This window comes from Pollicipes pollicipes, unplaced genomic scaffold (assembly GCF_011947565.3).
Source record: "Pollicipes pollicipes isolate AB1234 unplaced genomic scaffold, Ppol_2.1 Scaffold_4881;HRSCAF=5763_pilon_pilon_pilon, whole genome shotgun sequence".
NCBI classification, from domain to species: domain Eukaryota; kingdom Metazoa; phylum Arthropoda; class Thecostraca; order Pollicipedomorpha; family Pollicipedidae; genus Pollicipes; species Pollicipes pollicipes.
Window position 1 is genome coordinate 2,735,337 of NW_023596576.1, and position 72,089 is coordinate 2,807,425.

The 72,089-nt window shown below is 51.3% G+C and overlaps 2 protein-coding genes across 2 annotated transcripts in view; one reads left to right on the forward strand and one right to left on the reverse strand.

Moving 5' to 3' along the window:
- Positions 1 to 24,279: 24,279 nt before the first annotated feature.
- Positions 24,280 to 48,467, forward strand: LOC119099892 (terminal nucleotidyltransferase 5C). Its single transcript, XM_037222982.1, has 3 exons — positions 24,280 to 24,425; positions 40,700 to 42,275; positions 48,419 to 48,467. The coding sequence occupies exon 2, from the start codon at positions 40,733 to 40,735 to the stop codon at positions 41,900 to 41,902; it is 1,170 nt and encodes a 389-aa protein (XP_037078877.1). The 5' UTR covers positions 24,280 to 24,425; positions 40,700 to 40,732; the 3' UTR covers positions 41,903 to 42,275; positions 48,419 to 48,467.
- A 20,406-nt stretch (positions 48,468 to 68,873) lies between these two features.
- The window catches only part of LOC119101295 (protein amalgam), a 72,727-nt gene continuing 69,511 nt past the window's right edge, over positions 68,874 to 72,089 (reverse strand). Inside the window, exon 10 of the mRNA XM_037224586.1 lies at positions 68,874 to 69,293. Within this exon, the coding sequence (XP_037080481.1) occupies positions 68,974 to 69,293 (320 nt within the window). The 3' untranslated portion in view covers positions 68,874 to 68,973. The remainder of the gene's footprint in view (positions 69,294 to 72,089) is intronic.

A 72,089-nucleotide genomic window follows, 5' to 3' on the forward strand; every position in this document is an offset into this window, starting at 1 on the left:
GAAAGCGCGCTCACAAATTATAGCAATAAAAACCTCATAGTCAGGCGTTGCAGTCTCCGTAGGCCCTGCAACGTCGGACCCATTGTTTACACTAAGCAGTGTTTAGCGGGTAACGAAATTGATGACGCATTGAAGTAAGCACCTGTGAACACTTTAGGACATCAAACCTTACATTTGATAGGCAGTCTGGCGTATATTTCACCTGTAAGACTTTTGGACTGATGAATTGAACGGCCTTTACTGCACCGCAAAGTGGTGCTGGAGTTTTTGACCGGGCCCAGTTTCAAAGGCTTTTGAGTCTACGATAGGCCTTTTTCAGACCGGAAATGGGTCCTTCCCGTGCCTGAAACTGTTAAAGAGGTTTCCTGCCTTAATATTGATTCTTTGTGGGCCTGAGTTTGGCTCTCTACGCTCACTCTGATGGTACACAATAAACAAATCTCTTCCATAAATCAGCCGAGGGCCCATTTGAGCCACCTGACATCTGGGAACAAAGCCGTTTTGGCGGTTACCTCATATATGGGGGACAGTTTGCCCCGCGGATCACCGCCACTGGCTCTCTGAGCTTACCATATGCCCATTCCAGACTAGAGATGGGTCCTTCTCAGGTCCAAAAAGTCAGATACGCCTTTTCTGAGCCTAAACTCGTCGTTTCTCAACTTTTACTGAGGCCTACGTGAATTGAAACGAGCCGTTTCTGAACTTATGATGATCCCTTCCCAGACTTGAGAGGGTCCTCTCTGAGCTTACGATAGAGCACTTTCTCAACCTATGACGGGCCCTTTTTAAATTACGTAAGTTGCTCAGTGTATTAGCGAGGAACATTATTTACATAGATAAGACAGTAGTAAGACATAGAATGACAGTGGCCAGAAACCTTATTCCTCGGAGAAAAACCAGAAAAACCAGGAGAATGGAGATATAGTTGGGATGATATTTTGACAACATGCCGTTATCGAAACAATAGCAAAAGTGAATTTAAAATTGGCTGCCGACGATCCTACTCGATTTTTCAGGGTTTTTCGTGTTGAAAAAGAAGCCCACAGTTGTTTGTTTTCACAGGACAGTAACATTCAGGGCATAAACAAAGACAGATTAACAGCCATTACCACGATACGGTGCCTACCTAAGAATTAGAGTGCGCGAACATGCGTGTACATGCAAACAAATTCAAGTAAATAGGCATCACGCTTCACGCTTCATTCAAGCATGCAAGCGAGTTGAAGTAAACAGGCATCACACATCGCGCACCAATTATATATGCAAGCGATTTCAATCGACTAGGCGTAACGCATTGCGCACCAGGTATCACTTACACATGTAAGGGATTTGAGCTAGCACACATCACACACAGAGGCACACTTCACGTTCGCATAATCGGCCATGATAAGCCCTGTATGTTAAGATTTGGTCGCCGACTTTTTATAACAATAGATTCGCCTATTCTCCTGTCTGGGTGGTCCTGTGCTCTGTAGATGACTTGAAGCTCTAAAACGGTCATAGGGCTCACACTTCCCTCGATTTCAACTTGAACACGTTTTGCCAAAAAATGGTCACCGAAAGGGGTCCCGTTTTGTTTTTAGCGTCTTGCAGGTGCTCATTATATCTCAAGCGAATAGGGCGCATGGGCTTCCCAGTAAACACTATGTCCCTTCTATGTTTTTCACACAGTTTACATTTGACTTCCTAAACCACGTTATTTGCGTGCAAGCCCCTTGAAACCCAGAACAGCATAAATGACATCTGCTGCCACCCGGGCGCTTGGGCTTCGAGATGGAAGATTTCACCACAGACTTTTTAAGCTTATTGTCGTTTTTCTAAGCTATGTGGACGCGCAGGTTTGATTTCCTAGCAATGTGTTTGATTCTCCAAACCAAATGCTCATCTATGTAAGATAGCGTTAAGAATCCGTCTTTGGATAGGCGTTCCCACCTCCTACCACCCATTCCCCAAGCGCTCTAGACTTTTTTCTTCTTTTCACTTGCTGCCTAAAAGTTGCGGAGAATGTCCGTTGCCCAACAGCAAAGTCCACATTCTGTTTATGTTTTTTTCTTTCCGTTTCACTACTTGATGAGTTGTTTAGAGTCCTATGAAACATGTTACAAATTATGTTGTGTTTAGTGGAAGTTGGATGCGCAGATCACAGTGCAGAACGATTCCAGAGTTGGTGGGCTTGATAAAGACCTTCATTTCTAATGCCGTGGTGTTGTTCTTCCGCTCCACCGTCACTATGGTTTCGAAATATGGTACCCCTTTCCGCCCCCTGTATGCTCCATCGTAACAGCTGGATTTGGATGCTGGTCGTTCACGAACTCTAAAAACTCGTCAAGGGCACGCTGCCCGTGCGTCCATACACCAGCGTCCATACCCCAGCATGACTATCAATGTATCTAGCTAAGAAAATTGGTTTGAATAGGCTGGCGGCCAGGGTCTTCGTTTTAAATTTGTCTAAAAATATTATCGCCAGAGGAGGAGCGCATATGTTTCCCATTGCTATTCCCAATTTTTGCTGGTAGAAGTCGTCTCCGAACGAGAAGACATTTTCCTGGAGACACTGTTCTAAAAACCCACAGATATCTACTTTCGACAAACCGAAAGCTTCAAGTTTATGTAAATATTTGTCTGACTTAGCTTTCGCGGCAGCGATAGCCTCATTGACTGGTATATTGCCAAATTAATTGATAATATCTACACTGAAGAAAATGTTGCCTTCTGGTACCCCTTCTGTCTGCGAATGATTGGGATCTTTTTTAAAACGTCTCTGGTGTCCCACAGATGAGTGGCAACAAAACTCAAGAGTTGGTTAAGTATTTTCTCTAAAAAAACACGAAATTTTTTGTACGACCACTGCAAGCAGATATGACAGGCCTGAGGGGCACAGCAGGTTTGCGATCTTTAAGAAACCTATAGGGTACAGGCGTTCTTCTGTGTCTAAGTGGGAAATCTTTGTTGGTTTTGTCCAAAGTTTTCCGCTAAATGTGTTCTTAAGTGTTTTTTTTTTTTTGTTCTTCCTCTACCTAACGGGCTGGGTTGCTTTCAGTCTTCGTAGCTGTTACTGTCGTTAAGTATAGCCTTAGCCTTCTTAACATAAGTTAGCCGGTCAAAGATTACAAAACCCTTACACTCATCGCTCTGTTTGGCTATGGTAGCATCATTTTTGCTGAGGTCCCTGATTAAGTTCCGCTGATCTGCAGTCACATTCAGTTTGCCTACTTTACGGTTTTTGGACGTGCGTCGTACGTCATCCTTCAATTTCTGTAGGCTGACTTCCACTTCGTTACTGGAAGGTTACAGAAAATTCTTACCAATGTCTGAAAATCTAAACGCTAGTAACGTTGAAAAGGAGGAACAACTGCACAACGTCAGGAATGAAAATCTTTATCAAGCCCCCCAATTCTGGTATCATTGTCCACTGTGAATCTGCGCATCCAACTCCCAATAAGCACAACATAATTCGTAACATGTTCCATACAGCTCTAAACAACTCATCAAGTAGTGAAAAGGAAAGAAAGAACATAAACAAAATATGGGCTTTACTGTTGGACAACGGATATTCTCCGCAAATTTTAGGTAGAATGTTGAAAGAAGTAAAAAAGTCTAGAGTGCGTGGGAGATGGGTGGTAGGAGGCACGAATGCGTCCTATCGGACGACGGATTCTTAACGCTACGTTACATAGATGAGCATTGACTTTGGAAAATAAAACACGTTGTGAAAAAATCAGAACTGCGCGTACGCATAGCTTGGAAACACGGTAACAAGCTTAAAAAGTCTCTGGTGAAATCTTCCATCTCGAAGCCTAAGTGCATGGGTGGCAGCAGATGTCATTTATGCTGTTCTGGGTTTCAAGGGGCTTGCACGCAAAAAACGTGGTTTACGAAGTCAAATGTAAACTGTGTGAAAAACATAGAAAGGACATAGTCTATGCTGGGAGGCCCATGCGCCCTATTCGTTTGAGACATAATGAGCACCTGCGAGACGCTAAAAACAAAACGGGGAATACCCCTTTCGGTGACCATTTTTTGGTAAACCGCGTTCAGGCTGAAATCGAGGAAAGTATGGATTCTATGTCCGTTTTAGAGCTTTAAGTCATCTACAGAGCATAGAGCCACCAAGACAGGAAAATCAGTGAATCTATTCTTATAAAAAGTCGACGACTAAATCTTAACATACAGGGCTTATGGTCGATTATGCGAACGTGATGCGCGCCTTTATGTGTGATGTTTGCTACCTTAAATCGCTTACATGTGTAAGTGATACCTGGCGTGTAATGTGCCATGCCTGGTCGATTGAAATGGTTTGTATGTATAATTGGTGCACGATGTGTGATGCCTGTTTAATTCAACTCGCTTGCATACTTGAATGAAGTGCGAAGCGTGATGCCCATTTGCTTGGATTCGTTTGCATGCCCGCGTATGTTCGCACATTCTACTTCTTAGATAGGCAATGTATCGTGGTAATGGCTGGTCTGCGCTCTTTGCTTGATCCCCTGAATGTTCGTGGCCTGTAAAAAAGTGTGGGCTGCTTAAAAAAAAAAAACACTGAAAAAGCGAGTAGGACCATGGGCAGGCAATTTTAGATTCACTTGTGCTATTGTTTCGATGAAGGCATGTTGTCGCAATATGAACCCAACTATATCTCCACTTTCCTGGCTTTTCTCCGAAGAATAAGGCTAATGCTGCTGCCTTATCTATGGGCCCTTTTTGAGCTTACGATGAGCCTTTACAAACCATAAATTTGTCCGTACTGTGCTTGGAAGTGACATGTGTATCCTTCCGTTTTAAAATGGGTCATTTCCAGCCTAAGATGGACAATTCGCGGACACGAAACGATTCTCGTCTGAGCTTGAAATGGGCCCTTTCCGGACCGGACAGGCGCCCTCTACACTTGCTTTTGCAACACAATAAGCGAGAACTACCACATATCCGAGGGTCCCTGCTAGACCATCTGAAATTATGGGCAGGAGCAAACAGACACTTTTGCACCCGTCTCAAAACATGGGGGCAGTTTGCCCCCGCTGCCCCTGGACACGCCGTCACTGAACAGTGCTATCTTATCGACTTATAATGTTTAAGGGGGGCACTGCACCCCCAACATGTTCATTTTGGCTTCAGCGATAGCTTGAGCCCAAGTGGTGGCTTGAGCCCCAATGCCTTCTTTGCTGGTGTGTTCCATATTAAGTTGCAAAGGACTGCTTCATAAACTGTGCAACAAAACAGAAAAAATGATGTGCCGTTTGTCAAGATCAAAAAATGTGTATCCGTTCAGAAACACAAATTCGAAAAACAGTTACGTTGACGGGTTGCCGCTCACGTCTCCCCTCGGCCCCCTCCGCAAATTTTTAAGATGTATAATAACCTTAACTTATTGTCGTGCCCTCCTACCCGGATCACCAATGGCATCAATGTGGACGGCATCACCGTCCCATTGCTACGTTGTTTCGCTTCAAAACAGAGAGGGTGGAGGAAGAGCGAGCGAAAGAGATATGTAAACATTTGTATATATATATATATATATATATATATATATATATATATATATATATATATATATACATATATATGCACATAGATAGATAGATAGATAGATAGATAGATAGATAGATAGATAGATAGAGAGATAGATAGATAGATAGATAGATAGATAGATAGATAGATATATATATATATATATATATATATATATATATATATATATATATATATATATATATGCACATGCATATAACTATACACATATAATCATAAATATATGGGTTTACTTATACATATACTCATATATTTACACGCACACACACAGGACATATATATATATATATATATATATATATATATATATATTTCATAAATCAATTTATTCACTTATTTATTTATACGTGTGCATATTAAAATCTACGCGAATACCGCAGACGTGCACTTAATGTTTTGAACAAATACCAAGCAGAGCTGCGGATGGATCGTGACGGGCTGCTGCCGGGCACGAACAGCATCCCGACACGGCACGGCGGGCGGCGCAGTTCTTTAAGTGAGGCTGGACCATGTCATCACCGCTGTTTATAGAGTTTGTACGACCGATCACTGAGCGCCGACTGGTCTGGAAATTCTGCTGAGGGAGAGCCGCCGTCGCCGCACCCGGTCGCTGTCGAGGCGCGCTCCCACGGCAGGCGGCCCCCCACAGCTGGTGCTGGGCCGCGTGGGCGGCGCGGACCGGCGCCCGATGTGACGTCACGGCGGGGCCGCAGACAGCCGTCGGGCTAGCATGTGTTAGTGACAGATGTGGCGGCAAAGCCGGTGGTGGGGGGAGGGGTAGGGGTGCGGATTTATTCCGGTAGATGAAATAATGCCACTTCTGGCAAGGATTCGCTGGAAGGCTACCGGCGTAGAGGACTTTCCTTACTGTGTTCCCAGGCAACTATTATTGTGACCACAAAATTGACAAGTATTATGAATTCCGAAGTGGTATGCGCGAAGAAGTAGGTGGTGTTAACATATGAGCGAAACAGAGCAGGACGAGAACGAGTGAGGGAAACGCAGGAAAGTTAACAGACATTGAGAAATATGTTAAACATAACGTATCTATATGGGGCAGCGTCTCACGGTTCAAGATATCCAGGATTAAAAACAAAAACGTTGAAGGGAATGTTCCACGTTTGATGATATTGAAGCAAGCATCAGATATGATTAAATAAATTCCCTTATAACTATTGACATACTTTCAAGTGGAAAAGACCGCTCCAGATAGCACAACTTCTCTGTTTAGTTAATATGCTCGTCAGTGCGTCATTGTTTGATTACGTCACCGTTCCTAGCACAGCTTAGATTGAAACCAGTCGACGGTCGTTATATATATGGTTGACGGCCGTTATATGTATGTGGAACACTACCTTGAAACTTGCCTGTAAAACCCATTTTCACACAAAAAATCGATCATGCGTCGGACCTACGTAAGAGGCTTGGCTGGCTCGCCGCCGCAGATGAAGGCAGGTTTCACACCACCTCACTCACTCAAAAGCCCCTCCATTTGGGCGAGCCTGACTCACTTGCTGGTACGCTCCGCGCTATGGGTGAAGTACACGGTCGACCCACGAGACAGAGCAGATATCTGTTTATACCTCATTCGCGTACTCGAGACATCTCGTGGGACATCTGAGGATGTCCCACGAGATGTCTCGAGTGCCTGTTTCTGCGGTGGATTCCTGACTGATTTACATCTGTGTGTGTTCCAGTGCGTTTTTTATGACTGACTGACTGATGACTGACATGACAGCCAGAAGACAGGGGATGAAGCATATACACGACAGGTTAGTGACCGGAGCACGACGAAGAACACGACAGGTTAGTGACCGGAGCACGACGAGGAACACGACAGGTTAGTGACCGGAGCACGACGAGGAACACGACAGGTTAGTGACCGGAGCGGGATGAAAGAGGACAACGTGTAACTGGATAGAGGAGGAGAACAGCACAGGGCAAGAGATGATAGGGTTGAACAGCAGTCGTCATTGGGATTTAACCACGCGCTCAGCTGCTGAGGCCAGCCTGCCTCTCACCCTGGCAGGAAAAGAGGGCACCGTGGGAATCAAACTCCACATCTCTAATCTCCCAGACGTGCAGTCGTTAATGCAAACACATTAACCACTGCATTATCGGTAGGCACCCTGCGGGTAGAACAGCAGACATGATTAGTGCTGGCAGAAATGAAGATGACGTCAGAGAATAGGCGAGAAAGGAAGAGAATAGCATAGTGTAGCACAGAATATATACTTCAAGTCAACAACGAGGTTGCCCAAAAGGAAATTCGTCAAAATGAATTGAACAGAAATGGTTTTCCCCTTACCCCAATCAAAATACGAAAATATTTTCTGTTACTCCCCCCTCCGCCCCCCCCCCCCCCTCCCGCCTGCCTTCTCTGTCCACCCTGCACCGTACAGTGTCGTCGTCATCGCTCCACATATGACAACCCCGTGTTACCCTGAATGTGAAACACTCCATGGCGACATCTTTCTTAGTTTGGAACCGGCAAAAGGATCAGGATTGTGAGATCGACGGCCCCTATCAGTGCGCTTTACGAAAGATGGCAAATCAGGGCGAGTGCTATCAATCACTTCTATTCCCTCTTTCAAGTCACCGGCCATGTTCACGTGCGCAGGATACGTACGCAATAAACTAATGGCAACAGGCTGCAGTGGTGTAGTTTCCTTTTCAGTGGAAGTCCGTCACACACAAAGACTCCAGCTTCCCAACGTGGCAAAGAAGGTGGGTAAATTCGAAAAAAACGTTCGATGGCGTCCTTTTGGGGGGGGGGGTCACATAAGTTTTAATTGCTCATTCCTCTCGCCGAGTCATTTTGCGACCCACGCCCCCTATCACGTGCTCTGCACTGAGTGACATCACGAATGTTGTAATTTATTATGGCACGTACTAGACATACTCAAACATAAACGCAAATGTCTCCCGCATGAGGTCCCCCCCCCCCGTCCCTCCCCCGCTCTCCCGAACCTTGAGAAGAGAACGAGCTAAGTCCGTCGGCAAACCTATCTGCTGTCGAAATATGACGGTATTGGTGTTTCTGCTCACTGTTCAGCTCCCTCCATCAACTTATTTAGTGATGCAGTACAGCCATGCAGTACTGCATGACTACAGCCATGCAGTCTGTGCGGATTTGTTCTGCGTTAGCCCTGGGGTCTGCTGAAGTCTGGTGTCGGTCGTGAAGACTGAGAAAGACTGCCGTCAGTCCTTAATACTGCCGAAGGCTGGTGTCAGTCATTAAAGGGAGTGGGTCACATTTCAAGATATCGAGGCAAGCATCAGATATGATGAAGCAAGATCAGTTATAACTATTGTTGTACTTTTAAGTTGGAAAGACTGCTCTAAACAGCACAGTGTCTCGTCTAGCAAATATGCCCCTCGATGCGTCATTGTTTGATTACGTCAGCACACCTTGCACAACATTAATTGAGCACTAATCGATGGCCGTTGCATCTGTAAATCGTGCTCACGAACGCCAGACATGAATGACTCGACCACTGTATTTTTCTTGGTCTTGATCGGTGCATGGTTTATAACATTGTTATGGCTTCATTGATGCCAACGTGATCTTGACATACTGTCTCCGAAACGGCCTCCCATCTTCGCGGGCATGTCAGAAACTACAGGGGTTTAGTGTTAAGAAGGGCATGACTGTAACCGCACCAAGTGGACTTCAAGATGGCTAGTTCAGTTCAAAATCCCATAGAAACGTGAAGCACTCCCTTTAAGACTGCTGAGGGCTGGTGTCAGTCCTTAGGACTGCCGAAGACTGGTACCAGTTCTGGGGGCTGGCAAAGTCTGGTGTCAGTCCTGGAGACTGGCAAGGCCTGGTATCAATCCTGGAGGGTGCCGAAAATTAGCGTCAGTCCTGTAAACTGTGAAGACTGGTGTCAGTCCTGAAGAGTCAGCCCTAGGGACTGCCAAAAACTAGCGTCAGTCCCATAGGCCGTGAAGACTGGTGTCAGTCCTGGAGGCTGCCGGAGACTGACGTCAGTCATGGAGGCTTCCGAAGACTGGTGTCAGCCCTGAAGAGTCAGCCCTAGGGACTGCCAAAAACTAGCGTCAGTCCTACAGGCTGCGAAGACTGGCGTCAGTCCTGGAGGCTGCCGGAGACTGGCGTCAGTCCTGGAGGCTGCCGGAGGCTGGCGTCAGGCCTGGAGGCTACCGAAGGTTGGTGTCGGTCCTGGAAAAGTTGCAAAGCGATGTATAATTACTCTTTTTTGGCCTTATTGCTTATAGCCAAAGCAATATGAGCCGATGATGATGAGTATTTCGCGAACAATGGCTATTTGCTTTACTCCACATGCTTGTTCATTTGCTAAAAAAATATATTCAAACTACAGTGTTACATTATTTGCCTTGGGATTTTCATCTCAACCAGCAATGAGCGTGATTTGAAGCGACGTGTCCCGATGGAAGTTGTTCATAATGTTAAGAGTACAGACTTTCCGAAGTACGTAATGTGCGATGTCATGATATTGAATGCACGCAACGTCTTAAGTGCATAATGTCCAAAAGCAGGCAAAACGTTCAAAATAGCCCAGAGTGGGGTTGTTCACCATGTCCAAAATACAGAATGTCTGAAGGGCGGAGTGTCCAAAGTACAGAATACCCAAAGTAAAAATGCTCCAAACTGAGAAATGTCCCAGAATCGGAAAAGTCTAAAGTTCAGAATGCTTTAAGTACACAATGTTATAAGCACGCAATATTCATTGTAGGTAAAGCCCAAAAGAGGAATGTTTAATATAGTTCCTAGAGTGGCCGCCAGACTTTTCGCCCGTATTGACAGGCAGCGGCGCTGCCGGAAGCATCTTTGATTGGGGAAACGACGTAGAGTGTGCGAGGGAGGGCGCAATGGTACTGATGGTACCCCAAATGGTAATGATGGTACCCCAAATGATAATGATGGTACCCCAAATGGAAAACAGAAGAAAAAATCCGGACCAGCTAAGTGCGAACAACGCGCGCATTGTTTCCAAGCACCAGTTTGGCATCGGTCAGACCCTGGCAATGCTTAGATCTATGTGCAGAGCTGTCCGTGACCGCGAGCAGTCAGCTTAGATCTATGTGCAGAGCTGTCCGTGACCGTGAGCCATCAGTTTGCAAAGCAGCCCGCTGAAACTGGCGCGAGTGCGATCTTACACGCAGGGCTGTATTAAAACAGCCGCGAGCAGTGGTGGGTCAGCTGTTAAACAGAATTAAAAAAAAAAAATGAAAGGAGAAGTAATGACCACCGAATATTTTCAGTCCAGCGGACATAAGGGTAACTGTATTGTACGTGGGAAATTTTCGCGACCGTTGTCAGGCGCGCAGTGGGGAAGTTACAGGGCAACGAGGCACGCAACTCGCTCGCTCATAACAAAACTAAAATTCATAGCAACTAGACGCATTGTGACACGTGAGGTGAGAGATCCCGTGGTAAATGTGAATACTATCAATTATCATGCACTTGCCGCGACCTCTAAATCACTGGAGCCTGACATGTTCGGGAATCCATACAAACGTTGCCGTTAAATGTGTTGCGAAGTGAGCCCCGTATGAGCGCCCGGCAGGCAGGTTCTCTGGTGTGGCGTTCCCACGCTAATTCACAAGCCCTGTTGTGAATTGTATGTATAATTGTATATATATGTATATATATATATATATATATATATATATATATATACGGTCTATTTTTGTACTGGACCGCTCTTGATCGGCTGCGTACAGCGACTCTTGTCATTTCGCACATTGCCCCCTGTCCTTGTTATTTCGACCGCCTCCGCTCTTTCCCCTGCAAACGTGCAGTTTCAGATTTGCCGCGACGCCGGGCCGGCGGGCTACACGCCCATTTCTAACTTATCTTGTATTGCTTTTTGCAATGACAATTTTTACGTCACCGTATCATATGAATAGTGAGGGCTACAATTTGTTCACATCGCAAAGCCGCAGACAAAGAACGACTGCCCAAACAGCTACATGCAAGGGTGTCATAATTTGTCTCGGGCAATTTCAGAGAAACGGTATTTTCGTTGCTGAAAACTGGAAGAAAGTTGCATGAAGCTGACGGTGAGGTGCATGTCAGGCGGATGGCAGATCCAGCCCGCCAGGGTGGAATCCTCCACCCCAGTTCACCTGCACAACTGGCAGCTGGCGCAGGTCCTGACGATGGACATCTGTGGGAACGGGGCGAGACACCTGTCTGAACGGCAGCACAGCAACAGCGCAGCTTATCGGTAAGGTAACGCTGAATTGGTGAAGCTCCCATTTAATACAAACAGGCTGGCTGAAACATATTTATTTCTAAATGCTCAAAACCTGGTTTGATTTTCCTTTTGCTAAAAGCACTGTGGTACGGCGGGGTGGTCATTTCCTGTCTGCGTTATTTATTTCTAGAATCATGTTTTGTCTGGCTTTTATTATTCAATTACCATCAGCGCTGTATCCCCTAACACGCACTCGTGTGGCGGGGGTCAAATTGACCCCCCCCCCCGAAAGTTTTCCAAAATGGTTTCCGAACGGCGCGGCGTAGCCGCGACAGATTTTGCATAGCTGTAGACAATTAAATAGCGAATCGTTTGGCATAAGAAATTGATACGTACCTTGTAAGGTCGCTGACCTATGGCATGTCAATGTCAGGCCATGGTTTCAGCAAAGGCAATTTCTAGGGAGTCCTTCAATCTGGTCCATTAACGAAGTGTTAGACGAAGCCATACATCTCTAAGATGCTTTCTTAGGCAACACAACAGTTGAATGAGGAAATTACATTAACCTATTCAGGGAGTCCTTCAATCTGGTCAGGTATGAAGGTCACACCAAGGTCAAAACCAACCTGTTTTGTTGCTCTAAGGCTTGCTGTATAGAATAGCTTCTGGTGCTCATTTCGAGTTTATTGATAGCAGGAACCGCATTACACATCTTCCATGGACTTACCAGAGGTCATAATGGGTCATTGACCTACCATGACCCAGGTCAACATTTTGTTTTAGGAACATACTGCCTAGCGTAATCTTTGTCGCTTAGTCAAATGCAAAACTCAAAGCAATCTTGTATTATTTTGGTCACCTTAACCTTCAAAAGGTTAAACAAGGGCACTGATTTTGAATGCGGATGTGACCTTTAGCTTAGAAACGGTTATCTGGGTTCTGGGGCCACTTCTGAGACCAACCTGGAACTTGACCCTGTTTGACCTTTTTTGACTCGAAGGTCATGACCTAGAAACCTAAAACTTTGATCTAAGTGAGTTCATGTATAGGTTAACACACCCTGTAAACGTGGTGTCTCTAGCTTTCTAAGTTATTGATATCTCAGGAGTGAAATGGACCCCCACCCGAGCGAAGGGTATCTTGCCGGCCACCCGGGCGCATGTTAATCATAAGCTTTGCCTGGAAGTTTCGAATATTTTGGCATATCTAAGGAAATAAGAGATATTTACGCACATATTCACAGTCATCCAAACCTGCTATAACATGATAAGACAAGGGGCCAGCCACTTGATCCGTTTGTAGCTTAGAGAAATATAACAGTCTCCGTGGGATCATGGGATGCCAGGCGATGCGTCCTGCATGTGCCATCTAGTACCCGTCTAATTGGCATATAACATTTCCGCTCAACAGGAGCCACATTTCTTCTCAAATAAACGATGGCAGCCAAACGAATGCATTTCCCTGGGTTAGAAGAGGCATAAAAAAGTCTGGATAGATAAGATCTTTCAGGATGAGGTCAGGCCAGGGGAAGTATCGTGCTAGACATCCCCTTTTTGTATGCCAAAGGAAACAGCACTGCATAAAGCTGTGGGGGGGGGGGGGGGGCAGCCAAGCAATTTGACATGTTGATGTTGAGATATCCCCTGGTTTCGCCTAAGAGGAAACTTTCAAACGAAAGAAATTGATTCTCGATTCGCAGGAGAAACATGCAGTTTTAAACCCCAATGATGACAAAATTTCAGAGATGTCATTGAATCCTTAGCGCATGCGCGCCGTTCGCTGCATGCTTGTTACTTTGTATGCCACAAAAGCTCAATAGCATTAACAATCAGTGTCCACAAAATGGTCGTGCTTTCGTGTTCCAATGGTAAAGCTGCATTTAATTCTCACTACTGTAGCTCAACACAAACATATTTTTCGTATGTGTTATATCTAGCATGTGTTTAGCACATTTTCATGATATTTTACAGCATGTTTCACATACATATAGCATATTCCAATATATCTCATGTGGGTTACATTAGTACGCGCTCCGGTAGGGTCATTTTGAGTACCTGAAAGTTTTTCTAGGATTGTTTCCAAACGATACGGTGCAGCCGCACCGAACTTGGTGTGCTTTTAGACACTTGTGCAGCTCACATTGTGGTGAAAAAATAAACATGCCTTGTAGACTCGCAGCACTATGCTAGGTCAAAGGTATGCCATGGCTGTCAGCAAAAAAAAAAAAAATCCAGACAACTTAATTATGATAAGGACTAGCTCATTTGACCTGGTGTGAGATGTAAAGGTCGGATCAAGATAAAAACCAACTTGCTTTTATATTGAAGAACTTGGCTTATTAGGTGGTTTTTGACGCGCATTTTGAATCTTTCGATCGCAAGTTTGTGGCATATGTTTGTGCAAAAAGTTTAAAGCATATACAGCCGTACCTTTTATCTTTTCACATCGCTAGGAATTGGTTATACCTTATCGCATTTGGATGCCACGTGAACCGGGAGCACAGTGGCTACCGCCTAAAGGCATTTTCCATACAAGTCCATTAAAGGGAGTGTTGCATATTTACACGGGAGTTTGAACTGAAATAAACATCTTGAAAATCATTCCGTGCAGTTCACAGTTCCGCTCTTTTTAAGGCCCAAACCACTTTAGTTTCTTAGTCTTACGCCCGCGAACATTTGCAGACTTTTTCGGGGGAGACTATATTAAGGTTACTCAGACATCTATGACGCCATGATAGTATCATTCAAATCCTGTCATTCCGTTAGTCATGCAGTAATCAATGCCAATAAGAATAGGATTGTCGAGTTGCTCATATCTGGCGTTCGTGAGCGCCATTTCCAAATATAGCGGCCGTTAAATGGCTCTCGATCAATGTTGTGTAGGACACAATGACGTAATCAAACAATGACACACTGAAGGGCATATCAAACAAACAGAGAAATTGTGTTGTATAGAGCAGCCCTCCCATTTAGAAATATGCTAATGGTTATGCGTAAGCTTGTTTCATGATATCTGATGCTTGTTTTCATATCCTCAGATGTGGAATATTTCCTTTAAACAAGACGTACGTAATTACTTGGTTTCATGTCCGCCGGTAAAAATCTTGTGCCAGGTTTTATGTGCCAGGCTGTTCGAAGTATTATATTGCAAAAGGATTATGAACGCAATTTAACCTTTGCACTGGTCCACACCTTAAATAAACTCTGAGTGCGGGCTCGACCTGAACAACCTAAATGCAGACAGCTCCCCTACACGCGTTTGGCCGGTGGCGACAGTTTTGGGCGGACTCAGTATCTCCTTGCCGTCTGGATGGTTGGTCGGGTAGTAGGGGGCGGGGGAGGGACATAACCAGGTTCCGGGTCCCGGCACGCTTCCTGGAAGTGGTGAGCGCGTTCTTCGGAGAGCTCGTTTTCGTACTGTCTGCCATCTGCGCCGTTTTTGGACATCGCATATTGCTACCAACTCCTTTGGCATTATGGTTGCTTCCCCGCCTCCGACATTTGGAAAAGGTGTTGTTACTGTCTGATATTTTGTCATACCTGGGTATCGTGTTCCTATTATCGTGCAGATGTATCACATCTGGTACATTTGTGACCGTGCTCCGAAATGGTTAGTTTTATCGGCGCTGCACGCTTTCTGTAACTGGTCTGCATGTCACAGACGGACCGAACGCATCGTCCTCAGGACTCGAGCTATTTTTTGCACCAACTGCGTGGTCTTGTGTCGATCCGTTATGAGATTCGCTGGCTTCAAGTGAAAGCAGTGATCACGCCTGTGTGGTATGCTAGCCGAAGTCATCCATGCAACATTCCGATGTAGCGCTTTGTCGACAGATTAGATGACGGACCGTTTTCAAATGCAGAACAAGTTTGGCGGCATTGCCCGTCGTTTTGCTACAAACCGCAATGCTACGCATTACTCTAATAACTAGCCTGTCATGTGGGCTGAACAAGAAGAAAAATCGTTTTTGTGATCTTAGCGCTTTTTATACATGCACAGAGTAAAGGTGGGACATTTCAAAATAAGTTCATATTCAGTGCGATCGAAGAACGTGAAGTGAGCAGATATTTTGATATTTAAAATGAGCACAAGATCCAAGCGAGAGGATATTAGTTATCGCAATCGTTGCCTCAAGCAAACACGAAGAAACATACCTTCTAAATGGAAGTGCGTTATCAACGTACTAGCAATGTAACACGTCCAACTGTAACCTTTTCCGGCGTTCGCTACGTCTTTGACGGCGGCATGCAGAACCATATCCGAGATGTCTTCGATAAGCCACCAATTGACGGCTGATTCCGTCACAGTTCAGAACACAGTAGCAGACATCAATATGGATAGCTGGACGTCTTCGTCCGTTTAGCAGCCTCACGTGGTTAACAAGTGTTTGTCTGTCAGTATCTGATCCGTGGGCAGAACATGAGAGGGACATTGAGAGATCTCGGTTTTGCCCCATGATACTTTCATCTTACACAACGCCTAAAAATTAGCACAACTGGGTGGTAAGTAATCCTTGTCGATCTGCTGGCAACACCAGCACGTGAACACGCGCCGCCTCCAACCTTTCCCTATCTGCTGCCCCTCCTTCTGCTAACTCAGGACGCAGATGTGACAATACGGTGTCCGTCCAGTCCCAGCACGTGCCATGAACAGTGATTGTGTGTTTATACCAATGTTCAAAAATCAAACAGATTTCGAGACACGTGGGAGGAAGCAGCAACCATGTTTGGACAGTGGGGTACTTTTAAAGTATGCAAGGGCGTAGGCGCATAATAGTCTCCTTAAGCATGTTGCCGTGCCCCTCCCCCTTCCATTACATGTTGATATGCACGTGGCAAAATGTTAAGAGACACTGCAAGGTACACAAATAAGCAGAAACTTGAGGACAAGGGTAGCTGTTTTTCGACAGGTCAAATATCGTGCGTGCCTGCGACGCGCTTGACACGTTTTTCAGGCTAATTTTCAAACTGTGCCCCTCCTCCTTGTAAAATGCTGTGTTCGCCCCTTCGAGTATGTCATATTATGGCTGTTTTTTACATACTTCAAAGGAGCTGGCGCACTGAATGGTTACACGAATGTAACATTACGGCCCCTTTAAACCATTCAGCGTCTAATAATGCTACACAGCAACGCCCTTGTGTGATGTTTTCGATTGTTTTTGGATGTCAAAATACTTCACTTTGGATCAGGATGAATGGGCCCGTGATGGCCAGTTCTGGCTGATTTTATCTTGCAGCCGTGTGCGGTGTGAAAAGCTACACAGGTTTCAGTTTTCAAAGCTACATTGGATACATAATTTTATTATATATACAATATATCTATCTTACTTTATAATCGGTTGTAATGTAATGTCTGTATTGAGTCGAATATCATCTCATAGTGCCAGGAGGTCGCCACGTAGTGCGTAGTCCACGGTTCAAGGTAATGTTGGTGTCATATGTTACGCCCTACCCCAATTTTGAGCCCATGTGAGAATGGCGTCATTGCTTATAGATCGGGCATTTTTCATAAGCACCCCTTCCGTTTCAACCTGCTTCAGTCGCAACCTCACCGTTCAGAATAATTTGTAACGTCACTATGCCGCTCACGCTTTGCCAAGCCACCTCGTGTCGTGCATTCGCCAATGGAGCCCCTGTCACCCGCGACTAGATAAGGCACCGTTAGTCGACTAACCCCAGCGGTAAAACCGGTGACGTCACGTTTTATGGGCGTGACACTGGCCTTTGAGGTCGGCCTCGTCGCCCTTGAACGGCTGCAAGATAGGCGGCCGTGCCCGCCGGCCACCCACGCCACGCGCTAGCTGTACCGAGTCGCTTTTCCTGCTGCAGACCGGCCACTTCCCCGCCCCGGCTCGGCGTTCGTCGGAGGCATCGATCTCGCCGCGCCGTGACGTCACAAGCGGGGGTGGCTGCTGGGCGTCGGGTGCGTGGGCGAGATGGGGTCACGTGCGATGCGCTATCGGACGGCGCGGAGGCGGCGTCCGGCTGCGCTAATAAAAGAGTGCTGTTCTTCACTGGACTGGCCGTTGAACAAACTAAGACTTCCGCCACGGCGTACTAAAAAACATAATATAAGATTATTTCAAAAACGGACAAAATGCATACCAACAGATATCACCCATGGTAGTATCTGTTAGTGTGATCAAGTCTAGAACACACTTATTTTTTTATGCTACTCTTACCCAATATCTCATCTTGGTATCTTTGTTCGGGTTTGCTCACAATCGTTGAAGTTATAATGGTTTTCATTTCGCTTCCATCTGTTCCAACTGGTCAGTGAAAGAATAGTGTTGGCCCTAATCCATGCTGTTGCTGGGGCGCTGCCCAGCATAATCTATGCTGTGGATAAATCCCAACTCAGGATTCATTGAATCTGTAAAGATCGCTTCTCTACATGTCTGTAGGGAAAAGCGTGCATCGAATATGAACCACCGAAAAGTAAAACAGTTCCTCCACAGGGATTCGCGTTTCTTAGTCTTAATTTTCGTGCAACAGAGCGCGAAAAGCAGCTTTACAACGCCCAAAAATCCTGAACAAGTAAGATTTATGCTTCCCCTGCACCCTCCAACAGCGTCCGTACTACTGCCGAAACTGTGAAGCACAGTTGCGGCGTGGATGATAGGGCCCGACAAAGTGAAAGCATAAAGTCAGTGCGTGGAGCATGCCCAAAGATTCAGCGTAATTAACTCGTAACCAGTTTGTGGTTCGTCCAATATCTTTAAATATTCCAAAGAACACCAAGGGCAAGCGCCTGCGGCAAATGTTTGGTGTTTGGCCCGACGATGTGCTCAGGCCTAGCGCTGACAAATGTTTGGTGTTTGGCCCGGCGATGTGCTCAGGCCTAGGGCTGACAAATGTTTGGTGTTTGGCCCGACGATATATTCAAGCCTAGCGCTGACAAATGTTTGGTGTTTGGCCCGGCGATGTGCTCAGGCCTAGCGCTGACAAATGTTTGGTGTTTGGCCCGACGATATATTCAAGCCTAGCGCTGACAAATGTTTGGTGTTTGGCCCGGCGATGTGCTCAGGCCTAGGGCTAACAAAAGCTCCAACAGTAAAAAAAACAAACACACAGAACGGGCTGTCTGGCTCTTAGGGACCCGAATAGTGTGCAGCTTTTGCTATACGTCATAGTTGTGAATTACCCAGTGCATGCACCAATAGATATTTGTGAATTACTCAGCGCACGCACCAGATACGTAGTCATTTTTTTTTCAAGAGGTGCGGAGAACCACATATTCTGAAAAGTTGTCCTACCATCTCCAGCAAAAAAGAAAGAAAGGTGAATTCTGCTTCAAGTATAATTTGATTCCAGGTAAAAGATCGCGACAGTTTTTCTGTCGTGCGTGGTGTCGGTGGGGCGGTCGCCCTTGTTATGCTTTCTTGTGACCAGTGCAATGTCGAATATTGCGGATCCATTGCTCGATGGGCCATATGAAACACTGTCATATAAAAAAGCTCAAAGTTGAAAAGTAATCAACAACGGCTACCAGGCTACACCACTACTGCAATGCAGCTTATAAGTCCCATTAAGCTGGGAAGGTAAGTTAAATCGCCAACCCTTTAGCTGCCGGTATTTGTGATTTGTCTGAGCGCATTTTTTAATGCAAATACATATGTTCGGGATAGATAGAATGGTTGACACTTTCCACCAATCCGCATCTTGATGCTTGGACATCTTTCGGACACACCAAGCATCTTTGTGGGTTTGAGGGGCATTGGTCGATTGCGATTGTCCTCCTTTGTGTTCCATGCGTTGTGCGGTCCGGCAGGGATGTCACTGGAATTGGATATCAAAGGATTAACAGGAGCTGTGGCGAAGGTTTGGCTGTGGGTGACCTCTTGCGATTGGCTTATGATCGGCCGAAATAACCAGTGTGTGATGCGAGTCTACTGTCTCATCACCAGCGCGGCTACGCAAGGGTCTGGCACAAGCCCCCCCCCCCCCCCCCCCCGAAGGAATGCAGGGAGATCACTTCAGGTGGACTGGTAGCGGACTACTTCAGGCTAAAATACCTATATTTACGGTTGATCGAGAGCCGTATCAGCAAAAAAAATGAGAAGTCTTAGATGTTGCACAGGTATTCGGTGTCAACAGCGTGCCCCAGGACGATAAGCAAAACAGGGGTCCCTGCATATCAGAGGGACTCTCGCGTTAGTTGGCGGCCCTCACACTGAAAAAGGTATGATGAATGTTAATGACCTTGGGTCAGTCCAGTACCGCATGGGGGAGGGGGGGGGGGGGCTCTTGCTCTGTTTCGGTCAGAAGTTCCATAGGTAGAACTAGGATCCCTGTGCCAGCTGTTGGGCCCCTTGCACTGGTAAGAGAACGTCTTGCGTCATTCGGGATCCACGCGTCAGTGGGCCTCCTGCGTCGCGAAGGAGACGGTACATGATATGTCCGACTGAGGGCCCCCGAATCTACCTGAGCGTTTCGGCCCGGTCTCACGGGAACCCCTGCCCGGAAAAGGTAAAGAGTATCACGAGCGTTCAATCCACAGGCTCCTCAATGCATGTATTCTACAGGACACAAATTAATAGGATTAAATCACGCATCATGGTCTGAATGACTGAACGTTTCCGTTTTGTGTACGATATTGAAAACTGCAGTGATGAAAGGGACTTTCGGTGATAGGCTGATTACTGATGACGATACTGGGCATGGACTTAATGACTAGTTTATCTGGTATCGCATCACACCACTGGCGAAAATTTTTCCCCTTAAATTTGGTCGGCGACAAAAAAAGCCCTTATTCCACCCCTGGCTTTGCATGTCCTGAAACATCATGCAGTTACATACCTGTGGAGGCAAGTAACCAGCCAGCTCCGTTGCTGAAAATTACTATGGGCTGCCGGATTGTAGCCGGTATCTCTCGAGAAACCCAATATGCCATTTGTCATACATGTATCCCAAACGCTTAAGTGCAAACGCAATGAAATGATAGCCGTCTTGTAACAAATAGTCTCGTTCTGCGCTACGTAATTCGCCAGATGAGTATGTCATCTAAAGAGAGTTTTTACCCGCACTCGGGTGGGGTCAAATTGACCTCTCCCCCAAAGGTTTTTCCAAAATGGTTTCCGAACGGTGCGGCGCAGCCGCGTCACATTTTGTATAGCTGTAGATAATTAAACAGCGGATTGTTTGGAATCATAACTTAAGATGTACCTTGTAAGGTCGCTGACCTATGGCAGATCAAAGCCAAGCCATAGTTTCAGCGAAGTTAATTTCTAGGCAATCATTCAATCTGAAGCAGCAACGGAGTGTTAGACGAAGCCAGACATCTCTGAGATGCTTCCCGAGGCAGTACAAATATTGAATGAGCGAATTACGTTTACTATAGTCAGGTGTGAAGGTCAGACCAGGGCCAAAACCAACCTGTTTTATTGCTCTAGGGCTTGCTGCATAGGATGGTTTTTTATGCGAACTTTTGAATTTATTGATAGCAGGAACCGCATTATACTTTTCCATGGGCTCCTTAGAGGTACGGCTAGGCCACTGACCTAAAATGACCCAGTTCAACATTCTTTTTTAACTAGACTGAACGTGAACGAACCTAGACTGAATGTGCAAACTTCATTATGTGACCTAATTTAGACATCGGTTTTAGTTTATACGCGTCCTTAGGGCTAAGGCAGTGTTACATTGCTTGGTGGCTGAAGATCGCGGTTTGTTATGCTCTTATCTAACACTGCTTTGGACTTTGTGAGCTTCCTGCTCAGCCACCTGCTTTTTTTTGTCCGCCATTAGCATCAATCTGTATACGAAGTGCTGGGAGCTTGGACGATTCAATTTTCCGACATCTTTTCGTAGCAGTGTCTGGGTAGATTGAAAACATTTTCCCATTTACGTGCCTTATTCTTAAGGCACAATATTTTTCATAAATTGCGAAGTGAATTTGCGAGGAGCATTATGGATATAGATAAGACAGATTTAATTAATTGCCTTATTCCTCGGAGAAAAACCAAGAGATGAATACATAGATGCGTTGAAATTTCGACAACACTTCTACCGAAACGACAAATAGCAGGAGTGATTTCTTAGTAGAAAATCAAGACCTACTTTCACTATTCGTTGCGATAAAAGCATGTTGCCAAAATATCAACGCATTTATATCTCCATTTTCCGCTTTTTCCGATGAATAAGGCGCTCACTACTGTTTTATCTATGTACTATTTTTCTGAGCTTTTCTGAGCCCATCTCACTCCTAGTGGGTGAGCACAACACTTATTATAGAGTTCCTTCAATATATTTGTTATCTAGTACTACAACGTCATTTTACCAGCACCTTCTGGTGTATTGAAGGTTGTTAGCTCAATATCAAAACTTTGAACTTGTGATGCAGAAATAAAGGTAGTGGCGATGCATGAAAGTCAAAAGCAAAGTGCGTGAGGTGCGTGAGGTGAGATGTGTACTGTCTGCATGTTTTTTTTCTTTTTTCATGGTGTGCCTTATAGCTGATGATTTTCAGGGTACCATCACATTATAGGACCCAATCAAGCTTTAACATATGTAGCTGTTTTGAAGACTCAGTTTGGTTTTGTTGCCAGGTATTTAATACGCTGTTACGCACAAGTGAGAGACAGAGCCCACACACATTGGCCAATATATTTGTCACACGTAACGAATCGTTTCCTTTCCACGCTATTTTGGCCTTGTCAAAGTCATACCTGTTTATTTTTCCTCTTCAGCTTCCTCTGCTGCATCTGGCCATTTTACATTCTGCTCCACTCCATTATTGTCTGTGTGAGGCATCGGTTTCACTCAGAACATGTGAATTGAAGCAATGATAAGCAGAATGATATGCAGGGTGATATGCAATTGTTTCTGAGCCGTAGGTAATGCATTACATTGTGTTGCCCAACAAATTTTGTTTCAAGTTGAACAATACTATTTATGCGGTATTAATTTGACCAGCATGACTGAAAAGTTTGGCCCAGAATGCGTACTAATCTTGAGGGAATCAGACACTAAGTTGCTGTTAAATCTACGTCACGGAAGCCTGCAGAAGCCAGCATTTTGCCATCAATCCTCGCTAAATCCGTACGGTTCTATGCCTGTATGACGTGTATTGCGTGGTCTTGATTGCAAGAGAGTTTACACAAGAGCTCTTTGGTTCTGAACCATCCATCCAGCGGGCCTTGTAACAAAAGTTATATATTGCCTTGTGCGCGCCTAGGTAGCTTGTATAACGCTCACATTGATTCGCCATTTTCTTATAATACGTGTGAAGGGGGGGGGGGATGACGCGACCCGCACGCGCTTCCAAGGAAAGAAATAGAGAGCCTAGCGGAAAACACCAGTGGGTTAGTCTCAACAATATCTTGCGATTTTTGATAAGTTCGATGCTGCTAGGCTAATAACTGACCTCACTGCTAGATCAAGGGTCACGTTTTCTTCAAAATCAAAGTTTTTACCTTCATATGCTTATGTTTACGAATTCATGCCTCTTAGCGACACGAAACCTAAACAGACGTGTTCTTCGTTCAACTGTAAGTGCAATAGCATGCGGTGGTATGTGCCGTGAGCATATTCGTATGATGTATGGCTCCGCGTGTCTTCCCGCAGCGCGCGGTCCGTGGAATCTCTGTTGTCGCCCGCTGCCCGGGCCGGCCGTAGATCACGGTGCACTGACTAAAAAACCGCCCTTTCTCGGAAACAAAAAATTCTAGAGATACGTTTATGGTGTCAAAACATACGCAATGGATGCCCATAGGCTACTGACAGTTTGGGCGCGATTGCACGACATGCCAGAGGGGTACCCTCCAGAAGGCCTCGGGAGGGGCATTGACCCATTTCCCTCTCAGGGCGAGAGTTAAGAAGCTTTCTCTGCGGGACGAGATTTCAAATTTGAGTGGTGGAGCGGAAAACTTTCTAAATCCCCCACCCACCCAAACTCCCCCCCCCCCCCCCAAATGGCGCCGCTTGCCAGAACGTTGCCAACGCTTAGCCTTATGCACTGGATTCAAAGGTGATGTCTGTGATTCCAAAAGGCAAAAGTTTTCGACATGAAACTCTTAGAATGATAGAAAAATAAAATCAATTTGGTTAAGCTACAATGGTGAGTCTAAACCAGCAGACAAACTGTCGCACTGCCACGCCCTTATCGTGCACGGACAAACAGACGGAGTCCGTTTGCAGCAAAAGTTTTGACTAGTTCAGGCAGCTTCAGAGACCCAAATGTGGAAAATCTACAAGGTTTTACCTAGAATTGGATGCTACCTGTGTTATACTTGGATGTCAGGCGGTTGCCGCTGTTGAGTTATCGTACCAGCCGTCTTTCAAGCTATCGGACTGCCTGGCCGTCGCACAGCATGACTATGCCAATACACCGGCGGACGCTCCCCAGGATTATGTAAGAACATAAGTTTCCGTGGCTTTGTTTTCGTATTATTGAGCCGCGTGCGAGGAGGGCCGGCGGGAGGCGGTCCCGGAGGGTGTGCCTGCCGAGTACGAGCGGTCGCCGCCGGCGCCGGGCGAGGCTGCCTGCTGACCTTGTGGGCCGGCCGCGCCCGTGACGTCAGTCGCGCCAGCGCCGCCGGCCGCCGGCCGCCGGCCAGTCGGTAGCGGGCTGCTGCGAGGGGCGTGCGGACTCCAGCTCTCCCGTGCACCACTCACCCTCGACTCCGACTCAGACCGCGTCCGTGGCAGCGACCCTTCACCCGCCACACGAGCCTCGACCAGAGCCTCGACAGCACCGCGCGCCCCGCCCGACACGGTGAGTGGGTTACGAGGCGAGCCGGCTCCGCCGAACCGATCCCCATATTGACCGAAAAGGGAGCTGTGGAGTCGCGCCGCCGCTCCGCCGACCCCTGACCGGCGAGGGGCCCCTGCGCGGGGCCACCTTGGCAGGAGAGGGCCGCGACCCAGGGAGCTGAGCGTCATCTCGTAAGGGGCGAGCGGGCTGGCGCTGCGCCAAATAGGGCGCCGTAGCTCGCCGCATAATTGGCACAAGAATAGGGCTATTCTCATCCCGTTAAGCCTGTCCCGTGCCATTAGGGGTGCCACTTCACACGGGTTCGTTAGCGCAGGGTCTTGCTGCGTCGGATCCGTAAAAGCGCGATCCTGTTGGCAGACGTGCGGATGTGCCTGCGCGTAGTCGTTGGGCAGCATGGGCACTGGCTGTTTCCATACCAGCGTTAGCTAGCGCAAACAACATTCAGGGATGTGTCGCCGTGTAAAATTGCATGTGGTGAGCGGTGCGGTGCGGAAGGGAGAAGTACAATAAATCTTACGCGGTTTAGGTCGCCATTCGTGGGCAGTAAATGCATTTGAAAAGATTCAGTCCGCCCGGTTTTTCCCCAAGCATAAGCTCTGCATAGATGTGTTTTTAACGGTGAAGCAAAAAGCAGTTTTTCAGATGAATGGAAATGTCGCTCGAACAGTGAGTGGTTCAGATCACTGACCCATAATGCGGAGTCATATTTAGTTTGCCGTTGCGCTGATACGCGGTCAGTCGTTCAAATATAGCCGGCTGCTGTTGGCACAAAAGCCCTATCTTCACAGAAATATTGAACCGTGTGGAACGAACGGCCGCCTGAAAGGGTCCATATGCGCCGGGGTTTGGCGTGGGTGTACGTTCTCAGTGACTCTCAGTTTTGCGGCGTTCGTTTGAACATCTGAGGGAAGTCCGTGGGGAGTGATGCTGAATACGGATTCCTTGCTTGCACGAATAGGGATTTCTGGTGCCGCTACATGTTTCAGAACGTCGGGCAAGTAACTGCCCTCACTTCGAACGCCATCGGTGGGCATGTTCGAATTTTGTTCTGATCGCTCCCCCCCCGCCCCTCCTCCGGCTAACGGGCAGGCCCATTTTTTCATTATAGATATGGCCGCCCATGTCTCAGCCTAGATACGAGCGCCGCACCGCCGCGGCCCAATCAGGACGATTTTCCGAATATCTTGTGCGCGTCCTCATCGCCTATGTACCCAGCTGATATGATTTCAGCTAGCTTGCGCTTCAGCTGTTGGGCTCAACTGCACCCGATTCCCTGCCCGAAGCACGGAGCCGGCGCGGTGCTGGAACCTCTCCTGGCCCAGAGGCCGTGGCCGGGTCGGTCTCGCGGTTGCCACCGCCCGGCATCGGGTCACGGGACTCGAGGGGGCAATGGACGCTGAACCCACGGTACCGATCCCACTGCCCGAGGCAGGAAGAGCGTTAGTTTGAATCTGATGTCGGGCGGAAGAGTAGTTTTTGCGCTGAATGTGGCGCGATGCTGACCTTCGACAAAATCCAGTGGACAAGCCCCGATTAGCGTACAACTATCATCGAAATTATTATTGTTGCATGTCACGTTGACGATTTACAAGAAGCATCAAAGAAAATCACGGCCACAAACATTATATTTCATAAACTTAATGCCACTTCAAACACAAAAAGAGCAGGATAACGCTGAGTTACGTAATTCAACGCACACATTATCGTATGAGAATACGCAATACACAGCTTAAACAGATATGCGCGTATTATGATGCCCACACATACGTTCTACATGACCTACATATGGACATCGACTGCATGTCAACCACATGACACCCTACTTTATCTACATGTTCCCGCACGCGCCATTCACAGTAAACATTGCATATGCGTGCATGCGGTGGCAAGCATGAGAAGCACTCGTTCTGGGACGACGGTGTGGCAGTCTGACATGGGGGGCCCAGTGTGACCGTGTGATAAAGATTAAACCACATCTGGAAATGTGGGGCTATGCGTTGTACGTATGATGACCTGCAATGACGAGACGGTAAAACTGGGCCCTTTTGCCGTCAATTTTGCGTTACTGCCCATACACGGTTGGCTTCGTTGGCTGATTGGCGAAGATATTGGAACTGTTGGAAAAAAATGCGGTCATAAGCATTTCAAAAAACCAGAAAAACGCTTACACTTCATGTTTGTAAATCCTGGTGAAAGTGGAAAACCTTTACGTTACACTAATGACACCAGACGAGTGTGCGAATGTTAACGAGCATGCCTATCTCCGAGCTTGTGCTTGTATCAAAAGGTGATCACGTGTAATTGTGGTATATCATGCCAGACACTGCAAATACCTGGTAGCTGTAAACAAAACGATAATGAACTTTGGCGTCATGAGACGCCACGTGTTACAGGCCGAGTGAAAGCATGCATGTTTTCATGCGTAACAGGACAACGGTGCTGTTGGCCCAACCCAATCGTGACGATTTGTACATTGCAAGAAATTGTATAACTTAACGCTTGCAATTGGTACCAAGCTGTTAATCGCTTATAACCGATTCTAACGCCACGGCAAAAAGTTTTCTGTAAATCACATACGGTTGGCCCAGCTTATGTCCCATTTGCTTCCCCGAATCCATTGCGCCTCCGCACATACGCATGTAGTCGTACGCGCGGTTTCCTAAAATGCGATGAGCGTCGCTACACAACTTGGAAAGCGTGTTCGTGTTTAATTTGCGCACGTTCCGTCAGTGAGACGCAGGAGGTATATCTCCAAACGGTCTCTCGTCAACGCTTATGACCGAAACATAAACGTATAAAGGGCAAGATCGCGAATGATTTGCAGGCTAATGAATGGAAGGTAGGTTGTTCTTTGTACCAGACGTGCCAAACCCTGTTAAACAACGCAGCTTCGTCCATATCATAGCATTTTCTGTACTGTAGAAGAGTACCAAGCAATGCAAACTAAAGCAGCGTGGAACCACCAAGCTCTTAGCAAACTGCATCATGTGTGATTAGCATTTCAATAATTACAGGCGAAGATCGATGCCGAGAAATTCGTGCATGAAGGAAGTAGACAGAAAATATGGATTGGGTTGTTTTATAAAGGTTGGCTTCATGTTTGCAAGATAAACATATTCCTGGTTGCTATCAAAATTCGTGACATCTGCATCCAATCATTCACGAATGATACCATGTCAATGTGGTGAATGTCAACAAGCAGGATAACTGTCTGAAAACAAGCAAAATCCTTCGAGTGGAAATAAACCAAAACACCTCTTACTGCACTTCACAGTTAAACACACATTCGTCACACATTTCACCACTTACAGCGATCTCAGAACCAACATCCCATCAACAAAAGTACGAAACAGGCAGAAACTTCTCGGGCTGGACAGGTTTTTAATGCCTAACATCTTTATTACGAACGCGACAATTACGATATGGCACCTGAAGCCGGCCCTCGCGGCCCATAAATAGGAAAATCTGAAATTTACGGCTAGTCCGGGGGGATCTTGGCTGCTCATACCTTAAGTGGTAAATACATACCCACGCGCTGAAAGCCAACGAAACAAGCTTGGTATGATACTATCAGTGAAAGCGGCCTTGCTGAGCGGGCTGTGCAACGTTAAGATGATCCTGTCATGAACCGCTTTGGCTTATAGTAGAAGTAAATACGTTTTTGAGCTTTAGTATCGCGAGCTCCATTCGAGCGGGGTGGACCTCGGGTTTAGTTGTTGTGCATATCCGTTCTTGTTCTGGGTGTGCGATGCGGTTAGGTCTTTGGGTCGCCGCTACTCTGATTGTGGAACCCACAGCGACCGACGCTGATGAACAAGCAGTTTTGCAGCTATCGGGTCGGAATTCCCGGTACGGGCCATCATGAATACGGGCCGCGGCGTTATTGTGCGGACAGTGGTGTTCCGGCTTGGTGCGCTGTGGAACATGTCTGTGCATGGCACATGGCGTGGCTGTGACGCTGTGTGACGCATGCCGTACGGTGGTGACGCTGTGCATATAGCGCGGCTGTGGCGCCGCTCTCGCAGCGGATATGGCGCGCTTGTGGTGGTGCTCCCGCCGTAGACAGTGCGCGGCTGTGATGGTGCCACTGCGGCGAAAATGGTGTTTTCCAAATCATTTTACGTATGCGGAACGCACTATATTGTGGCAATACCACTGTTCGTGCTCCCTGTCTAAGATTTTTTCTGTAACTTTATTGCCTTCTTACCGAAAATTTGGAACATAAGTTCTCTAATTTAGCCGGTAACAGTCAGAATAACGAACGTCTGACAGCTTAGTCAACTCACAAACATGATGTAACACAACCTGCAAGGGGCACCTTGGGTTAATGTAGAGCGTGATCCCAGTTAGAGGACTGGAGCCATGTTGTGCAGAGCCGATTAGCGCATGACTTGAAAATCGAATACTTTTGCACCAAGTCCTCAGTGACTTATTCGTCAGGAATATGTAAACAGACGTAGCTGCCGACTTTCTGCGTGCAAACTAGGATGGGCTGCCATATCGTAATACAGCGGTGCAAAACGGCCTCCTGCGTATGCGGTCCATCGTACAGAATGCGTAAGGTCGCTGTTGGGGTAAAAAGCCCCTGGTTTCGCGTCCATTAGCCAGCTGTGACTGCGACTTGGTATTCACTAGGCTCAGGCGGGCGTGTCGGCTCGGTGGGACGGCGCCGACCTTGGTGGTCGCGGTCGAGGCGCCGTGTGTGACGCTCTCGCTGTCGAATGTTCGCACGCCCACTGGCCGAGTCCGGACAGAGGGCCCGGCGGTGGCTGCGGACCTCCAGCGTGACACAGTGGCACCATATCCTGCTCACTCGCAGTCTGCTGCAGCCGGGCCCTGCGTCGAGTGATATCTGCACTGACCACCGGGCGACACCGCAGTGCCCATGCCGCTAACTTCCCTCAAAACATCAACGGACCCTGCGCTGTGTCCATTCAGTAGATCACGTCCGTCCAGCCTACCCGGAACCCTTTCCCGCAGCTGACGAGAAAGAATGAAGTGGACGCCATCTGTCCATAGGCCTGGGGCTCGAGTTTCAAAGAGAGTGCTCCGCTTGGCCTGGCGTCGACCAAACATGCTCGTCTGCGTGGCGGTCAGCTGGCGGCCGGGCAGCGGGCCAGGGGCCAACCTGGCGCAGCCGGCCGCGTCACAGGGTGACGTCGATTGGTCTGGCGCGAAAAGTACCACTTTGCGTACTTGGTATGGCAAACAGTCCAGCTGCGAAAATGTCCGTTGACTAACGTGGTCCGTTCGCAGCAAAACAACAAGCTCTGCTTAATTTATACGCTGAAGACAGAGCCACGGATGCAAGTTTTCGTATTTGTTGTGCGTAGAAGCATAAAAATCGGTTGGATCCACGTTTTCCAGACCACCAAAGGCCAGAAGGAAAGGTCGCCTTAGGTTCCGCCACATACGTGGGGCTCGCGAGCTCTCATATGGAGGTGTTACAGAGCTCGGTGATAAAGACAGGAATCAGCAATGTCGTTCTACTTGTATCATCTGACTGTAAAATGTGTACCTTCTGGTGGCTGGATATCCTCCTTTTTACTGTAACGACACTGAGATGAAAACCCCAGGCGTGCGTGCATTTCCGGGATCGACGGATAGTATATGCCTCATCGCGTTAGTGGGTAGTATCGTGCTTCCACGGCGTACTGCCCGCAGGGTTTATGTGTGAAACTTACGCTCTTCGTAAAGCTACAGTACAGCTCCCTCCGCTCGACACGTGGAGCACATCATAGGCTAGCTTGCTACCTAACCTTTCGTTGGCCCGAGTGAAGTTTTGTTGCTAAGCGAACAGAACTCCCATGGCGCCCGGGTTAGTATTCCCCTGAAATAGTTTTTCGTCTTTCGGGCTGTGTGGTGCCGTTAGCGCGGTCGGTGGCGAACTTTGGGGCTGTGTGGTGCCGTTAGCGCGGTCGGTGGTGAGCTTCCGGGCTGTGTGGTGCTGTTAGCGCGGTCGATGGCGAGCTTCCGGGCTGTGTGGTGCTGTTAGCGTGGTCGGTGGTGGGCTTCCGGGCTGTATGGTGCCGTTAACGCGGTCGGTGAAGAGCTTTGGGGCTGTGTGGTACCGTTAGCGCGGTCGGTGGCGAGCTGTGGGGCTGTGCGGTGTCGTTAGCGCGGTCGGTAGCGGGCTTTGGGGCTGTGTCGTGCTGTTAGCGCGGTCGGTGGCTAGCTGTGGGGCTGTGCAGTGTCGTTAGCGCGGTCAGTAGCGAGCTTTGGGGCTGTGTGGTGCCGTTAGCGCGGTCGGTGGCGAGCTTTGGGGCTGTGCGGTGTCGTTAGAGAGGTCGGTAGCGAGTTTTGGGGCTGTGTGGTGCTGTTAGCGCGGTCGGTGATGAGGTTTCGGGCTGTGTGGTGCCGTTAACGCGGTCGGTGAACAGCGTTGGGGCTGTGTGGTACCGTTAGCGCGGTCGAAGGCGAGCTGTGGGGCTGTGCGGTGTCGTAAGGGCGGTCGGTAGCGAGCTTTGGGGCTGTGTGGTGCCGTTACCGCGGTCGGTGGCGAGCTTTGGGGCTGTGCGGTGTCGTTAGCGCGGTCGGTAGCGAGCTTTGGGGCTGTATGGTGCTGTTAACGCGGTCGGTAGCGATCAGCTGATCTAAGGGCCAGTCTGGCTTCGAACCCGGCTGGCCCAAACGTTTCCAGTAGATCTGAATGGAATGTTTTATCTGCCTTTTTCTTGGGAATAGTTCGTGCTGCGTGCATGATGCAGAAGTCGTCTCCTTGGCAGTCTTTTGCAACAAAATAAAAAAGGAGCATCCATTTAACCTCAGCCTAAATCCACCATCAAAACGTCCTTGTTACACTGGCCACGGTTTCAGACTAATAAATTTGTGGTGGAAATCACAATTCTAGCATATGAATGTAAGTCTGGATAGCTGTTAGTACTTTACTGAAAGTTACTCACTTAACTTCGGCACACCCTTCTCGCCCTTTTACCCTCTGCATCACGCGGCCGCTTTAATGGGCGTGTTGCCATGTATTTTATATCAGCGATGGAGTTGGTGATTCATTAAAGGTGTGTTCTAGGCCCTTCTACCGAACCTCCAATCGGTTTGTTTTTTGTCCGGCAAGCTATTTTTCGTTGTTTTATCTGCGTGCAAACACGATCTGATTGCACGGTTATTTACCTCTTCGTCTGCAAGCCTTCTGTCGTTTGCAGACTTGTTGATTTTTCTCCTGCTGAGGGAGGGGCTATTATTTGCTACACCCTTGCTCGAGGCAAGGACGTGGCATGTCGTGCCACGCTTGCTGTGCATGTCACGCGCTGTTACCACAGCGACCCCCTCCCCCCCCCCTTCCAACGGCCACTGGAAGCACGGGCCGCTGGCCGAGACCGCTGCGCGCGCCCCTGCTGTCGGGCCAGGCTCCGACATTCATGCCGATCCGTCGGCATGGTGATGGTGAGCGTGCGATATAAACATTTAGTCTATTATATGCAGTGAGCTGCAGGCCCGACACAGCTGCCGGGCAGCTGTGTCCTGTCTGAGTGGCGGCACCAGATGGGTAAGGACGGATGGCTGGCTCGGTCTCTGTGGCACGGTGGTGACTCGCGGGCGACTGGGAGGTTGTGGTGGCTAGGAGAGGCTGTCATGAATAGGATTCCTTTGGCCAATCCACCCCATATTCGTGGAGAACGACTTTTTATGCGTTCCCTGCACTAAAACTCACATGGGTTTGCGCTGAAAATAGTTTGAAAGAGCTCTGTAACAAATTAAAACGCCGGATTTGCATCACGTTGGCTGTGACACGTATTTTCGCTAGCGGCGCCTCTCCTTACCACCGGCCTCGCCTGCGCAAATCTCTTTCAACGTCCTATTGCACCAATGCCTGACGGCGGCCGCCGCAGGCGGTGCCGGCGGGCCCGCATGTGTGCGGCCCCGTCTGCTGCTCCGTCCGGAGCCGTGCCGGTGAGCCGGCCGGCGATCAGGTGACTTCAGTCTCCACCTGAGCCGGCGCCGGCCTCTGGGGCCGGCCTCTGGCGCCGGTCCAGGGCTGACCGCCGTGCCCACCCTGCAGCCCTCGGCGTGGCTCGCTGACTCAACGGAGCGGCGCTGGTGCCACCTTTCGCACGCCCTGACGGCGGACCGGTTTCGTTTTCGCCGGCGTCGGGCGGAGTGGGCGGCGAGGTGGCGGCAGGGTGTCCGTTGCGCGCTGACGCCACACCCCGGGGCGCCGACGCGCGCAGCAGGGGACAGAGGTGGGCAGACGGCGGTGCGAGGCACTCGGCTGCTCTTGCTGGACGCTGTCTGACTTCTGAAAACATCCGCGTCAACACCGGTGGCGCTGATGTGGTTGTCGGGGGCCAATCTGCAATGCAGACGGGCACCGGCCGGCCTGTCTGCTTTGCCCCAAGGTCAGGCGGCCGGGCGGGGTCGAGCGGGGTAAGGCGCGTTCGTCCGACACCTGCGGGGCTTCTGCTGAGAGCCGGCCGGGTCCGTGCGGCCGGCTGACCCAGCTCCTTCTGCTGGGAGCCGGCCGGGTCCGTGGGGCCGGCTGACCCAGCTCATTCCGACAGTGCCCGTCGCCGGGGTCGGCCGCTAACGGGCCTGAATGTTGGCGCCAACAGGGTATCCGGATCGCTCCGGTGCGATTCCGTCATGACACGGCCGCCGGCGATCCACTGCTGGCTCAGAAGGAGCGAACACGCTGCCTTCCCGCCTGCGGCTCCGGCACATACGGGTGATCTGCGGCGCGACCCTCTGCCAGTCTGTGCTCTCTCTCTCTCTCTCTCTCTCTCTCTAGAAAGCTCTCGCGATACTGAGATCGAGAGCCGAGGAGTCGGTAGCCTAGTCGCGCAGAAGCGCGCGATGGATCGAGAGAGGTCGTCGCTATCGATCTTCGAGAGATCAGATACGAGGGATGAGAGTCTCTCTCAGATACGCATCGAGACTAGAGAAGAGTAGAGAGAGTCTCGAGGGGTAGGGAGAGCAGCGAGGAGAGAGAGCTCTAGCAGAGAGACGGCGCTCTCTACGAGATGCATTCAGAGGCGAGAGGTATCTCTCTATCTTTCTCTATCTCTCTCTGCTCTCTCTCTCTCTCTCTCTCTCTCTCTCTCTCTCTCTCTCTCTCTCTCTCTCTCTCTCTCTCTCTCTCTCTCTCTCTCTCTCTCTCTCTCTCTCTCTCTCTCTCTCTCTCTCTCTCTCTCTCTCTCTCTCTCTCTCTCTCTCTCTCTCTCTCTCTTCGATCTCTCTCTTCGATCTCCTATCTCCTATCTCCGATCTCCTGGTGACGGTTCCAGTCGGAGTTGGCCAGCCTTTATGACGACTGGGCCCCGCGCTCGCCGAGAACGGCTGGACTCCCGTCGCCCCGCAGCTGGACTCCCGTCGCCCCGCAGCTGGGTTTCCGCGGCGCCAGCCGTCCCCGCGGGCCGTGGCTGACCCAGTTTGAAGTCGGCCCGAGGTGGATCGATCGGACTCCATCTGCCGGAGACGGTCTCTGGAGAGGTACGGTCTTGGGGCCGGCGTCCCCAGCCGCCGATGCTAAATAATAATACTGAGTAGTCGTGATGGTTCAAGATCCCTGCTCCTGCTCGAACGCCAGAGCTGCTTAGTGGAGGGTCTCGGTCGGATTTCACTCCCACGAAGTGACGCAGGAAGAGAATAGGGTCCATGCCTTCCTCCGCGAGTCTTGGCTTGAAATGAGGACATTGTGCTGGAAACAATGGCAGTAACCTTCACATAGCAAGGCACTGACCTTGAGCATGGTCACGATGAGGCTCACCGGGCAGAAAGGCTAAGTATAGAGTAAAGACACCCACTGGCCGCTTCAGAGGTTCCCCAGGCAAAAAGGCCTCGTATAGAATACAGACATCCCACTGGCCGCCTCAGAGGTTCCCCAGGCAGAAAGGCCTCGTATAGGATACAGACATCCACTGGCCGCCTCAGAGGTTCCCCAGGCAGAGAAGGCCTCGTATAGATACAGACACCCACTGGCCGCCTCAGCAGACATCCACTGGCCGCCTCAGAGGTTCCCCAGGCAGAAAGGCCTCGTATAGAATACAGACATCCACTGGCCGCCTCAGAGGCTCCCCAGGAAGGAAAGCTTTGTGTAGAGTACAGACACCCACTGGCCTCCTGAGCGGTTCCCCGGGCAGAAAGGCCTCGTGTAGAGTACAGACACCCACTGGCCTCCTCAGGTGTTCCCCGGGCAGAAAGGCCTCGCGTAGAGTACAGACGCCCACTGGCCTCCTCAGGGGTTCCCCGGGCAGAAAGGCCTCGCGTAGAGTACAGATACCCACTGGCCTCCTCAGGGGTTCCCCGGGCAGAAAGGCCTCGCGTAGAGTACAGACGCCCACTGGCCTCCTCAGGGGTTCCCCGGGCAGAAAGGCCTCGCGTAGAGTACAGACACCCACTGGCCTCCTCAGGGGTTCCCCGGGCAGAAAGGCCTCGCGTAGAGTACAGATACCCACTGGCCGACTCAGGCGGATTGCACGAAAGGCGTCCAGTCGGCTAGCGATGTAGCAATGGCAGAATTGGTGTTGGGCAAAATCCCGCGAGATTCTGAAGCAGATATTTGTGGGGATCAATAGGAATAAGCTGAAGCCAATCAGCTCTGCGATCCCTGGACGATGACAGCCGTGAATTGGGCTATTGTCAAGGGCATGAGTGTTGGCGGACACAAGTGGCGTGACTATACAGAGCCAGCTTGCTTGTAATGCCGATGGCACATGTCGGGCACAGGTGCGCGACGCTATGCAGATGGCTGTGAAATATATTTAGCATGTCAGCTAACGGTGAATGGAACGCGGGGCAGGGATGGGACACTTCCGGCACCGATTTGAGGGCGCGTTGACGAAAGAGCGACGTGCGTTCGGCAGTGTCTTCAGGAGCCAGTGGAATATACCTGTACTTTGTTACCGGATGGATTCAGCGGTAAATCCGGACAATGTCCATCGCTGGCAGGCTGGTCAATACGGGAGGTTGTCTTGTTTCGCACGTGCATTAGCCTCCTGAAACACGCAATGAGTATACGGTGTATGGCTGCGCCTAAACGGTCATAAAGCATATCAGTGAAAGGTGCTGGGGCTTGGGCATTTCGGTCACGACAGAGCGTGCAGGATCGTTCCAGAAGTGGATGAGCTGAACCCCTTTTAACCCTGGCACTGGCTGGGCTCCGTACCAAGGTAGAACTGGTGGCGGAGGAGGGAGGGCCAGGTCAGGTCAGGCCAGGTATCTGCTACTCTCTGTTATCTCGGGATAGAGGAGGCTGTTACCTCGGAATATAGAAGACATTATGAGGCAAGTGAAGCGGTTTTAGGTGGGATATGCAACTTTGAACAGTTTAAACACAGGCCATTCCTTGATTTTAGATCAAATTCAAGACCTTGTGAAGCCATCGACATTGCTGTTTTGATATCGGTACATTCAAGTCAAATCTGTCGGTCTGTGTCGTCTGTCAGCAACTGAACCACTGATAAGTCATCATGCTGTGTTCAACCCGTAAGAATATAGCGCTGGTGTTTGGCTTAGCTCAATCAGCTGCCAAACGTGTTACTCGTCCAAGTTAAACGTAGTTCAGTGACCTGCGGTTATTTTTGTGAAGAAAGTCACATACGGATGAGAGACAAATCGATCAAATCTAAGGAAGATTGCGAACTGATGTTGGACTGGTTGGGCGTAAGTTATTAAGATTATGAGGTAAAAGCCTTCTTAGGAGTGTCCTGCGACGACCTTTGCGGGGTAGCATTACCTACGTTTGAAAAGGAAAGCAGTCGAGTGTAAAACTGAGTAAAATACACACATTCCGCAACTAGAGGGCATGCCACTGAAAAGCAGAAGTAAAGGGCAATTTGGGTAGTGAGTTGTGAGGATATCAGATGGCAGTTTGAAAATGAGGTAGCGAAACGGTGTTAACTAAAGCTAACCAGACAAAAACGTAACCACATTATAACGCATTACCCACGAATGTATTTGAGTATTTGAAATAAATGTTTGACCTCCGAAATCAGTGCTGTGTAAGGAAGGGAAGCACTCGAAGAAAATACGAAATATTCTGGAGGTGTTGTACAAAATGTCGCAGGAGTTGGATACTTACGTCTTCCTTTTTCCACGTCAGTGTGAGGGTGAAAGTCGCTTATTTCCAACTATCGGCGCCACGTTAATGCTTTGATTTTAAAAGTACATCCCACGCCATATCTCGCCCATCCCTCGTCGGCTGTGACTTGTTGCATCGCATTTGATCCAATCTCCCTATCTCTTTAGACATTTCAGGCAATTTGCCCTAGTTTTGTTTCTACATGGCACCAAAGGAATGTCTTCCCCGCCGTGCTGTTCTGGCGCGGCCAGACTTTATTGGCACTGGTCGCACTCGTGCTGAAAAAGTATTGTCATCTCTAGTCATATGGAAGTCCACTGCATCCGACAATTGATGCCTGCTTGTCGACGCCGGCATGCTCGTGTTCGCTGACCGCAAGAGACGACAAACAGTCTTTGGGTGATATGCCAATACTTGTTTTGGTTCATTTTTGCTTTGTGTATTGCTCCCAACGCTCAAAAGCCTCTTGCTTCCCCCCATCGAGTTGACTTGTTCGAATTCTAACTTCAAAGGAAAAGTATACGTTTTCATATATTTGTAAATGCCTTCAAATGGTGCGTGTGCATTTCAGAAGTGCGCATTTTATCAGTTGAAACCTAGAAATTGTTGCCTATTATACAATCATAATCATAGTTGCAAACATATTCCCACTTATGCTTATTGAAAAAGTTCAACGAGCAGGCAACAGCAACACCAAGCCGACGTGGAGAAGAACGCCGCATGGTCTGAGGGCTCCCATCGAGCAATAAACAACAAACTGGAGGGAATTTAGATTTTTCTCAATATTCCCTATGCTCCAGCAGTACACGAATATTCCCTGACATGTGGGGATTAGGCTTCCGCAAATTCAGCAACCGTTCTGGCCAAAGCCTCAGGTCACCATCCACGAAGAGGGAGGCTTACAGAGTCAAAATTCAAATATACCGCGAGATCCGTTCCCTCGGATCTCATCTTTTTGCGTACTAAATGCGCGATATCGATGTTTCCACTCGCGCTGAAACCGCTGGCGTCGATACGGTCAACAAGCCCTGGCCACTCTCACAGGTGCAGACCTGGCCACTGCACTTCTGAGCAGACCAGCTACAGGTCTGGCCACTGCACACACTGAGCAGACCAGCTGCAGGTCAGGCCACTGCACGCACTGGGCAGACCAGCTGCAGGTCTGGCCACTGCACTCACTGGGCAGACCAGCTGCAGGTCTGGCCACTGCACATACTGGGCAGACCAGCTGCAGGTCTGGCTGCTGCACTCGTTGAACAAACCAGCTTCCGGCGTGGTGGACGCGGTGGCGCGGCGCCACCCCGGAGTCGCTATCTTGTTTATGATCCACGTACCGGGACAGAACCGGGCTGGTGCGGACCGGCCGCCCCGCAACTCTACACCTGAGCGTCGGAAAATCGCGCTGTCAGCCTGTCAGCGACCAATTGTCCCCGCTCCCCCCGACCTCATGGCGCAGCGCCGTTGCGTCACCCCGATCTGCGCCGTTGATGGTCGGCGCACTGGCGAAGGTCAGTGAGGCGCTCACCCCGGGGCGACGGCGTTGGCCCGGGGCGGCGCGCCACCACGCACATCGCGGGCACCACGAGCCGGCACGTCGAACGCGCCCGGCCTTATCGATCGGGCGCCGCTATGTGTCCATGTTTCTACGGAAACCCGACCGCGGCACGGGGTCGGGTCGTGGCCGGGCGGTCGGGCGCCCCGCCAACCTGGGTCGGCACGCGGGTGCGCGCCGCCCGGCCTTGGAGGCCGCGCGCGCCCGGTCGCCGCGCCGGTTCCGTGTCCGCGCTGGCCTGAATATCGCCGCTGAGCGCAGCGCCGAGCGCCGCCGCCATGAGTGACCTCGAGCGTGAGAGAGCCGTTGTCAGCCCAGCTCCGGCGACCGGCACGGGCTGGGTGGCCGGCTGACTGCGCAGGGCGGGGCTGCACGGCGCGCTCGGCCGGTTCCGGCTGCACTGGAGCGGCGAAGGACGGCTGTCGCGCCGACCTGATAACGCCGCCGGTTCATGCGTCTCACAGCGGCGAACGCTGCCACGCCACAGATTTGCCGGTGGGCGGGCCTGCTGGGACTGCACCATCCGCTGGCGCATCATGAGCCTCGGCACGCTTGTGAGGGTCTGCGCCTCGCGATTGGCAAAAGCGCGGCTGGCGCTCCGATGGTCCTCTTCAAAGTGGTCCCCTCCTCGCCGTCCCCGCGGGCTGGGAGAAGGCGTGGAAGCAGTTATCCAGCGGCATTTGGTACGTGTCGGTAGGAACATATCGTATATAGGCCTTCATATCGTCTGGCCCGACTGACATGGAAAACTGCAACTTGCCATCGAGGCCAACCCAAGCACGAGGCGCACGGCCGCGCCTTAGCATTGTGCGGAACTTTAAAAAAAAACTCCGGCCTTTCTGGTGAAAGGACGAAGCAAACTCATCCGACGAAGCGGGCGGGACAACTGATGTAGCGGGTTCAAGGTACATGTAACATGTTCTGCTTTTGCAGGAAATCTGAAACCAAGGCCTGTCGTACAAATAAGCCGAAATGAATGCATGTGTTGAGTCACTACACTAGATCATCACTACACAGGCCATTTTAAGATCATATTACCTTTTAAGCAGCCACAAGGTCGGCTTCAACAATCGTAAGGTCACTTCCATCGACGTTCGCATAACATCGGCGTTTCACCAATGGAGGACATTCACTTTGGCAGCCTGACTATGCCAAGTCTTAACGGCATTCTCGGCTCGTGCATACACACAAGTAGCCTTGCTTTGCGCTGCCCGTATTCACCTGTTGCTGCAAGTTCGGCTGTCCAATTGATAGCTAAAAAGCGTTTGCTTCGTTTCATCTCTGCTCTGTTATTTAGCATAACTTCCGACTTTGCGGGATATGCTGTTTCATTTTTTCCGCGCATCGACTTTGCCAGTGTGTCACATCGCCATTCCAATCTCATCATTTCGTGCTAGTGCCATTCCCACGCACCCGAATGTGCCTAGTTTCCCATGGGGCTGTCGTCCAAAATTGCGAGCCGAACGCTCCACCCGGCTCACAGGAACTGTACCAGCTGTGTTTGCGTGTGCAGTGCTGCCGATTCCACGCTAAAGCGCAGCCGACCTCCTCGGCCTGTTCCGGCGGTCCACTATCTGCGGTCACATCGAACAAAAGCAGCGGGCATGTTTCTGTTAGTTTGAAGCGCATGCAGCTGCCCGCAGCGAGCGCTACCGCGCCATCACACCGCTACTGACGGCCTTCACCTTGACGTGACTTTCCGCTTGACGGCGCGCGGTAGCAGCGACTGCGACGTTCCAGCATCACTGATAGTCCCTTTGTGTGTTGAGGTGTGTAACTGGAGGCAGCTCGAAACACGGCCGGCTGCACCGACTCGGAGCGCTTACGGGGAGGCTCCCGCCCCTAAGCGCAAGGTATTTGTTTGTGTCAGGATACCGTGGGGTATTGCAAATTGCACGCGGTGGTAAGTCGCATGAATAAGATTGAATGATGATTATGTTCAGCTAAAAACAATTCCTTTGCTCCTTTATGACAATCAGGATGCTTAAGGCGATCGTTCTTACTCGTGAGTAAACGCCAGACAAATGCGAACCGATCGACAGACGAATGCATTAAGGAACGTCAATGCGCCTTAATCATTCGAGCATTGCCTCCTGCAGACCGCAACCGCGGCGTATTCCTCCCGCAAAAAGGAGATACCGTCAAATGTGTGGACGATGCGCCGTCCCGCACCAACTTAGGCATTATGCCAAACTCGACTCACTTGAGGCACGTCTGATCATTCTTTGCTAAGTCAAGACCGAGCCGTCAGATCGGAATAATTCGAATGACGAAGGACTGACTGTGGTCAATGCCACCTCGTCCGCGTCACACTGACGTCACGCAAGGTTTGGCCCTGCGGAAAGAAAATGGGAGAAATCTATACTAATCATGAAGTGAAGTTAGGAGGCCTTTGTGTGATGCTGTTAGGATGGCGCTTCTGCAGATTGGACTTAAGTAGTCCAATCCGTCCTGCTACGGCCCTGACTTTTATATTGGTTTAGTTATAGTCGATGAAAATAGCGGCGGGTTGCCGTACTAAGTAACGAGTACAAGGTGCCCATGCATCTTAGTCAAGTCCCGAACCCGGCTGTGCTGATTCCCTGACTGGAGTCGTCTTCCGCGCGCGGTTGACACCAGCGCCGCTGCGTCTCTGTACGTGCGTCGCATTGTCCGCCTTACTAATGTTGACGGATGACCTTGCTGTTGCAGCGTCGCCCGTCCCTCGCAGCTGATCGTGCGGTCATGGACACGGTGGAAGTGCAGCAGGAGACCAGCGCCGGCGACCAGCGGCTGGCCACGCTCACCTACGAGCAGGTGCGCCGGCTGCACAGCGTGCTCAACGAGGTGCTGCCCATCCACGGTCGCGGTAACTTCCCCACGCTTGAGGTGAAACTGAAGGACCTGGTGGAGGACGTCAAGTCGCGCCTGGAGGAGGACGGCGTGGCCGTCAGCAGCGTGCGCGTCAACGGCGGCGCCGCCAGCCACATCCTGGCCACGGACGACTGCCAGGCTTACAACGACATCGATCTTATCTTCCTGGTAGATCTGCGCACGCAGAAAGACTACGAGAAGGTGAAGACAGCCGTGCTGCAGACGCTGCTGGACTCGCTGCCGGAAGGGGTCAGCAGGAAGCGCATGAGCTCGTGTAGCATGCGCGAGGCCTATGTACACAAGATGGTAAAGGTGAGCGACAGTGACCGATGGTCTCTGATCTCGCTCTCCAACCACGGCGGGCGCAACGTTGAGCTTAAATTCGTTGACACAATGAAGCGCAAGTTCGAGTTTTCCGTGGACTCGTTCCAGATCCTGCTCGACTCGATCCTGCTGTTTTACAAGTGCGCCGAGCCCCAAATTGTGACGCAGAACTTCTACCCGACGGTGGTCGGTGTCAGCATGTATGGCGACTTCCAGGAGGCGCTGTACCACCTGCAGAAAAAGCTGATCGCCACATGGAAGCCGGAGGAAATCCGTGGAGGCGGCCTTCTCAAGTACTGCAACCTTCTCGTCAAGGATTTCACACCTTACGAGCCGGCGAATATCAAAACCATGGAGCGATACATGTGCTCGCGCTTCTTCATCGATTTCCCGGACGTGATGCAGCAGCGTAACAAGCTGGAGACGTACCTGACCAACCACTTTGTTGGCACCGACGAGCACCTGAAGTACGCCTATCTGATGGTGCTGCACAAGGTGGTGGGTGACTCGACCATCTGCCTCATGAGCCACGAACGCCGGCAAACGCTGACGCTCATCCAACAGCTGGCCTGCCACGTTTTCATCCAGCAGCAGCAGGCGCTGTTGCAGAAGCAGTATGAGGCGCAGTCGCCGGGCGGCGGCGGTGCCGTCATCCTGACACCGTGCTTCACCAGCCAGCCGGTGCCCTGCACGTGCAACTGGATGCAGTGCTCCTAGCTCGCCCTTTCGGCCGTGCAATCATCGTGATATTCTTGTTGCAAGTGATTTTCAGCGTTGTGAATGCCCACACGGGGCTGTCGTCTCTAAAACGTAAACCGAAGTCTGCCGGGCCGGTGCGCGGCGTGCGGGCCGCCGCGCACGCCGCGCGGCACGTCTCGTCTGAACTGTTTCTGTGACAACATGAGTCGTGGGTCTCATCAACGCGAAGCTGTCCGGATCGGCGCGGCACGGACGCCGCCTCAGGCACTGGCGGCGCGGTAAACGGGCATTGGTCGGCGCCGACGTCGCACGACTGGAGGGTGGTCGCCGAGCATCGGAGGGCGCTTGGGCTGGAGCTGCAGAATACTGGCGTCTCGCGGCACGCTGGCAGGTACGTTTTACTCCGGTTCATCCCAGCACACTTGTCCTTGGCGTGGGTCTCCCGATTTTGGCGAAGGGACGCGGCCGCGGTGTTGACCCGTCGCTGGTCGGCGTGTTCCTCTGCGGCCGATGATCGAGTCGTAACGGTACCAGCTACCGCTTAGAAGATCCGCGTTTGGCCTTAATCACGACGCGAGGTCGCTGGCGGCCGTGCGGGCGGGCCGGGAGGGGATGGGGGCGGGGGGCTAATGACGACGAACTAAGGCATGCACGGTCGCCGTCTCGGTAGGATTGTGCATGCACCGTCGCCGTCTCGGTAGGAGTGTGCATGAAGGGCCGAGGTGCCCTCTGTAACGATCACCTACCATGCCAAAATTCGTGTTGCCATGGAAATTCACACTGTCGTCAGACGGCTTGAGGTGCCATATCGATGGATGGTAACGCGGCTCCGTTGCCTTGTCATGATTTACAACACGAATTCAGGAGTAATTACTTACGATGCCCGCCTCTCAGACGAGGCATCTTGATCTGCACACCGCCCTTTATTTTAACACGTTGCATTCGCTGACCTGCTGTTTTGGGCTAATCCGCGGTTGATTATTTTCTTGTCAAGTGGCCTTTTGGATGGCTATCAAACATAACCAGCTGGTGATGCGATCGAGTGGCCTGTAGTGAGACACTGTGTGGGCTAATTCGGGCTGTGCCGAGGCGAGCTGGCCTGACGCCGGACTCCGTGATTGCTGTTAGGAGGGGCCAACAGCGGGTCGTCATGGACACATGCCTCCGCCAGCCACTTGTTCTTTTCTTCTGAAAACGGCACCAGTATCACGGTTCTGGTTGTGCCGCGTTTTGGCAGCGAGATCACATCTCCCTCCGCCCATCTTCAGCAGCCATCCCCCAAGGTCACCCCGATGTGCATTTTCCCGAAGTGTGACTGCAAGGTGCGCTATTGTTAATCCCGTCTTGAAGTTAGGCGTTTGGATTGCATGTTTTATTTTCACTGGCTCGTCTCATTCATTGTTGCCTAAGCGTCGCAACCTCGAGCAAAAAAGACCAGTTCCCGGCTCATACGCCTACACGCCTGCGATCCAAAAAAGGCACACGAGTTGTAGCCTCGCTTTCGGAATCCGGGCGCGGTTGTGGGACGCCGCACCGGCCACGGCGCCCCCCACGGCGGCCACAGGGCCGCCGCTTACGGTCCGGCAGCCGCAGGAATGCCCGGCAGCGTTCTGGGCGGCGCTCCAGCCGGCTGCCAGCGTGAGCACCCCTCTGCCACGTGACCTTATAAGCCCCTCGGCAACGGCCCAGGCCTGGCACGTCCAGCTTGGCCTGCTGCCAGCCGCGCCGCCCGTGTAGGCGTTCGTGGCGCGTCGGATGCGATGGCGGCGCGCCGCCGCGGGGAGGGGAAGGCGGGCAGCTGGCGGGCCGCGTCCATCTCGGCCGAATCGATATATCGACCGGCGCATTGACGGTCCAATAGCGCCTCCGACAGGTGCTGTGCACACGGACTTGGCGCTGCCAACAGGCCGCTGCCGGGTGCCGCTGGCCACAGTTCATGGTCCGCTTGTGGAGCTGATTTATGATGCGCCGGAATTCATCAATTGAAGATACGTAACAACCTAATATGGACAGTTGGTCCACCTTCGTGAACTTTGAAGTTATCGCCCATGCGGTGCTCTAAAGACGTGCCGCCGGGGATAAAAGTGGGGAGCTCACGGTATCGTCTACCGTGCGGCGGTTTGCCACTTGTCGCGTGATTCGAGTCCCGTCTGTCCAAAGTTCAGTGATGGCGTGTGAAGCCTCCCGTCGGCTGCGGTCGGCTTGGTCCCACGTGTGCCGGTGTCGGTCCGGGGCGGGCGGAGCGGCTCCGTGCAGGTCCAGCAGGCTGCAGGCGGCAGGGGGCTCGGGCCGCGGCACCGCCCGGAGAGCAGGTCGGCCCCGATCTGGTTGCTCCCGCGTCGCGCAGCCAGATGCAGCCGGCTGGCCTTGATGCACGATTGCAACTTTCGCCACCAGCGGCCAGCGAGACTGCCTGCGGATCTCGAGCCCCGTCCGTCCCCTCCCCTCCCCCTCCCCGGGCCGCGCCGGATGGGTGGCGAGCACGCGGGCACGGCACGGCGCGGCGCTCAGCACGGGCCGCTGTCTCCCCCCCCCCCCCTCACCCCGGGCAGGACTGACACGGAAAGAGGTCGACCGCCGAGTTGCTGGTGATGCCGGAGGCTGTCTCAGGGCTGTAGCGTCTCGGTCCGCTCAGGCGGAGGCCCGGGCAGACGGAGGCCATGCCGCGCCGGTGCCGCTGACTCGCCAGGCGGCCCTGCTGGCATGTCGACCGTGCGCCTGTCCTCGCCAGACTTCCAGACTGGCAGTGCGCTTCGTTGGGTTAGTTCGGTGACGGAATGCGTGATTCCGAACCGCAGCCCCCCACCGCCACCGAGATGGGCTGTGGACCCACTGACCGCCGCCGATGAGCTGGTGGGATGACCGGCAAATCCCGACGGAATTACCCGGGTGTGATCTGTCTTGCAATTTGAAGCAGTTTACGGGCTGAAGTGGGGTATTTACCAGCCTCACTTGAGAGCTGTCAGTCGAAGGTGGAATCTGGGAGCCTCGGAGGGTGTTGCTCTTAGTCGTAAGATGGTAACCTCAGTGGGAACTGGGGCTCTCGGCTGCAGGTCAAGATCAACGGCCATCAGTATAGCACCATGAGTTATCTATCACTGTGGTCGAATAGTTGAACTTCGCCTGACTACTCTCCGTTGTGGCTGAGTAGCCGAGCTTTTCCTGGCCGGTACGGGCCACTCTTAGCACTGGAACGCTTGGAACCTGACGGTTGTTGGCATCGATCTGGTGCCGCGTCAGCGTTAGTCCGTCCCGGCCGGGGCCGCGCCCCCTCAACTGCCCCTCCCCCGGTTGCCCCCCCCCCCCCTCCCTCCCTGGCTTGTCGGCTGGGATGGCCGGCGGGCTGTCTGGATCCTGTCAAGCAGACTGGGAGAGGCTCTGCAGGGGTGGGTAGGTCTGCTAAAATGAGAGGACCACCGCGAGAGCCTGTTGCCAAAACCTTCTTCAGTGGATTCGTGGAACTAGTTAAAGCTGTATTTTAGTCTAGAAAGTACATCTAGGTCACTCAGGGCTTCCCCTACCGAATTATGATTAAATTTCAACTGAATCCCAAAGCGATCAAAGCTGCGTACAGCACACACGAAGCATGACCGCTGTCACAGCTGCACTGAGCCGGTTGTCAATCACAAAACAAATTTGTGGAAAGACCCAGCCTATTATTCGCTATGTGGCAAGACAAGGCTTTGCCGCTACTGACTAGATGTAGTGCATTGCATGCACCGAAGTCCCAGTGTTTCGTTTTTTTTATTAACATGAAACGAATGACATACTGGCACTGACATAAGGTATTACAAATCATCATCCGATATTTTGAACCCGCAGTTTGTTCAGAAGGCCGAGCGACAAAGATCGTGGTCATAAGCGAAGCAAACTCAAACATAGGTTAAACAAAACGGACCTTTGTAGTCATGAATAAGGAGCGCAATGAAAGAATTCCACAGCAACCGCTGTGTCGAAGAGCGCCCGAACTCTGCAGGACAAGTTCGAGAAAACCGCCCGGGCTGGTCGTGTCATGTGCGCCCAATTCAGGTGCGTAGGTGCACACTCAAATGGTGGTCGAACATGTGCAATATATGTTGACCTGAACTGGAGCTGTTGAAACTGTTGTGAGCGCTCTTCACAGTCAGGATTATGCGCATACTGTCATTGTACAGGCCAGCTGAATGTGGCTCCGGTGCACACTGTCATTGTACAGGCCAGCTGAGTGTGGCTCCGGTGCACACTGTCATTGTACAGGCCAGCTGAATGTGGCTCCGGTGCGCACTGTCATTGTACAGGCCAGCTGAATGTGGCTCCGGTGCACACTGTCATTGTACAGGCCAGCTGAATGTGGCTCCGGTGCACACTGTTGTTGTACAGGCCAGCTGAGTGTAGCTTTGGCGCACGCTGTCGGGCCAGCCTGGTGTGGCTCCGGTGCACACTGTTGGTGCGCGGGCCAGCTGAGCGTGGTTCCGGTGTACGCCGTCGGTGTGCAGGCCAACTGAGCCTGGCTTCGGCGCACACTGTCGGTGTACAGGCCAGCTGAGTGTGGCTTCGGCGCACGCTTTCGGGCCAGCTGGGTGTGACCTGGGTGCACACTACCAGTGTACAAGCCAAATGAGTTGGGCATCCTATCGGGGCAGACCGAAGCCAGACTTCGGTGCACAATGCCAGTGTACAGGCCAGCTGATTCTGGCATCCTATTGGAGGAGACAGAGATAAGACCCTGGAAGATGTCGGTCCCTGGATCGTGTCACTGCAGTCACCACACTGCCTCTCACATGACGGAGAGCTTTGCTGGACATTAACGACTGTGCTATGGGTGACGCAGGGTGTGTTCCAGTCCGTATAGTCATTTCTTACTGAGAAAGGCTGTGATTTGCCGGTGCTTGCGGTGAAGGGTGTGCACCACTTGCAATGCCGAATCAGTTTGCTTTGCTGGACTTCCTCTTGGCTTCAGCGGCCACCTCATCTGATTACCGGCTTTGGGTGGGGTTTTCCTGCGGTAATTCCGGCTACCGCCTAGTACCTGCCCGGCTCAGCTGTGGCTTGCCGTAACATCACGCGCGTCGGCGGTCGTACCTCGCACTTACCGTTACCGTGCCGGGGCGGCACGCTACAGTGTGGTACGCTGGCGTCGTAACTTTTACAAACGGAGCGGTCAAAGCCCCTCAAAAAGACGGCGTGTTTGGCGTGTGGAGTACTTTCGTGGAGTGTTTCGTGTCACTGGCCGAGTGTTGAGCCGCCGCAGGCCCGGACTCGGCGACCTGCGTCCGACGTCTTCATGAATCAAGTGATTCGGAATCAGTGGGAGAGTCCGACATCTATACGAAACTCTGGTACTTGTATGTACACGCACCCAATTTGTTCTGCGTTCTTGGTGTATTGTTATTATTGAGATTTAGTCAATTCATTGCGTGGTTGGATATCAGTTTGCATCCTCTTGGCTTTTAAACTGAAACATTCTTGGCATCTCTTCGTAATTGGAGGCATTAAAGAAAGTGTAAAGGATTATAGGTCGGAAAAACTGAACGGAAAGTACTTTAAGGACATGTGACCATGCTTCTCTTTGACGTAGGGCCTGTAGCAATGCCACGCTATGTGGCCTTGAGTGGCGAACCAAGTGTAAACGAGTGACGAAACTGAATGGCGAACGAATCTGAGTGGCGAACTTCACTTAACCTGTAGTTTTTAGGCCGCTTGCCCGGGGGGGGGGGGGGGGCCAAGGTACGGTGTTTGATTCCCCGTGGCGCCCGCCTTTCCTGCCAGGGTGCGAAACAAAACCTAACCAATTACTTGACAAAAACTATGTAGTGGAAGTGGTATTGCCGTGTTCTCGCCTCCCATAGGCCCTATAGTGGGAAATGTGTATTGTAGACTAATTTCAGAGTAGAGGTAAAGCGTACAGAAAAGGGGATGCCGAATTGAGCAGAAGGGTATGACGCAACTTGCCATTTTTGAACTTAGAGCGATTTATCCTTTACGAAGGGATTAGCAATTACGGAATCTCTATACCAGTTCTGGAATGCATGATAGTACTTAGAGACTGGTGGCTTGTATCTCTTCATCCGTGGATGATTATTCGGAGGCTCATTCTCATGTCATGATGCTACCTTTGAGCAACACAAGTTGATATGCGCTTTTCACCGGCCATGAGCGACGGGTGTAAGCCTTGACATTTGCCGCTGGGGTGTTTGTACATCGTGACCCTAGCAGCGGACCGGGGCCGCGCCACGACGCTGCAGTGCATCCAACGTGCACGTGTGGTGCTAGTGCATGAGACCTCCCCACGCACCGACCGATCCCAGACAGGCGTCTGGAGTCGAACGCCAAGCCAAACAATATTATGTTACGGCGCCTGTGGACCCAACAAGGCTGGGTGGCGGGATCAACACTCTTCACTGACCCCAGCCCGGGCGCCGGCTGGCGGGGTCAGCCGGCGCTCAATATGCATCAATGTATTGAAGACTGGCGTTGTCTAGCCGTGCCCTGATGGCGGAGGGGGCGCGCGCGGGCCGCACCGACTCTGTCTCACGCTCACTCTCTCCGTTCCAGAGGCCAGAGGTTCGCGGCGGGTCGGCCATCAGGGCCCGGTCACGTGACCTCTGCTCGCCGCGGGGCCCGGCCGGGCCATTACGAGCGCCGGCGGGGCGAACGGCGCCGTCCACGCCGTCAGAGCAGCCAGCACGTGGCCGGCGCCGGCGCCGGCTGCCGAGGGCGCTCCGGCAGCTGGCCGCGGTGGCCGCCGTCCGGAGCCGCTGCTGGCTGCCGAGCCTGTGCGGCCTGAGCTGGCCAGCAGCGGACCCGCCATCTGCGCGGAGAAGTTGCGTCCCTTCCGCGCCGTCGCAGCCATGGCGTCCACCGGGCCGGGCGGTTCCGCTCTGGGAAAGTATTGTGGCTACAAATGCAAGTCAGGCCGGGACCTTCGCGGGTGTTCGCGGTGGGGTTCGTAAGGGGTGTGACCAGTCCTCCGGGCCGTATGAGAGTTCAAGCAGGGCAGGTGGCCGTGTCATATGCCGGGGCTTCTATTATGCAGGCATTTGTCCACGCCGTGCGTGGCATCAAAAAATCGGGAACCGGTGGTTGGGACGCTCTGCTCTGATAATGTTGGTCTTTCACGCGTTTGTGCATCAATATATTAAAGACTATTCTGACATAGTGCGTGCCTGGACATGCTGCAGTGTTGTTTTAGTGCTGTTGTCGGCGTTGCGGGCGGAGCAAGTTGGCGGCGGATCAGTGCTGCGGGTCAGACTTCTTTAGCCGGACGGTGTGGACAGACGAGACATGCGCGTGCGTCCGCGGCACCAGACCAAGTGTGCCGGGACCGGTCCTGTGATGCCTGCTGGTTCCTGCCGAGTCGGCGTCGCCGCGGCCCGGCGGCGGAGCCCCGGGACGCGGCGTCGGCTGGCAACGCGGTCGACAACTCTTCTGTGATCACTCGCTCCATGTCTGCCAAACACGACTGAACGCTCCCTGATCCGGTGCGGGCTGTGGCGTCGCTCGCTCGACAGCTCAGCGCCGCTCCAGCCGGCAAAAGTCGTTCCTCCATTCCAGTTCCGCGTCACAGGCGGTGCGGCTCGCGGCCGCCCGTCACGCGGCGGGGCGTGCCTCCGCCGCGGCCGCCTCGACGCGGGCCCGGTCCAGCCGGCCTCGGCAGTCGCAGGGGCGCGGCGTGCCCATCATGCGTCTGCAGGTCGCGCCGCGTTATTTGTCGATGGACGGCGCGGCTGTTTTCGCGAGGTTTGCAGCGGCCTCCGTTCGACTCTCCTCGGTCCCGTTCATGTTCTCTTCGGGACGCGTGCGGTGGCATGGGCACCAGCCTGAGTGACGGACTTTCGGCTATCCAGACCGCATACGGTTCCGTCGTATGTCCACCGGCTGAATGCAGCTCTCGTTGTGTGGGAAAGGGGCGCCAGTGCGATTGCACTGGAGTGTCGCTGCAGCAGACGTCGGTTGTCCACCGTTACTGGGGAAGCGGGGGGGGGGGAGGGGGGGGGGGTGGGAGGGACCGCGCGGAGTCGCGGCGGCCGTCCGGCGTATCGCGCCGTCCGGCCGCGGCTCGCGCGGCGTCGTCTACCTTGATCTGGGTTACCGTGTCAAGGTGTTGACCCGAGGGCGGTGCGTGGCCCGCCCGCCGCCAGCACTGAAGCTGTATGATCTCCGGCCGGTGTAGTGGGGCGGGTGCGACTAGAGGGTTGGGGCTCCGCACGGTGTTTGGGGAGGGTCTGGCTGACTGTGTATGGTCCGTCGGGTTGGCTTTCGCGTCCCACCAGCGCCTGTTGTTGGGGCACCGACCGGATGACGTGGCCGGCGCCGAGCAGCTGCCGGGATACCGACTGAATGACGTCACATGCGCCAGGCGGTTGCTGGGGCACTGACTGGGGATGTCACTGTCGCTCGGCCGCTTCTGATGCGTGACTCGCTGACGCTCAGATCAAGTTCATTTCGCCTTAGGCATGACTTGTGTCATAATTTTACCGAGATGTACAAAGGCAAAGAATGGTTTCTCAGGCTAAAAGTGGAAAATTATCACGATGAACATGTATCTGTATAGCTGTATTTTGCGATATTTACCAGTGTCGATTAATAGCCGTCTGTTGATATCGAACTGTACAGCTCTCTGACCAGTCAGATGTTCTACTCGTGAAAAATGAATACAAGTGAAATTGCTTGTCTTTCCTTTTTCTGTGCACTGACGTGTGGTGCGCCCTCGGACGGGCAGGCCCGCGCTGTGGGGGTGCTGGCGACGTGGGACCGGCGAGGCTGGCGGCGCGACGGCACCAGCCGGGCAGCTCTCACGTGGCGGACGCACTGCTGGGGCCTCGCACGCAGTCGGCCCGGCCAGCGACCGGGCCGCGCCACGGCCGTCACGTGGCCACCGCGGCGGAAGCCGCGTCACACGCGCTCGTGACGCACGCGGCGCCGACGAAGGTCAAGGGGGTGTGCACTGCGCAGGACATCGCCATGATTGAGCGGGGTTGGATGTTCCAACCGAGGAGACCGCGTCCTCTAATTGCCAGCACGCTGTCGAAGCGGTCTAGAGCTCCAGGTGGGAGGGGTTCCATCACGCCGGCTGATATACGTAGCGTGCTGCCGAGATAGATTACCTCCACAGAGATGCATCACGCGGTGCTCGATCGCCGAATGCTTGCGCTGTTGGCGTGTATCACGTGTGCGGCGCTCGACTCGGGCCGGACGAGCGACGCTCACTGGCTCCAGTCTGCCAGCGGGAGCCCCAGTCGGGCAGCGGGAGCCCCAGTCGGGCAGCGGGAGCCCCAGTCGGCCAGCGGGAGCCCCAGTCGGGCAGCGGGAGCCCCAGTCGGCCAGCGGGAGCCCCAGTCGGCCAGCGGGGGCCCGGGGCTGCCCGCGGGAGCCCCAGTCGGCCAGCGGGAGCCCCAGTCGGCCAGCGGGAGCCCGGGGCTGCCCGCGGGAGCCCCAGTCGGCCAGCGGGAGCTCCAGTCGGCCAGCGGGAGCCCGGGGCTGCCCGCGGCCTCGAAAACTAAACTCGCCGCAGCAAGTGCCATCGAACACCCCGTGTCGACGTGCATCAGACTAATGCCATTAGCCATCAATCGAAGCGATCTCTGGTGCGTCAAAAAGACTCAGTGGCGTAGAAATAACAAATTTAGGGTCTTACATCAGCTTTTAGAACCATGCGTACTTGTATATCGTGGATATCAGTTTTGTGTAGCCATTGGCACGCTGAATCGTGACGAACAGTGATGCATCCGTGGTTTGGATCTCCGGCCGGTCAGATCGGGCACTGCGTGTCAGTCGCTACCGGCGCTGCCGACGGCGACCCGTACCTCGGGGCGGACGGCGGCGGCAGCGGGCGCTTGGGGCACGCGGTGACGCAGTGACGGAGCGGATGCGCAGTCGCCGGTTGCGTATGGTGACGAAACTGACTGTTAGGTGAATGGGCGGTCGGCAAGTGACTGGGGCAGTGAGGAAGTGCCGAAAGGCTGCTACTGAAGATAACAGTGTGTGTCATGTTGTGTCACCAAACTAGTGTGCTATCGAGGCGGATGAAGCATCGACATCGGATTTACTTGGCAAATTTGAATCGCGTGCGGCATGCAGCATGATTGCCGTTAGTATGTCAGTACTTAAATCTTAAATTGCTGTACATATCGCAGCGAGGTTGAACAGAAGCTAGTGCTATGCACTCGAGGACACGCTAAGCTGGAACAGTCTTTGTAATTTTCCCTATTCAATTAACGTATTTCCAGCAAGTACCCGAGCATGAAGGCCACCACAGTCACGAATTTAAACAATCTGCGTCAGCGTGGTGTGAGTGAGCCATTTTCAGTCATTTCGATGCTGATGAATCACATCCTTCGGGCTCCATGATGCATCCATTTAATCATGACACGACAGCATCAGCCCCAGTGACTCGTCGTTCCGGCATATGGCCACGCTCTCTGCACACCTTTCATCGTGGCTGACACGCTATCAGGCATGGCATTGCGAGCGCGCCGTGCTGGCTGTGCGCTGGACCTCGAGACCCCGTCTGACGTCTGAGCGCGCCGTGCAGGCTGTGCGCTGGACCTCGAGACCCCGTCTGACAAGCTTCAAAGCACAGCTAGCAGGTGTCGGAAGAAGGATTGAAATGTGTAGTTGGCATCTAATACTTAGGCCCGCTTCACCCTGTCAGCGCTTGTTTGAAGAAAATAATTCCAAAACACGGCGGAAATATTCTGAGGGTGCGGATCGATGAGATTGAACAAAATGAAGATTAATCTAGGCTAATCAAAGTCCCCACTGCTTCAGCTTGGTGTTGGTGCGTGCGTTTATGCGATGTAGTTCCATACATTATTCTATCGACGTTTTACGGATCTTTCTTGCTCTGGGACTACTATTTATTCCACACATATTCTTCTTTTTCGCTTTTTGGCTGCATGGTCACATAATGCGGTGAATGAGCACATGCTACGGTGGATGGCCGTTGCGGTGCGTACTGCACAGAGTGCGCAAAAGAGAACTCTTCCTGGACTCTGTGTGAGCTTAAAGTGACCAGCACCCTTTTTAGGCTAGTACTGAGCGCCGTGATATTGGAGTTTGTTGACTGGATTGACTTGAGCTGCTGACTAACTTGTTGCTAACATGCGCTCAACATCGAATCGAACTCCAGGTGAGACCGGAAGATTTTCCATCACCTAACATCAAAACATACTAAAGGAAACTGCGACACCATTTCACATCAATGATTTTGAGCTTTAAGGGTACACGGAGCACACAAAAAATCGCTAACGGAGGGTATTGGAAGTTTATTTTCGCCATCTACAAAACTACAAAACTTTGCACGTGAATTCAAGACAAACGTGAAAGCAAGCAATGCTCGTAGGTCTGATGTCATTTTTGCAGCCTTCAAGCAATGGACCTTCCAATGCTTCTACCAGTTCAGGAAAGTGGAGGCCTGCTGACGTCAGCTCCGGCACGCTGCTGACCCTCAGCCAGGGCCACGCCTGATAGCAGCCACGGCGGGTGTGGCATGCGGACCCTGCCGCCCATTCGGCTCCGCGTGCGGGCACTGAGCCGCCGCCGGCCGGCCGCGGTATCCGGGCCCCGGGGCGGCGCACCCGGCCCACCTGTCCGCCCGCCTGCCGTGACATTGACACCGCCTCCGAGCCGCGCCGAGAATGTGGATCAAGTTCGCGGCGGCATCCTTGGCCGCCGGCGCGGCGGAGGCCGGCGGCGATGGGCCGAGGTCGGGCTGGGCTGCGCCGCGGCGCGTCCCGGCCAAGCCCTGCTGTCAGCTGCAGCAGCGCGGGCGGCAGCAGGGCCAGGTGCGATGGCGCCAGAGCCGGCGTCACGAGCAGCGTGGCCCGACGCCGTTTGAGACGGCTCGGTTCGCAGACGGGCTGAATACAGCATGTCTAAACGCCAACGGAGTGCGTCAATAGACGGCAGTAGGATCTGCTGAGCTTTGTTGGTCGCCTGCGGGCGCTTCGTGGGGGACCTCACTCCCGCTGGAAATGGCACGTCAAAGAATTAATTTCGTATGAATTAATCCTTGACTACCCCTTTCAACTGCTCGAACGAGCCCGGGACATTATTAAGGGCGGTTCTAACAATAAATAGTCCGGGTGCAAGACGGGTACGATGCGCATTACCGTATAATTAAGCCAAAAACGTCAACGAATCTGCAGTGACGCAGCGAAGTGGTGGCCTCATTGGTGCGCCCACCTTCATTCGCCCTCGACCTTAAGTCCAAGCTAACACTGCATATTAAGACAATGATAATGTGGCGAAAGCACGATTTGGCAACAACTCGTATTGCCTGCCAAGCCCGGAGTTCACCTCAATGAGGTATTCGGCAGCGAGCGCGGTGGGGGCAATTCAGAAGCATTAAAAAGAAATCATCCAGTCACATTATGGAACTTTGAGGAAGTGCTTCTCACTGAATACTCTTCAAGACTTAAAGATGTGCGGAGAGCCCTGCAGAGTGGCGACTTCAATCAAGCCTGTTAGCTACGTTCGGCGTTGTAAGCACACACGGTACACGTAGCATGCACATACGCAGAAACGCACTCACATGTGCACATGTTCGCTCACACCCACGCTCACATGCATGCACACGCGTGCAGGCCCCAGGCGCGTACGGAGGTATGTCTGCTCCAAGGTGTCTTTTTGTGCTGTGCTCAATGGCTACGACCAGCTGCTGTGTGGGTACCGGACGCAATGTAAGCTCCCGCAGAGCTCAGGGGCTCGTGTTAGGTAATCACGCCACCTCCACCGACTCCCCTCGACTTCTCGGAGCATGCCGAGTCGAAGGTCATTTCGGTCAATTGCCCAGCTCGACGAGCTTTGACTCACGTTCCATTTAAACGGTGCGGGGCGCCGAGGTCGAGGGAACAATTCTTCCGCTGCAGCGCTAGCTGCAGACCCCTATCTCCGGCATGTATCGCAAATAACGGAGGTCTGACGTCGTGGCATGGCACCTGCAAACTCGCCATGGCCGAAAGTCGGCAGGGGCCAAACACTTTTACTTTCGGCAGGTGAGCAGTCGGCCGCCGGACACGCCGCCGACGGCTGTGACGACGGCGGCGACACCCCCACGCGCAGGAGATGGCCATGCGGCCGCGACGAACGGTCGGCCGGCCACCACCGGACCAGGCAGACGTTCACTGCGTTAAAAACAGCGATTAGGGGCGGCGGTCGGCGCCCGTGCCTGCCAAGGCCGCGCCGGACAGCACCGCCAGCAGCCGGAGGTGGCGGCGCGGCGGCGCGGCCTTCGGACAGGCGCACCGCCCGTGGCCGCCGGCAGACGGGTCAGACCTGGGCCAACGGCCACCGTGGTGAGGCCAGGGGTGTCTATGGCGAAGGTCGGCATGGCCCACGCTACGGCAGCCTGAGATGGAAGGACAGACCCCAGCGCAGGTGATCGGAGATGGAAGGACAGACCCCAGCGCGTGTGATCGGAGATGGAAGGACAGACCCCAGCGCAGGTGATCGGGGATGGAAGGATCACACCGCAAGATTACCAAAGGTGGCACGGACTCACACGTAGGGAAAGAGCTTTCACTAAGCTTAACCCGACTTGGCTGAGAACGTTACACTGCGTTTTTCAGTTCACGCAAGAGAGTGTACTTGCTATGCCTGGTGTGCTGAGGTGTTGCGTGCGCCCCTGACGATAACGTTGGCGACGAGTGGGTCAGTCAACAAGCTTCATTCTGAGCACCTACTGCACTACCTCAACCCTGCCGCGTTGAACTCACCCCCACACCCCAACTGGAGTTTCGTCTGGACCGCCCCTCTTGACACCTGACAGAGATACAGAAAGCACCAGACGAACGGGGAGGGTGAGTCAGCCTTCTGGCTCGGTCTACCGCGTCCTTGCTGAAGGCCGCCCGGTGGACCGAGCGGGGCGGGGCGGGCGTGGGGCGGGGAGGGGGGGGGGGGGGGGGGCAGCCGGCGACTCGCACACTGTCGGCCAGAACCACATCGTTTGCGTGACAGCCGAGACCCCAGCAGTGGCTTGGAGGATACCCCAAATGCCGTTGCTAGGTGTGGTGATCCTGTGCTGTCTAACGTCACTGTGCTGAAATGGTGTAGAATGGCTTCAATTCTTTGCTTCTCAACGCATCTTTTTATGGATAACTGCATTGGTTGATTGCAGTGTGATGTCTTACCAGTACTCACCAATACAATGCTTTTCAAGAGGATTTGGTGAACCGTTTGGCCGTTCTGCTGCTCCTATACTGGGCGCACCCCTTCACTACTCGCCACTGAACGCGCTTCTGTGCTCAGTGGCAACGACGCAAGAAATGTCGGCGATGGTCCAGGTCGGGACGACCGTGAGGGGGGCGGGAAATGAGAGCGGAGGGGGAGAAGAAGGATGTTAAATGGAAATGGACATGCCCACAGTCAAGCTAATTTTCGCTTGGCATTCGCCTAATTGTTTCGCTCTCTCTCCCGTTTGCGGATCTCTTTAAGGGGGCGTGACTTTAGCCGTGGACCTCGTCTATCCGGGCTTTTATGGATGAGACCTCGACTCCTCGTGGATGTCGTTGCTTGTCAAGGTCAACCAACTATAAAAGAGGTGCTGAAAACCACCTACTCGGTCACCAGAACAGGTCGTAGATGGATTTATCTTCCAGGCATACGCAGTGGGAAGTCACCAGCTTAGAGGGGGCTGCAAGACCGAGGCTCCCACACGGTCAGGAGCCTCCATCTTTAGTGGGTTGCCATAGCATGGTTGCTCACAACAGTGGTGGTTATAGAAACACGCTGTTTGTGGCATTTTCATGTCGCACGTGTCTTGAAATGTTTCACTTAATGATTGGTTCAAATCTAGTGTTTACAACATGGTACCTTTGCCTTGTGGGTTTCACCGGCCATCATCATCTGCATTGAGGCTTTACGACTCATTCAGCTGCTGAGGCCGCATGAAGGGCAGGCACCGTGGGGAATCAAACTACGCGCTTTTGGTTTCCCAGACGTGCGTCATAACCTTTACACTACCGGCCTCCTTCCACCCAGCCCAGAAGCAGCGCGTGCCGGTATATGTATTCAGTCAGGTACGAGATCCCGTTGCTTTCTTGCCAGCAATACTTACAAGCGCTGGTCCGCTTATAGGAGCTCCGTTCTCACGTGTGATTAGCGGCCCCTCATGCCAGGATGTCGGGCTTCAGCACAAAGCCGGGAGCTTGGTGGAAATGCCAAGTGATCGTAGAAATGCTGACCAGTTTTACGGCCCCAGGGACTTTTCTGCTTTGTAGAGATACTGCAGGCCATAGCTGCCAGGCGGCGTGACCTCCATAGCTGCACCCCCCCCCCCCCCTAATCGCTCCCTGAAATGCGGATATTGTGACAATCTTTGAGTCGCAGGCCCCCTTAGCCGGGAACATGGACCAATCTCGTTACAGCAGTGGCAAAGCGCGAATGCTACAATGCTAGATATGATGTCATGTTCAATGAGGTGTGGATAACGTAGGATGAGCCTTGTGATATAAATTTTCCCGCCGTCTTAATGTGCATGCACGCCGGACAACGAATGGGCAATCCCGGCTCCAGTCACGGGCCATAGATTTCGGGAACCGTCTGGGCATAGTGAGTATGAGGTGGAAAAACCACATAACCGCCTAACTTACCTAACCCTATGTGGGAAAAATGCAGCTCAGGTACATTGCGAAGAGTATGTGCTGCTTGATCAGATTCCGCCCACTGTGCATAACTAACGAAAGCTACCAACGACCATCGAAACAGAACTGAGGTGATGATGTTTGTTTGAGGGACGTTTGTCACTGAGGCAAACCGAGGTAACTAAGTCCAGTATGCTGATAGATATATCATGGCGAAAAGTATCAAAAATAAATGCGTACAATTGCCGAACATCGTCACTTCAATTCATTTTTGCACCTGATTAGTGTTTTAGAGGCGGACGAACAATAAAGGGCGTGAAAATACTGCACGTTGTGCTTACCTTTATCAGCAGAGTAATGGGTGAAATAGACGCATTGTAAAGCCCAAGACGAAAGATTGCATGAACACACACACACACACACACACACACACACACCACACACACACACACACACACACACACCACACACACACACCACACACACACACACACACACACACACACACACACACACACACACACACACACACACACACACACACACACACACACACACACACACACCACACACACACACACACACACACACACACACACACACACACACACACACACACACACACCACACACACACACACACACCACACACACACACACACACACACACACACACACACACACACACACACACACACACATTCCCTCTCTCTTTCTTTCTCTTCTCTTCTCTCCCTCTTCTCTCTCTCTCTCTCTCTCTCTCTCTCTCTCATCTCTCTCCCTCTCTCTCTCTCTCCTCTCTCTCTCTCTCTCTCTCTCTCTCTCTCCTCTCTCTCTCTCTCTCTCTCTCTCCTCTCTCTCTCTCTCTTTCTCACACGCACACTCTCTCTACTCTCTCAGCTTTTAACCGAAAAGTTGGCGTAACCAATAACTTCTCTTTCTTTTCCTCTTCTCTCTTCTCGTTCCTGTACAAGCCAGCCTTATCTGAGCAATGCCGCTCAAATCGCGGTCCCACATCATCTTGTGTGTTTAGAGCATGAATCAACGATTACGGGTGATTAGCGCTCCTGATTTTTTAGGTCTGCGTTGTCTTATGCCTTTCCCAAAAATGTTAACTTTAAGTTGTTGGCCCCTCTAGCCACTTTGTCGCCTGTCTGTTAACCACGTGCCCCCTTACCTTGGGCAGTATTTCTGTAAAGGTGCGCCCATGGATGCTCCGTAATGATAAGCCTCCAATGCCGCATTTCAACGTTCTCATATTCTTGTGCAAAAGTGACAAGGGATCTCACATGCTACCTTTTCCCAAAAAACATTTTCTTTTCAGCTTAGCAGTTCATGTTTTGTAACCCTAGTTCCAGCTCGACGTGCTAGTGCCTGCATGCCGCCGATCTGCTGATCTGATCTGACTTGTATCTGGGGCCACTGATCAAGCCAGCATTGGCTCAAGACTTCGACCACTGGTCTACGCATTCCTATGTGATATTGTACACACGGTATGTTAATGTGCCGATTAAGATGATGAATCGATTGTTTTAGTAGGTGGCGCAGTCGTGGTCAGCCTCGCTGTGGTCTGTCACAGCACTCCCGCAGCTCGTGCACAGGTCAGCCGGGAGGTACGACGCAGTCGGGGTCAGTCTTGCTGTGGTCTGTCACAGCACTCCCGCAGCTCGTGCACAGGTCAGCCGGGAGGTACGACGCAGTCGGGGTCAGTCTCGCTGTGGTCTGTCACAGCACTCCCGCAGTTCCTGCACAGGTCAGCCGGGAGGGGCGACGCAGTCGGGGTCAGTCTCGCTGTGGTCTGTCACAGCACTCCCGCAGCTCCTGCACAGGTCAGCCGGGAGGTACGACGCAGTCGGGGTCAGTCTTGCTGTGGTCTGTCACAGCACTCCCACAGCCCCTTCAGAGACCAAATGGCGGGGATGACGAAGCCCGTGCCTGCGAGCGAGCATCCATATGTGGGCGCAACACCGCTGCCCGCAGTTCCGGCTGCAATGACCGCAGTCACCGTGCGCTGTCGGTTAGTGGTTGCAGCCTAATGGTCAGTGATTGCCAAACAGTCTGTGGCCTCAGCATGACGCTCTATTGCCAGTCTGTCGCCTCAGCATGACACTCTATTGCCGAGCAGTCTGTCGCCTCAGCATGACACTCTATTGCCGAGCAGTCTGTCGCCTCAGCATGACACTCTATTGCCGAGCAGTCTGTCGCCTCAGCATGACACTCTATTGCCGAGCAGTCTGTCGCCTCAGCATGACACTCTATTGCCGAGCGTCGTCGCCTCAGCATGACACTCTATTGCCGAGCAGTCTGTGGCCTCAGCATGACACTCTATTGCCGAGCAGTCTGTGGCCTCAGCATGACACTCTATTGCCGAGCAGTCTGTGGCCTCAGCATGACACTCTATTGCCGAGCAGTCTGTCGCCTCAGCATGACACTCTATCTCAGCATGACACTCTATTGCCGAGCAGTCTGTCGCCTCAGCATGACACTCTATTGCCGAGCAGTCTGTCGCCTCAGCATGACACTTCATATAGCCACCAGTCATTCATACAAAATAAACCATGATCCTTGAAAACTATCAGCGTATCATTCGCTAAATGTCTTAAAACATAATTTTTGCGTAGCAATGCGAACTTTCACGTTGTTTCGGGCAGCACTCAGGAACAGCACCGCCTTTCAGTAATCACTTTTCCCCAAAGTTACGACGCCCCTGAAGTCTGATTTGGTGTGTTTTTTTTTCGTGCCAGCTGGTTTGATCGCAATCTCACCGACGGATTGTGCTTCAAGAGGTTTCCATTGGCCTGAGAGCGACAGACAGACAGACCCGAGAGTGACAGGACCTCCACTTCCGCCATCCGCTGCCGCTGATGGGACACTGACGGAAACACCGTTTTGCTCTGGGAAGAAGAGCACAGAGAGAGCACAGCACAAAGGGGAAGAGGACGGGGGGGGGGGGGGAGAAGGCTTACGGTAGCGAAGCGGCACAATCAGCTGATCATCCCACCAAACACAAGCTGCCCAGCGGGGTGACTGAAGGCGGCGCAGCGAGCGGCGGTCCACGCAGCCGAACAGAACACCAAACACCAGCTGCCCAGCGCGGTGGCTGCAAGCGGCGTAGCGAGCGGCGGTCCACTCAGTCGAGCAGAGCACCAGAACGTTAACCCGCGCTCGGGTGGGGTGGGGTCAAATTGATCCCCACCCGAAGGTTTTCCAGAATGGTGCAGAAATTTTCCAGAAATTTAGGTGCATCTTGTAAGATTGTTGACCTATGCAGGTCAAAGTCAGGTCATGGTTTCAGCGAAGGCAATTTCTAGGGAATTCTTCCATCTGATCTAACAACGGAGTGTTAGACGAAGCCATACATCTTTGAGATGCTTTCTTAGGCAACACAACAGTTGAATGAGCCAATTGCATCGACCTAAGGTCAGGTATAAAGGTCACACCAAGGTCAAAACCAACCTGTTTTGTTAATACAGGGCTTGCTGTATGGGATAGTTTCTGGTGATCATTTCGAGTTTATTGACAGCAGGAACCGCATTATGCATCTCCCATGAACTTCTTAGAGGTCAGAATATGTCATTGACCGTAAATGACCCAGGCAACATTTTGTTTTGGGAATATACTGCCTAGCGTCATCTTTGTCGCTTAATCAAATGCAAAACTCAAGGCAAGCTTGCATTATTTTGGACACCTTGATCTTGAAAAGGTCAAACAAGGTTACTGACCTTAAATGACCATGTGACCTGTTGCTAAGAAACGGTTATCTAGGTTCTGGGGGCACTTTGGAGACCAGCCTGGAACTTGACCTTGTTTGATCTTTTTTGACCCGAATATCATGACCTAGGAGCCTGAAACTGGGACCTACATGATTTCACGTACAGGTCAACACATCCTGTAGATTTGGTGTCTCTAGCTTTCTTAGTTCCCGAAATCTCAGGGGGTCAAATTGCCCCCCCCCCCTCCCGAGCGAAGGGTGTCAAGCCGACCACCCGGGCGCGTGTTGAAGGTGGCAGCACTAGCAGGCCTACAGGTGGCAGCAGCTTCCAGCAAAGTCCGAAACTACCCATTTCAAATTGTTCGTGGAATCTGTTCCGACGGGGAGACCTGATTTGATTTGTTATAGATCATATTGATTTGATTTTGCAGCTTAACAAAGAAACGTAACGTTGCTAGTGTTGCGCCTGAGATGTTGGGCAAGGACCTATGCACAGCAGGAAGGGACCCCATGGCCTGACATCCGGGTTCGAATTTGATGTGTGACATGGTCAAAACGTTCGCCCCGACAGCTCTTTAGCCCTGTCGTGAGATTTACCAACCACGTGCTGAGGCGGTCTCGTTTGCTTTAAGCGTTAGCTTTTTGTCCATAACTGGCAGGGCCTGAGGCCCGTGGCAGCAGCCATGCTAAAGGCCTGGTGACGTCAAAGGGCTGCATGATAAACTTTCGCCAGCAAAATGCTGACGTTGACCCGGAATTGGACGACCGGATAGTAGGGTCAGGCCTGGTGTAACAAGTAGTTAGAGCGGGTGCTGATCTTAGAAATCCAGCCAAGCAAAAAGCTCAGACAGACATGCTGCCTACACACCGTGCTGTTCATCAATCCTGCTTTTATTTAACTATTGTTGTTTGATATGGGGAGTGAAGTATGACATTTTGCTCAACAATTTGGCTATCTTGCAGAAAATAGAAATATTTTGCAGAAAAAAATAAATGGACACTGTGGCTTATTACGTGCTTGTGCGCTCCTTGTAGTTCTGATCCCATGTTGCATATATTTGAATCATTAAAGCTAGGGGATGACGCAGTCTCAAATATTTATTGTACTGCATAGATTCGCAACTTAATAGCTCTCAACACTCTTTGACGCTGTGTGTTAAATGCAATAAGGTCTTGATAAAAGATAGACAAGAAAACACTTTTTCAACCATTCCCACTCATTATTATCACCTCTTTGCCACTTCTTGTTTTGGGCCAAAACCACGAGATGACCTTTTGGCACCGCAGTTTGACAGCATCGGTAGCCTCTCGAAGTCAGCAGGAAACTAACAAAACCATTCTTGAGCATTTGATTAAAATTGCAGTAATTGAGACGCTGCGTGTAATTACAAAGACTGCTGAGGGTGTGCTCGACGGAACCGACGGCGCAGGTTGTTTCCTATGGACCCTGCCTAGCGGCCCGACGAAGCCGGTGGGCGGCGTCTCTTCCTCCCACAGGCCCTGCAGACAGGTCTGGCGGGGTGGGCGGCGCGGGGTCCCTGACTAATCAAAGCCACTCATGAGCACGAGGTATCAGAGGCAACCATGCGCGTGTGTGTGTGTGTGTGTGTGTGTGTGTGTGTGTGTGTGTGTGTGTGTGTGTGTGTGTGTGTGTGTGTGTGTGTGTGTGTGTGTGTGTGTGTGTGTGTGTGTGTGTGTGTGTGTGTGTGTGTGTGTGTGCATATGCGTGCGCGTGAGAGTAGCGGAGAACATAGAAAGAAGAGAGGGAGAAGGAGGAGGTGCAGGAGAGAGCAGAGAAAAAATACCTAGAGAGAGTAGAGATAGCGAGAGATAGAGAGAAGAGAGAGAGAGAGGGGTAAGAGGTAAGGGTAGAAAAGAGAGCGAGTGAGAGAGAGGAAAAGAGAGAAGGAGAAGAGAGAAGATATAGAGAGAGAGATAGAGAGATAGATAATAGAGGAGATGAGAGAGAAGAGAAGAGAAAACAAAGAGAGGAGAGAAGAGAGGAGAGATAGGAGAGAGAGAGGGATAGGTAGAGAAGAGAGATAAGAAGAGAGAGAGGAGAGACGAGATCGGGAGCGAGAGGAGAAAAGAGAGAGAAGAGAGAGAGAGGGAGATCGAGTAGCGAAGAAAAAGACGAGAGAGCGTTGAGAGAAGAGAAGAAAAGATAGAAGAGAGCGAGAGATATAGATCAAAGGAACTAATGTATAACGTGGGTTGATGTACACATACATGCTGATGTGTGTCAGAGATACTTTAGTTTCCGCAAATTGATGGCGTCGATATGACTGACTACAGCGCCATCTCTATAGTCTCTGACAACAACCTTGCTCACCGCAGTCTTGCAGTCTCTGACAACAACCTTGTCAACCTTGCTCAGCTGACAAACTTGCTTAGCGGCGCGTGAGCCACGGTATTGTTCAGCTCCTGACACTTTGCAGTGTATTAACCTGCCTTTTTGCATCACTACTAAATGGGTGATGCTATTGGCGGCCCGCCATTTCTCATCCTTGAAGCTGGTTACTTTTAAGTATGCCTAGCTAAGCGGTACTTGCATGACACCACCAATATTGAATACTCACCCCTGAGGATTCGCGTGCTTCTTTTTGCTTGTTTTGTACGGTTCGCATTTCTTAGCTGGAAGTGACAAGGGCTTCAACCTCTCATTTACTCATTCCGGTATTAATGTAAGGTTCTGTGTACCACGGTGAGCAGGGGTGGGCAGGTCTGATCACATGTTCACGGGTGATGAGTAGAGAAAGACTAAACATTAAACAAATATGGCACCAGATGATGTTTTCATCCCACTTTGCTCTGATTTGAACGAGTAATGACTGCCAATGGAAGATATCATTTCGGTTTAGCTCCGTGAACACTGTCTGATGCTGGATTTTGTTAGTCTTGCATGCTTGCTTTTCAAAAGATAACAGGGGTAATTCCCTCTTGAAAAATAGCGCGGAAAACGTGTAACAGCATGAAATTAACCAAAATACATGCCTTTCTTCGGGTGCAATGTTACCTTGACCACAAGACGTTCATCATTGAACACCAGGAAAAGACATCCCACTCCGTTTGCAAGTGCCGACTTTTGTTCGCATCCACATAAAAATGCGCGGGATGATGCGCGTGCTCCTTCCCCAGCGCAAATGCGTCCCAAATATTTTCTTCTGCACTGCCTTGTTGCTTGTCCAGAAGTAATTCGATGTCATCGGTTTGGAAATAAAACTTACTTCCATTAGGGAGGAGCACGGGTCCTTTGTGAGAACATGGAACGCATAGGACTCTCGATATTCCCATGCTTAGCATCATAAACGGTGCTCTTGGTTTGATCATGAAAAAGCAACGCGCGCTGCACTGTGTAAATTGTTGAAACATGTCACGTTTTGCAGCATGTCAAAGTGTTCGGGACTCTTCCTGAGCCGACGGAGAAACAAAACTGTAAACAGGTGGAGCTCTTTGACTTTCAGTGCGTGACCGTTGACCCTAATTGGTGCACACAGTATTTTATTTATTTATTTATCGTGCGTCAATGTGGGCTCCACTGAAACGACTGTCACCAAAACGGTGTCATACGGGCTGCCAAGCGGTCGTCATGACGCAAAATGCGTTGTCATTTTCAAGATATAGGATGCCCGCACTGCACGATGCTGTAAAATACATGCAATGACCATACACATTCCACAATACAAGCAAATGGCTAAAAAGCATACCGAGATCGAACGTGCAGCCTATTCCGGGCAAGTTATTTCAAGGCCATTCAGGCACGCGTGACGCGATTGAATCGTCTTTCAAATTCGGCTGCCACCCCCTTGACCACCCATTGCTCAAGCCCAGCAGTGATAGAATCGTAGAGCTGTTCATATCTTCCGTCCCCGAGCACGATTTCCAGGTACAACCGTCGGCAACTGGTTCTTAACCCACGCTGTGCAGGCCGCGCAAATTTCAATCACGTTTTTTGCTACACAATGCAAGAAGGTGGACATCGTTACTATTTATTACGGAAAAAAGACTTGCAATCAGATAACTTGAAAATGGTGTCATAACCGAGTATGGGAACGTAAGTCAACAACTTGAGCTCACGGATAAATATGCAAGAGCACCATAAATAAAGGCCTGAGCATGGCACATAATTATATGTGGCTCAGCTTGGCCACGTCCACACCTCCAGCGTCGCCATGGCAACCGCTAGAGCGATTGAAGTACTTTAAGCGAGTGCATTACAGTGCTAGCTTGGCAGGAACTCAACGTCATGCAAATGCTTCATGACGCAATGCAACAATAACGTACTGAGGACCGCGGTTTCTACACAGGAAGACTTCGTCGTCTAGAGCAGTGTTTTCCACTTACAAACATATCATTAGCTATAAATGACCTGAATGCATGCTATCTGATGCTGGCTTTAATGTCTTCAAATGTGGAGTACTCCCTTTTAAGGTTGAACGGTGCATGCCCTTGGTGGATCAGTCTGTGGATAAGGGTCAATCTCTTTGTCGAATGATCACGGTGAACGGCATCTGGCTGGGCCGACGGCGTGCTTCAATGATGTGATCGAACTCCTTTTTTGCCACAAGGTGCGCTGCAAAACTGAGGGCTTTGTCGCTCCTGTGGCACGAGAGATCTGCTGGTGGAGCCCGGTCCGACAAACAGTAGCTCATATGAGGGAAGCACCAGAGCTTGGACCAATTTTTTTGTGAGCGTAGCAAGAGTGCTGCTGACCTTTTTATGGTGACGAAGGTTCTGGAGCAGCGCTGCACGACCTTTGATGTCGGTTTCCGTGCTTAAATTTGCATCGAAGGCCAACCAAAAATTGTCATGTGATCAGCTAGTTTAAAAAAGTGCTATCAAAAGTCACCGTGCAGCTTGAGGCTTTTTGACGTTATATTTTTTTCTGGAGAGGCAACTCCTAAATTGTCATGTGATCAGCTGGTTTCAAATAAACACTATCGAGCGTTTCTGTGAAGTTTGAGGTTTTTTTCGGTGACAGGGCATGTCTTACTTGTTGGGATTTGCTTTTAACTCGTTATGCTTGAACCACGTGGACAGGATGGCTAAATCACTTTCCATGTGACAACTGAGTCCGTTCAGATCAAATTGCAGAGAGGCAATTACCTGAGGTGCCAGTCAGTTGATTGGGGGATATTCGTAAGGCATCAATGTGTTGTGCGGTATTCGGAAGAAATTTAAGGAGGTGACATCTTAGTGCCTTGAATACGTAGCTTTAGAATTTGCTGCACGACATTTGAGATAAACTGCATATTTTACAAACCTGATCTGTGCAGAGATGCCAAGCATGTCTGCCAAATCACGATATTTTTTTTTTGGCAAGATGAGCTGGAAGCTTTGTTATGACCATGGTCAACCTTCAATATACCAGGGGAGTACTAGTTAAACGACGTTCCAAGCAGGAATTCGGTATGATGAGAAAGCTAAGCAGGTGATCTAAGTTAGTTAAAATCTAATTAAAAAACACACATGAGAGGAGAAAAGCACAAAATATGTGCAGGCACTGATAGTGATAGTGAGAGTGGGCAGAGGCGAAGTATTTAATAAGCTGAGCTTCTACACCCTAACATACAGCACTACCCTAAGGAGTACATCCAGGGCATTGCACGAACATCGGTCGAACAACGACGGTCGGATGATATCCTAAGACTATGTTTGTATGGGTAGGTCCGGACGAAGGTCACCAATGTCCAGCGATTACAATATTCTTAGGTCAGTGTCGTCCCCAACTGTTGCTGTTAAAGTTGGAACTTGTTGCGCTAATGCTCCCCCCCCCCCCCCCCCCACGTCGGTCCCCGACGTGCTCAATCAATGGTGTAAACTTTCTCCGCAAATGAGCATCGCGAATAATGCGTAAAGCTGCTGTTAGTTTAATCATTGCCATCACATAATGCCATAATGCATCAATTTATCAAGACCTTTCTTGCTGCTTTCAAACATTATTGACAAACGGCATTTTCACGAGTTATATCGGAAGTCGAGTCTGAATTTCTCTTATCACCGTTTCCGCTTGTCAGCAGTACAGACAAGGGCACAATTAGAACTATCCACCAAACTATATTTGGCATCGCTTGATAGCACAGCGTACATATAGCATGCCGAATCAAACAACTACGTCTACCAGTGGATTTGGACGTTCCAATGCTTCCATAACAATAGGTACTTGGCACAAGGCTAAATGTACAAACATCACATTTTGCACCGACATATCGCGCCTAAGCATTACAACTTTGATTAAGCTTAAGATGGAGTTTATCTGAATAAGTTCGCATCGCTAACATTTCGTGCCGTCGCACCACGAGCACTAGCTGCACTAGGTGGTGCCACCTACACCAGGCAGTGTCCGGCGCACCACGCGGCGCTTGTCGCATCAAGCAGGACCAGTCCACTAGGTGGCACCAACTGTGCCACCAGCTGCACCAGGTGCCGCTGCCAACACCAGCTGGTGCCAACTGCACCAGGTGGTACCAGCACTGCCAGGCAGCACCGGGCAGTACCCGGTGACACCAGACTTTTTCACTTGTGGCTGGTGGCACGACCTATACCAGGCAGCACCGCCCATTGCATCACCAGTCCAGCAGGAGGTAGGAGGCGCCCGTGAGACCCAAGGCCCCCCACCTCAGGGTCCAGACGGGCCAGGGCGAGACGCTTGGGGGGGGGGGGGGGGCACGACGGTCTGTTCACAGTAGCAGCGCCAGCGCCGAGAGCAGCAGCAGCGCGGCATCCTCGCGTGTCACCAGCGCCAGCGACTTGGCTGGGGGCGGAGCGACAACGCGTCAGCCAGCGGCGCTGGCATCGCCACCGGACGAGGGGTGACGTGGATGTATGGAGAAACCGTGTGATGTTGTGTTCTTATGCTGAGTGCAGTAAACATGCATCATAACAGGAGCTGCTAATGAAACAAATACCGAGCGGATCGAAACCCGTATCTCTCGTTCTTAGACATGTATCTTAACTACTACGCTAACGGTACCCTAAACAGGCACCGGTAGCTCAGTACCGATAGTGTAATAACGTTTCACCACTGGGTCGAAACCCTGGGGTCAAGTAAAGCCAAACGAGGTCAAACTGGAGATATATGTCGAAAGTGCCCTCAGACTTTTCCACGCGATCAACTTGAGCCTAAATACGTTTTTCAGCCAATAGGTAGCTTGGAGTCATTATAGGTTAGTGCGTTATCTGGTCTACGCGGTGAGAATGAAAAAAAAATTATCTGAGATCGTTCAGGTAATTTAATTCAAAATCGTCCCAAAATGAATATTCTAGGCGGCAAGTTCATCAGAGCAAAATGTTAGGGTTAATATTCAGCATGCTGCATTCACACGGCTTCGCCCCATTAGTGGAGCGGCCCTCTGATGATAACAGAAAATGAACGAAGAAACAACTAGACAAACCTACGCTAGTGTCCAATATCCCATGCAAATACCAGCTGTGGACAAAATAGCCATGGTGGGTACCGTTAGGCGCATAACCTTATTCACTCCAAAAATGCAAGACATCCAGCATCAATTGGAACGAATGCTTTGCAATGACTGTTTTGGAATGGATATTTGTCAGCATGTCCTGTCACGAAGGCCGCCTCTATGACCACAGTAATCTAACTGTACCCTAATGCAGTTTGTGCAGGCACATTTTCAATGTGCCATAAAATGTCACGACACGGCTGCTCCTTTTCGGCCTGCATTGGCAAGCCGCCGAACGGCCGTCATGGACGGGGCACATCAGCCTAGTTGCTGGGATGCAAGCCCACGTGCCTGTCACACGTCTGACAGTGTCCCCACTTGGCTAGCTGAACTGCAGGCACGACCACAACTATTAGGTACCAGATATAGGAGACTTGGTTACTTCGGGAGGCAAAGGTATGCTCCAATGAGATAGCTCCCGCATGTCTACGGTCGTCTGCAATAGACCACCAACACATGCGTCCTGGACAGTGACGGATGGCTGGAACGGCAGCGCAATGGGCAGGACACCATGACCGCAGGACGGCCGTGCTGTACTGTGATCGGGCCGGCGCTGCTCGCTTCGCTCCCGGTCGTGGCGACCGCCGACGCGCGATCGCTTCTTCTCTGGGTCGCCCTCCTCGGCGGGGATGTAGATGTCGCCAGTGTCGCCGCCGTGCTCCCCTCCGCCGTCTGCCAGCCAGCGACACATGCGGACCAGGTCACAGCGGACTGAGTGCGGGTGAGCAGCCCCGCCTCCCTCCCTTTCCCTACATGGTATGGCAGGTGAACTATAAAGTAAGTGGGAAGCAGCAAATCCTCGACAAGCATATAGGCGATAGCGGTTCCACACCGAAATGACTACAGCTAGAATTGCTAACGAAAAAAGTCCCATCCCTGGTCCTAGATGAAGACGGCTATGCATACACCAGTCACACAATAAATTCTACGCGACATAAGGCTAACTTGGCAAAACTACTACGCATAAAACTGTCTCACAACAAAACTTCCACGGACAGAACTTGCACCATCAAAAGCTCCATGCCGCAATAATGTATGCACATCACGTTCCAATCAAAACTTATTGAATTGAAAACAAAGCTTTGCGTCATAAGTAATTATTATCGCCCGAAAAAGAACATTCTGCCCATCTGGCGTTTCTCAAACAGAGAAAGCAGCCTTTCGTGTCGTCCTAAAAGTTGCCAGAAGAAAGGGTTATCAGCGATATTATGGCGACATTTAAAAGCTTCGTTCATTAAAAGAAGCCTCGGGCACCGATGTGGCGCAGGGAGTATGCTAAGCATCGGGCATCGATGTGACGCAGGGAGTACGCTAAACATCGGGCATCGATGTGGCGCAGGGTGTACGCTAAGCTTCGGGGATCGATATGACGCAGGGAGTACGCTAAGCTTCGGGGATCGATGTGACGCAGGGAGTACGCTAAACATCGGGCATCGATGTGGCGCAGGGTGTGCGCTGAGCTTCGGGCATCGATGTGACGCAGGGTGAGCGCTGAGCTTCGGGTATCGATGTGACGCAGGGAGTACGCCAAGTTGATAAAATGAGCAGACTACGCTCCGAACGAATGTCGATGATTTCAATAAAATACGCGGCACCGTGAAGTACACGGCGGAAATAACTCAAAAAATGTATACGATTTTTCGACGCATCCACTAAACATTTAATAGTCCTTCAAGAACGAACAATTTGTTCGAGTTTACTTCGAGTTAATGAGCCTAGTCTAAGCAGGCTATCTTCCGAAGATATGGGAAATACTTTAAGAGGCATTCTCTGCTGACTCAATCACTGTCTAGTGCCTACAGTCGAGGAAAAAATTTAGGGCGTGTTTATTCCAAGTTAAGACAAGACAGGCGACCTGAACACGAAGGGTGTTAATAGGATGCTGCGTGCTTAAAATTATATAAGTTGCAGTTGGAGGAGCAGCTATGTGATTATGGGCGACCGGAAGTGGTAGATCACGTATGATAGATCTACTGAGTGTAACAGGTAAATATTCCTTACAGAATGTGGTGCATGGCATATACGTGCGTTTGCCACGTGCGTGACATTGATCCCTGTAGGCCTGAGTGCAGAACCATTTGTCTTCAACGTAGATCTAAACCTTACAATCGCCTTCCTAGTCCGACATCGCTTTTGTACACGAGGCAACACTAGTGAAAATGTGCAAGTCGTCGGATTTGGAGAGCACATGAAGACAACTTGTAGATTGCAAACGGATGAGGTGAAAAAGGGCTGCCCGGAGCAAACTGCCCGAGGTAACCTGCCCGGGGTAAGATCAAATTTGTATTTAGATGTTCACTTCAAAAAGGATTTAGATTAAACAAATGTATTGGAAGGCCTTTTTGATTACGATAACGTAGACTGAGGGCGGGGCGCCGAGATTCATCCGTTCCTTTTTTGGTAAGACGTGGCGAACAGCATGTGCATGTATGTTTCGGTGGAGGTGAGGTTTGTTCATGCTTACCAGGCTACCTATGTCTGCATTGACCATACTGATGTAGCCTTAAATGCAACTGAAACGTCATCTTTTTGCATTGTGTATGCGCATACACACACACACACACACACACACACACACACACACACACACACACACACACACACACACACACACACACACACACACACACACACACACACACACACACACACACACACACACACACACACACACACGTGTATGCATATATATATATATATATATATATATATATATATATATATATAGCACATGCGTGGACATAACACCCGCATTCACAAGAAATACGCTGGTTACGAAACGCGACCCTATTAGCCATAGCACAGACCATATATAAACAAACACAGACCATAAACCGTAGCACATGCAATAGACCATGGACGCCTCACACTGCTCGAAATATTTTACATCAGACATGCGAGCCAAATGAGTTCGACATGCAACACAAGCAATTTATACCACTTCCACTACAACATCCGACTCGCAAGTTGCCCCCCCCCCCCCCCCCGACACACCATCGTGATAAACAAACCCCCTCCGGACCACTACAGCATGTACTTGGTATGGTCGACATTGTGCATACTTTTCAACTGTTGGGAAGTGTGTCTCCCTCACGTCAAATTATACAGTTCACAAAAATGTATTTAGCGTGCATAGCGCAGAAGTGCAAAGATCAGCGAATATTGGGATGCTGTGTGTGTGTGACTACATGTGTGAGTACCGATTTCATGTATATAAATGACTTGATCCACAGTGTACAAGTCATGAAGGTACAATATAGTATTTGTGATTGGCCACGTGCACAGAATGCCAGCTCTTGCCTTCAGAGTGGCTGAGCCTAGTCCGGCATCGCCACAGCGCTGATTTACAGCAGCAAGACAGACTTTAATCAATCGGCCGCAGCTGGGCAATGAACTAACGGCGTCGGCCGACGGCGGGGCGGCATCCAGCCACTCCGGTCACGTGCCGCTCCCGTCAGCAGCGCTGGT

Bases quoted from the DNA above. Each gene is read 5' to 3' on its own strand.
- LOC119099892 (XM_037222982.1), top strand. From the start codon at position 40,733: ATGGACACGGTGGAAGTGCAGCAGGAGACCAGCGCCGGCGACCAGCGG.